Source organism: Cebidichthys violaceus, unplaced genomic scaffold, assembly GCF_023349555.1.
Source record: "Cebidichthys violaceus isolate CVI_PGR_0920_01 unplaced genomic scaffold, fCebVio1.0.p SCAF_7, whole genome shotgun sequence".
Classification (NCBI taxonomy): domain Eukaryota; kingdom Metazoa; phylum Chordata; class Actinopteri; order Perciformes; family Stichaeidae; genus Cebidichthys; species Cebidichthys violaceus.
In genome coordinates, this window is record NW_027176927.1 from 17,499,405 (window position 1) to 17,571,493 (window position 72,089).

The window sequence follows — 72,089 nt, forward strand, 5'->3', positions numbered from 1 at the left end:
AAATGAAACGTTATATTCAGGAAGCCTCTCTTTTTAGTCCTGGTGTCAACCGACCATGTCCAGAATCCAAAGACGCAGAGACGTGAAGAAAAGCCGCGGTGATTCACGGTACACATTCTGTCTCAAAGTGGAGCACCTGAAGATAAACTAAAACAGACTACAGTTTAAAAGCTGCAGCCTTTTTCTCTGCTACAAGTCAGTGAGCCGTCGGCACATGTTAGGTACCACTTCCAATCTTTCACATCGTCCGAGGTATGCGAAACATCTGCAAAGCATTTGCAGAATTAAAAATAAATTAATAAATAATAATGGGCCTCTGGTGCTCTGCCGCGATTTGGGTCCAGTTTACTGGCACATGGCTTCATGATTTGTATTAATTCACGTCGGGCTTTGGCGTTTGGAAGCGGGCTGAAATGAAAGAAACGAGCCCTGGGCAAAATCCATCATATTTACTAATAAAACCAGATATCGGAGGCTGAGATTTCTTTCCTCCCTCACTGTTTCCATCCTAGCTTACCGAGCGTGAAGCGCTAATGTGTCCGTGTCTGGTAAGAGGTTAAACCAAGTGTGAATATAATGTTCCAGCTATGCATTCCGGCAGAGCCCGATAAGACATTAATGTTCTTATGGAAACACAATTCAAGCATGAAAACTCCAACTTCCAACAGATTCACTGATACCAATACTTGGTACTTCTAAGGTTTTCATCATTTGTACTTCAGTCTACATTTCATATATCATATCAGAGTACTGTGTAGGGGACAGACTTCATGGTACTTTTATATGGATGCAGCTTGTTTAAGTGGGCAGAATGAAGGAACCTGCCCTTTACTGAAGGCCGCTCACACACCACAGATGGTATCACACACCGTGTTATTACTCCTGATAAAAGGTTTTTGGAAACGTTCAGAAATAGTTTCTCAGTTTGCTGGAGAACGGAGCAGCTTGGTAGCAGCTGCTCTCGCCGTTTTATCTGTAACGTAAATCAAATAGTGACTCAAAGCTTTACCGGTAAACTGTGATGCTGAAAATGAAAATGAAGACAAGATCAAACCTACTCAGACAGGCCCGTGTTCCTCAGAGACCGGTACCCTTAATTCATTCACATTGAACATGTTTGGACGTTTTGAGGGAGCTATTTTAACATCGTTTTGTAGATAACCACTCGACAGAAAAGCTTTTCTTTTGATAATTAGCGAGTCGTTTGCTGGCCTCAACACATTGTTCTACTTTGTGCTTTGCAGCGACGGTGGCTTAAGGCTCTGAGAGGCGATCAAAGGTTCTTCATGCACCATTAACCAGGAAGTGCTGCCATAGCCACTCTAGTCTGCTGCCAGTTTTGACACCCTTCCTGAATCTCTCTGAATTCTTTCACTCACCCAGAATAAATTCTCTTCTTCATAAATACATCGTATGATAACAGTGTGCCAGCAGTGGGAACCACAGAACAAACACTCTTTAGTTCATAAACAGTAATATAATAAATCCTTTTCATGGCCGCTTTTCTGTCATTGACATTGACAACATTTACTCATGTTGACTTTATTCTTTCATATATTTTACATCGTTGATTTTGTGAATCATAATAATAATTGTATAATATAAATAGATATCATTGTAATAATACAAATGCAGTAATTATTTATTCTTATGAAGAGAATAGTGCAGTCCGGTACAACAGAGAACCCTCTAAAATATGAAATATGAATACACACCTACAGGTGAGCGTGTCTCTGAATGTAAACCTGGTCTGAGTTGGTTTTATTTCTCTCTCTCTTGTGCAAACTCAGCTGTTAAACCCATGGTGAGAGGCCTACACCACACACACACACACACACACACACACACACACACACACACACACCAGACTGCATGGCCAGAGGGCTTCACAAACCGATTGGTGAAATGTGAGACCAATACTGTGTCTACTCCAATTATGACCTACAGAAGATGAAAACAAGTCAAGTTTAACTCACACACTTAAACTCATGATTACCAAAATACATACATGCATCCTAATTAAACACAAAGACGTGTTTTAAGTTGACTTTGTTTCATTTCTGAGCTCATCGTGAAGAATCGTTGAATTAGGGTCAGAAGCTCGGTGAACGAGATGTTGGTACTCACTCAGACTTATCTTGAGCCTTCCAGAAGGCATCTGTTGACTATCGGACTCCGCAACCTGCCTCTAAAGACCTCCACAGTTGATTGCTAAGAAACACAAAACAGGTGCATTCAAACACAAACACACACACACACACACACACACACACACACACACACACACAGAGAGAACGAGAGAGGAAATGGACCCCAGACTCGTCTCATTTTGAACACCGAGGCACATGTGTGGAGGTGTGTGGGCATCGTTTGAACCACTGTTAGCGTGCGGCAAAGTGGATCAATGCTAATGTGAGAAAGTCAAACTCATGAATCTGTGAATGAACAAACCTGTGGAAGTGCTCTTCACTTCATCCAGTCACTCTCTATGCAGACGACAACATAAAGGAAGATTTGTATGTGTTCATGGGTGCATCTCTAGACAACACATCACATGCTCTGATTAGATGTGTAGCCTTTTAACTTGCAGTCGGGTGGATTTCTAAACTGGCGTTTCATTAATCTTATCTCACAAAGCTCTCAGCGTCAGAGCGTCCGCTCTCAACCCCCTGCTGAGCGTGCATGCATGTATTTCTATAGCAGCCAGCCACAGGTTATTGCAGATAGCAGGAATGCAGGGAGAGCAATTTGTCATGGTTTTAGAAACAGCAGGGGTCCAACAGCAAGCGAGGGTTTTAATGAGTCCGCTTGTCTAGTGTGAGAGATGACTTCCTCAGCTTTCTTATCTATTCCACAATATATAACATATATATATATATATATTGAGAGGCGTGGGCGTGAATTACAGTAGACGACTGTGAGGCTCTACTGACTGTTTAACTCAGTGTTCACGTGTCTGTAATACAGCAGCATCACAACATTACAGTTTTAAGTCTCGATTTAATGGATTTACAATGAACGCATATAGTCAGATTTTTCCAGATTTACTCCGTTTACTTTAGTTGGTGACTCCACCGCTGTGGTCACCAGACAAGATGTGCTTTCTCTCCTCCGCCTCACAAACAAGGAGATTACTCACTAGTGAGTTATTTGTGTGCTGCTCTCACGCCGTCTAGAGATGACTATAATCTAACCCAGCGAACTTTCTCCACCACAGTCCTGGAAACGTCCCAGAAAATGATTTCAAAAAAATTCTACATGTTATCTTTGTTATTGTCATCTATAGTGTTTCTGCATTCAAATTGTTATTTATTTTAATCTTGGCATTAATTAGGTTTTCATACTTTATCATACATTATTTTAAGTTATTTCAGACGAGTGTTGAATTTCGAAGACGTTTTGATAACTTTGAAATGGAGAATTTAAGAAATGAGCTCCTGAGAAGAGGTTTGTTGAAAGAGAACGAGAGAAGTAACGAGGGAGTTTGTTTGCATTCCCTCATAGTGTTTATATCTGTGTGTGTGTGTGTGTGTGTGTGTGTGTGTGTGTGTGTGTGTGTGTGTGTGTGTGTGTGTGTGTGTAGGATTTGGTGAAGTCTTTGACGACAAAGTGAAACCGTTACTCTTGACGAGATGTGACCCAGGGACAGTTCATTCACAAGATTCAATACAGTTTGCTTTTCTGTACAATACTTTCATGATTGGAAACATATTTACTTTAAGCTAATAACATAATGTTCTTTATTCATTTTGTTGGACTTTAAGTGTACGTCTTGCAGTAATTAATCTCAGCTGTTTGCAGTAGACAGACTCCCCCATGTCCAGTCCGTGTGCGTAGTTTACCTGTCTCCTCACTCCAGCATGATATTCAACAGAATTTACTAGAGGAGCGTTGCACCGTCCAAACCAAACGAAATATAGCAAAAGGCAACGGCAACCGTTCTTTTTCCTCAGGTGAATCACGTCGCGCAAGAATAAATCTCCCTTAACTACCAGCCTACAACAACACAGCTGCAATAGCAAAATCCAGCCAGTCCATTCCTGTGGTGTCAGGGTCCGGGGGTGTCAAGAGAGCTGACCCCCAACACACAGCAAATAAAAGTGATTTACTGCCGCTGCGCTGGCTGCAACGCACTTTATAAAACTGTCCCGGCCAGAGTTATGACCCCATGTACCGCATACATAGACACACGCTCAGGCACATGCAAGCACACGCATGCACAGATGCATACGTTACAGTCCTTGAGCGCACACGGAAAGATGAATGGGACATTTTCTCTGAGGTAGACCTGTGATTGGTTTTCCAGAAATCCTCCGAATTTCAAAAAATAATGTATCTGTTTTAATGAGAGATTACAGAAATGGGTTGCATTTCAGAGGCAAAACAATACAATGAAATCAGATGTTGAGAAAGAGAAGGACAGAAAAAGCCCTGTGTGTGTGTGTGTGTGTGTGTGTGTGTGTGTGTGTGTGTGTGTGTGTGTGTGTGTGTGTGTGTGTGTGTGTGCTGACGTGTGAGCGTGTCTCATGCTGTTGTGCAAGGCAGAGGTCCTGCCTCTGGACGGGGATGATGTCCGAGAGAAAGAGCAACACGTGAGAAGATGTTTTGCAACGTGTTTCCCAATTTTTGTGTTTCAAAACTTTTTGGAAGAAGTCTCCCACCGTAGCCCAGCCGACCTCTTTATAATCTCATGTCACATTGCTGACGGAGTAACGACACACAGAAGACATGCAGTATGTTTAGATGAAGTTGAAAAGGTAGATAAACTAGAATGACTTAAATAACTGCATATGTCAGTGAAACGTGATTCAGTTTTCATTAGTATAAGGTTTGATCTTCCTTGTTCTCATTACATATGTAAGCTTGATAACATGATCATTTTGTCGAGTTATGTACTACAATATCATACTCAAGCAAAAGTGTAAAAATGTGCTTAGATGAAAGTAAAAGTCCAAAGACTAAATAACAGAAGTGAACATAGCCGTCTGTTCTGAAAAGGGGAGTGTCTTAAAGCTATTATTCTAATTCATTCATTATATCTAATGGCCAGCAGAGGGCAAGAACAAGTCCGATGGTATAGAAGTCAATGAGAAACTGGCTCTGCTCCTCACTTGATTTATTACTCCAGTAAACATTGTAAACACGTGTTTATGGTCTCAGCTAATTTAAAGTCTCCTCCGAATTGAGGTCCCATTTAGAATGCAATGTAAAGCAGAGTATGTCTTGGGGCGTCTCTCAGCCTCTGTGTCCCACTATAACCAGTCTTCTCAGCCTCTATGTCCCACTATAACCAGTCTTCTCAACCTCTATGTCCCACTATAACCAGTCTTCTCAGCCTCTGTGTCCCACTACAACCAGTCCTCTCAGCCTCTATGTCCCACTATAACCAGTCTTCTCAACCTCTCTGTCCCACTATAACCAGTCTTCTCAACCTCTGTGTCCCACTATAACCAGTCTTCTCAGCCTCTGTGTCCCACTATAACTAGTCTTCTCAGCCTCTGTGTCCCATTATAACCAGTCTTCTCAGCCTCTGTGTCCCACTATAACCAGTCTTCTCAGCCTCTGTGTCCCACTATAACTAGTCTTCTCAGCCTCTGTGTCCCACTATAACCAGTCTTCTCAGCCTCTATGTCCCACTATAACCAGTCTTCTCAGCCTCTGTGTCCCATTATAACCAGTCTTCTCAGCCTCTGTGTCCCACTATAACCAGTCTTCTCAGCCTCTCTGTCCCACTATAACCAGTCTTCTCAGCCTCTGTGTCCCACTATAACTAGTCTTCTCAGCCTCTGTGTCCCACTATAACCAGTCTTCTCAGCCTCTCTGTCCCACTATAACCAGTCTTCTCAGCCTCTGTGTCCCACTATAACTAGTCTTCTCAGCCTCTGTGTCCCATTATAACCAGTCTTCTCAGCCTCTGTGTCCCACTATAACCAGTCTTCTCAGCCTCTCTGTCCCACTATAACCAGTCTTCTCAGCCTCTGTGTTCCACTATAACTAGTCTTCTCAGCCTCTGTGTCCCATTATAACCAGTCTTCTCAGCCTCTATGTCCCACTATAACTAGTCTTCTCAGCCTCTGTGTCCCACTATAACCAGTCTTCTCAGCCTCTGTGTCCCACTATAACCAGTCTTCTCAGCCTCTCTGTCCCACTATAACCAGTCTTCTCAGCCTCTGTGTCCCACTATAACCAGTCTTCTCAGCCTCTGTGTCCCATTATAACCAGTCTTCTCAGCCTCTGTGTCCCACTATAACCAGTCTTCTCAGCCTCTATGTCCCACTATAACCAGTCTTCTCAACCTCTATGTCCCACTATAACCAGTCTTCTCAGCCTCTGTGTCCCACTACAACCAGTCCTCTCAGCCTCTATGTCCCACTATAACCAGTCTTCTCAACCTCTCTGTCCCACTATAACCAGTCTTCTCAACCTCTGTGTCCCACTATAACCAGTCTTCTCAGCCTCTGTGTCCCACTATAACCAGTCTTCTCAGCCTCTATGTCCCACTATAACTAGTCTTCTCAGCCTCTGTGTCCCACTATAACCAGTCTTCTCAGCCTCTGTGTCCCACTATAACCAGTCTTCTCAGCCTCTCTGTCCCACTATAACCAGTCTTCTCAGCCTCTGTGTCCCACTATAACTAGTCTTCTCAGCCTCTGTGTCCCATTATAACCAGTCTTCTCAGCCTCTGTGTCCCACTATAACCAGTCTTCTCAGCCTCTGTGTCCCACTATAACTAGTCTTCTCAGCCTCTGTGTCCCACTATAACCAGTCTTCTCAGCCTCTATGTCCCACTATAACCAGTCTTCTCAGCCTCTGTGTCCCATTATAACCAGTCTTCTCAGCCTCTGTGTCCCACTATAACCAGTCTTCTCAGCCTCTCTGTCCCACTATAACCAGTCTTCTCAGCCTCTGTGTCCCACTATAACTAGTCTTCTCAGCCTCTGTGTCCCACTATAACCAGTCTTCTCAGCCTCTCTGTCCCACTATAACCAGTCTTCTCAGCCTCTGTGTCCCACTATAACTAGTCTTCTCAGCCTCTGTGTCCCATTATAACCAGTCTTCTCAGCCTCTGTGTCCCACTATAACCAGTCTTCTCAGCCTCTCTGTCCCACTATAACCAGTCTTCTCAGCCTCTGTGTCCCACTATAACTAGTCTTCTCAGCCTCTGTGTCCCATTATAACCAGTCTTCTCAGCCTCTATGTCCCACTATAACTAGTCTTCTCAGCCTCTGTGTCCCACTATAACCAGTCTTCTCAGCCTCTGTGTCCCACTATAACCAGTCTTCTCAGCCTCTCTGTCCCACTATAACCAGTCTTCTCAGCCTCTGTGTCCCACTATAACTAGTCTTCTCAGCCTCTGTGTCCCATTATAACCAGTCTTCTCAGCCTCTGTGTCCCACTATAACCAGTCTTCTCAGCCTCTGTGTCCCACTATAACTAGTCTTCTCAGCCTCTGTGTCCCACTATAACCAGTCTTCTCAGCCTCTATGTCCCACTATAACCAGTCTTCTCAGCCTCTGTGTCCCATTATAACCAGTCTTCTCAGCCTCTGTGTCCCACTATAACCAGTCTTCTCAGCCTCTATGTCCCACTATAACTAGTCTTCTCAGCCTCTGTGTCCCACTATAACCAGTCTTCTCAGCCTCTGTGTCCCACTATAACCAGTCTTCTCAGCCTCTGTGTCCCACTATAACCAGTCTTCTCAGCCTCTGTGTCCCACTATAACTAGTCTTCTCAGCCTCTGTGTCCCATTATAACCAGTCTTCTCAGCCTCTATGTCCCACTATAACCAGTCTTCTCAGCCTCTGTGTCCCACTATAACCAGTCTTCTCAGCCTCTGTGTCCTTTTTCTCTGCTGAAGATGCTCATTTGACTCCTTTTTTTCACTCCTCTTTGCTCCAGATGCGATTTCAAGTGCAGCAAAGTCGAGTACTAAAGTAAAAGAAACATTTTCTCTTAAATGCTGTGATGCAATTACACTCCTAGCCCTTAGACGCAATGGTTTATTCCCACATAAACACAAACAAGCAATGATTCAGGTTTCTTGGAGCAGACTATGATAGCCACAGCTGCTCTACAGTCACACTCCAGTTTGTCTTCAGTAATTCAAATGTTCTGAGAGTAGCCGGTGCTGAGGGGTTAGCTCCTCTGGTTACTGCTGCTGGAGGGACATCTTGTCAGGATGGGATTAGAATTCATAGTTCAGATATTTACTTTATTTCTTTAGCTCACATACGTTTGTCTTGAATAGTATACTGATGGACCTCGCTCGCTCATGGGCGCCCTTGTGGTTTTGCGGAGGAGAGAGGTAACTTTCCCCGTCTAATTTACCCAAACAGTGAGTTAGTGGTTTGAAAGCAACAACCTTCAGGTCTAGAGAGACTTCCTGTAATGAGAGGCTGAGTCTGTGAACCATCCAGTGGTGAGGAGCTCTGACGACACGGTGATGAACATAAACCTGTTAGTCAGAGGACGCAACTCCTCCTGGAGACGACTGCACTGCGCTGCGTCCACCTCTGACCGGCTCATGCGGGACACTACGAATACATCTGGCTGTACTGTAATGTGTTTATGAGAGACTATGAGAACACACACACACACACACACACACGCACACACACACACACACACACACACACACACACACACACACACACACACACACACACACACACAGTCAAACCCCAGACAATACATTCAGTAATCACTTATTCATTTTCTGTCAAGTATTCCTTCACTACACAACCCTTGCATAACAGACAAAACATCTGATTTTTTTTCCAAAAGAGGAAAAGCAGAGCATCAGCTCCTGAGTCTAAATCACCCACCGCTGCCACACACTCCCCTGAACCGGTTCATCCCTGCAGCCCTCTGCGTGGCCGATCGCTGACGCTGAGCAGATGTGCCGTGTTTTTATCTTGCCATGACACACAGCTACTGAAAGAAACCCCGAGGACTTAGAGAGCTTCAGCCTGAATTTGATTTCCAATACCATTTGATACCTCATTAACTGCAGGATTGTGTGTACCGGTAATATCCTGCAATAATCTGATGACAAAATGACTGAGCTTTGATACTGAGCAGATCCCTCCTGGAGTCGGGCTTAAGGACTTTCCTCGGCGTCTGGCCTACAGGAAATCAGATTCAGGCCTTTGGTTAGAATCACTGATACACACTCATGCCTGTTCAGCCCATCGTACAGTACTCCACCGTGTCGACAGACTGTAATGATATACGTCGGATGACCTGAAAACAAAATGCAGTTCTTGGGTGAGGCTTGACTTTTGAATAATAGCGTTGGGGCTTAAGACCTTTTCAGCATCTTTAAATGAATGGTTGATCGTGATAAAGTGCGATTGCTGAAACTAAGCAGATGTGCTGTTGCGTTATCTTGTCATGCTACAGTGCTACCAAAGTCAACCCCTCGCTGCTCAGAGGGCCTTGCCTTGCCCTGCCCTGCCCTGCCTGCCTACCGCCCTCCTTCGTGGCCCGTGACGGCTCCAACAGCTTCCTGATTAACAGCAGCTGTCGCTGCAATAGGGGGGCTGACCGGCCCGGTATTATTAACTATTAACTCTTTCTTGTAGGGCCGTTAAGAGAGAACTGGGTTGCCTAATATTGGAAATCTAATCTAATCTTGCCTTGCTTTTGTCTGTGCTCTCATAGTATATGTGTATATATATATATATATATATATATATATATATATATATATATAGTATGTTTAAGTATGAGTGAATGCTCTGCATGTCATCAGTCAGGTAAAGCTTGTAGTCAGAGCTTGACCGATGTAAGCTGACGTCTGTGTGTGACGTGGTTCATCTCAGTGTGTTGTTGCAGGGTGATCTACAGTATTGATGTGTGGAACAGAGCTCCCCATTAGAGAGCAGAGGACACATACAGCAGGTCCACCTTGTCCCGGACAAACTACGCACACAGTGGTGTCAATAGATAGCAGCCGCCGCCTTCATTCTAACTAAATAGACAATATATGACACGTGTCGGTGTCCGTCTCTGTCCGTCTCTCTGTCCCCCCCCCCCCCCCCCCCCCCCCAAACCCACGCTGTCGCCGATGTGTGGCGTGGCCCAATCCACGAGAGTTGGACTGGATGTTCCTGGAGGTTGGAGAAGGGCTGATCCTGCTCTCTGTCACCCGGCGATGAGAGCTGATCCTGGGATTAGAGATCTGTTGGTTCAGGCTGGGCCACTGGAGACAGACGGGGGCTGGCATAGGGACAGTGGAGGGAGTTTGGCCTGCAGGAGGGTGTCTTGCTGTGGGTGGTACATTTGATTTGATTTTGCTGCCTCGATTTCATCCTCAATGTCTAATGTATGTGTGCATGTTTTGGCTGGTCAAATTCATTTAGTCATTTATCAGTGCAATAAGTGAGTCTCGACAGGCTGACAGGAACTGACAGGTTTCAGACTACTGACAGTAGTACTGTACTCAGTAGTAGTAGTCAGTAGTACTGTACTCAGTAGTAGTAGTCAGTAGTACTGTACTCGGTAGTACTGTAGCTTCACTGTGGAAGCTGCTGCAGAGACTTCCTGGTGTCTGTAGTTGTCAGTGTAGATCAAGGAATACATGAATACATAATACAGAATAAACGTACAAACCCAGGACAGCCAACTATCACCCTGAAGTGCAGAACCATAACATCAGCATGTAGGTTGGATTCCTCCTTTCCTCAACATCTGAAGAGCCTTTGACAATCACCTATTTTCCCACAGGGATGAGTAACCTTCCATTCAATTCAAAACTTTCAAACGGATACTCAAAAACCAAAGATCATCTGAAATGAATAGAAAGAAATGCTTCAATTGTGCAACAGGCCCGACATAGGGAGGTCTGTGGTCTGCCGTTTGTATGACATCGATGATGAGGGTAAAAGAAGAGAAGAGAATCAAACCAACCTGCACGGGACCTCCTCCTTCCACAGGTGCAGCACCTATTCTGTTTCAGACAGAGGTCATTGTCACCCCCGCTGAGGGGCGGAGGCAGGGATGAAGTGACCGGAGGACAGGACCCCTCAGCGCCTCTTTGGCTGGACAATGGGTTGCTTCTGCCTGGCTACATGTCGGGTGTGTGTGTGTGTGTGTGTGTGTGTGTGTGTGTGTGTGTGTGTGTGTGTGTGTGTGTGTGTGGAAGAGTTGTTACCTCATGGAAGCACTACCCTCCACACACACACACACACACACACACACAGAGACAGATCTCTTCTCTCGCTCGGTGCTCTGACCTTGTACTGACCTGAGCCGGTATCTGGTTCACCTGTCCACAGAGGATCTCCTCATCCCTGCTGTCAGCTCGTCACTCTCTGTCCGACCGTTATGAACACGGGACCATCAGCTAGCGTTAACCCCAGTTTGCGACAGCAGTAAAATACGACAGATTGACATAATAACTGTGTTGAGTAGAGCCAGGTAGATTAATAAGGACGCTGTAGTGATGTGAGGACATGGCTGGAGATAGAGCGCCCTGGCCACTGTCTGAAAAGAAATGTAACTTTGCAGGTGTGATTGTGTAGCTACACACCTACATGTAACATGGGGGGGGGGTTGTTGATTAGAAATGGCCCTTTTGCTCCCTCCTGTGGGCAAACCAGACGCATATGAAGTGTCAATTTTGTGTGATTTACTACAAATACAGATATTGTGAGAGTGAATGTGTGTTGAACGAGATACGGTGTGTTTCGGTTCTTTTTGTTCTTAATCTGCAGTACACAGCAGAGACTGGGGCACCTTTGTAAAGTTAGTGTGATCAATAGCTTTTTGAGAACGACAATATTCTGCTACAGTAAAAAGTCTTAAGTTGATAAACGCTCAAGCAAACCCTAAAATGAAGACAAAGTGTGCTTCAGCAGAAGTTACAGTCAGGTGTTTCTCAGTGGATCTATGGCAGGAGATGAACAAGTGTAACACATAAGTAAGTAATACTACTGGTTCATTTAGTATTGCACACGTCAACAGCAACGCTGTTCATAATAAGTGGAAGACAAAAACAAAGAACAATGGACCTCATGTCTCTTAGAGCAGTGTGTATGGAAGCCAATCACAAGCTGAATGCATGTAACGTCATTCAATGGTTTCATACTCTTAATTTAATTATCAGGCCATTAGAAATACTCCAAAGCTTGTGATGGTCTCATTTTAATGTGTGGACTGTGAAAACACCTGAAATCTGAAGTGAAGATATTGTAATAGAGATTTCAAAGTAAAATACACGTAGCACTGTTTTTAATCTAAATCAATAGAAACATGGAAATCTGTGTTTTCCCCTCAAAACGTGTTCAATGGAGACAACTTGCGTTTGAGCGTATACAGCAGCTCCAAGGACAAAAAACTTATATTTTCTAAAACTGTTGATTTGAAAATATTGACGTCAACACATTTACTGGCCACCCAAAATATGATGCCGTTTGAATGCGTTATCAGCCGTGGACAGACACGGACTCGCTGAGGTAACGGCATAGAGTGGAGAGAGTAGCAGTGCACTGTAGGGGGACGTATGGAGAAGCAGCAGCGGTCTGGAAGTAATACTGTTCTCCAGAGCTTTTAGTGGCTCCTACAGCCAGAGCTGAGTGATGGAGAGAGGAGAGCACAGACTTCACCTTTGTATGACACCCATCCATCCACCGTCGTAACAGGAGCGCATCAGAGCCACGGCCAACAAAGGCAGCTGGACTGGTTTGAGTTGTGCACTCACCACAATAAAAGGTCATGGAGAATCTCTCTCTCTCTCTCTGTGGGTGTGTGTGTGTGTGTGTGTGTGTGTGTGTGTGTGTGTGTGTGTTTCATGACAGAGACATCCATGGTTTGGTCTACTTAGCCTCTGTCCTATCATCAAAGGACACAGGTGAGAGCAGCATTGTGGGTTCTGAGTTCTCATGTTACCCTTTCAACTCAGGGAGGACACATCAAAGACGGGGGGCTTAGGGAGAACCGAATGCATGCGCACACATGCGCACACACACGAGATCATAAAAAATGCAAAGACATATGTGCACACATACAATACATTAAACACACACACACACCCACACACACACAGAGTGTCCATCACTGAGGGCTGCAAGATGAATCAAATATTAATCCTGATCATGATTCAGTGAAAATGATTGACTGCAATGTTGACGTTTTAAAATGCGTGCTCTACTCATAGATCCTCCGCTAACAGGCGAGATGTTTTGGCGTTTTGGGAGCCGTCATGCCACGGCGGCATCCCTTCAAACGCGCTCCCTCGTGTTGCGGATGCTTCTCGGAGATGCGCTGTGAAAAAAAAGTTGTATTTTACTGCAAAGATGTGGAGGAACAACGCACAACGTGGAATATATTGTCCCTAAAATCAGTAAATAATCGTGATCTCAATATTGATTGATTTGACATTTTGGCCATAATCATGCAGCCCTTATATCACTCATTTTGTGTGCCTTTATAAACTTCCATAACATGGAGGTGGGCTTATTAAAATGGATTTCCTTGCAATGCTAAAGTTCTCCTTCTGCTCGTAGCTCATCTGACTGATGTAAGGGTCCCATGGAGATACGAGTAATGACCTGCCAACTCATCATAATTTAAGAGCCATCTCAGAGTGTTTTCCTCTGCTGGACCTGCATGAAGCAGACCTGTCAGGCCCTGTTAGCATGACAGTGTGGGTATGCCAGGTGCTTCGTAGCAGCAGCCAATGCATGCTGTACGCACCACAAAGACATACCAAAGCTCAAATATCTGCATGCCTAACCCTCTAATGTGTGGAACCGAAAATGCATTTAGCTGTTTGTGTTCAAAAAGAAATATAGGTTGCAATGCAACCGATTGGTGCTGACTTCACTTTGAAAATGAATCAAGTAGATGACATTTTCTGAATTGGCCTATGGATAAAGAATCGTAACGGTGTTTACCGAGCTTGAACAGACACAAAGCCTCTGTGCTTTCTACAGATCAGTGTGTCAGACAGACTGAGTTATACGGGTCAGATGTGTTTATGTGATTATGAAAACAAACCAGTCCTCAGCCCGCTGTCCCAAAAGCAACTTTGTGCTAAAATGAAGCTTTGTTAAAGTTAAATAAAGTTGAACCCGACGAACCTTCTGTTGCTTGAGAACTGCTGTGAACATCCAAGCAAACACTGAATTCACCAGGATCTCTGCTCTTGGTGCTCCGTACAGATGGGTCAAGTATCCACAAAGTATCCATCGAGAACATACAGTATACTGCATGTTTAAATACCTTTAAGTAGTACATTACCACCCCCCAAAACATGTACAATCATCTCATGATCTACATAAATACAGACTCGATGTCAGTAGCTCCCTTTTTCTCTTTGATCCATGCATATCACCTCATGGCTACAGAGGCAACATTAAGACTAAATAAATAAAATAAGAATTAAGAAATAAATGGAAAGAATACAATGTTAGCCTCATTAGATCAGCACATCATGCTGTGAGCACTTTGTTGGATTTGGGGTTTGAATTGCAGATCTGTCTTTTTTAAATCTCTGCACAATTTGTCTCTTTAATGACAGTTTGCACTTGTAGACTCGGTCTATCTAAAGCCTGATCTGTAACAGAGGTAACGCCGTGTTACAGCTGTAATACGCTAATAGTTTTTATTTCTTATACTCCCTCTTCAGACATAAAACACACACAGTCTTCCTCTGTCTGAGTACCTGTGGATCTGGTTTGTCTTCTGTCATGAATGTTGCTGCTTGTTGTGAACCCCAGCAGCTGAGGTAATGTTTTCCACTTGATCGGAGAACAAATTCGGTCATGACAGAGTTTGGCCGCAACTTTGAAGTCAGATCCTCGTCTGATCCAACGCGTGCTTTAGTTTCCGAGACACTATCTGTGGCATCGTCGGCTCTCGAATATGCATCTAGAATGACATAAACCACGTCCATAATGTAGGTTCCTCCCTGTTCAAGGCCTTCTGTTGTCCAAGTTCTTTTGAGGACTTCCAAGAGTGTCCAACGACGATGCACAGTAACTGATGAGAGGCAGAGGCAGTTAATAATCCCAGCAGACGAGACTCTAACGTTGAATCAATTTCTAAGCATGTAAGAGATGACTTCATAGATCAGTTATAGCCAAAGACGGCTCTTCTTTTAAATCAGATGTCCACAGAGAGTCTGTCATACCAGATCATCACTGCAAACGTCCTGCAACTTTAGTTCAGGTGGCAAAATGTTTTTTTTTGGTTAGATTCATAATGTTAATCACATCTTTAAACACGTGACCGTAATCTGGGAGAAGATACGCTTCCCTTGAAACATAACTGAGAATGCAGTTTAGTTTTTGAGCATTGAAAACGAACTCTGCTGTCATAAATGTGATGTGATTCAACCCTAAAGTTATTCAAAGGAAACACATCTGAACATGCGAGATGTCGCCTCTCTCCTGTTCAAAACCACAGACTCGTTCTGTTTAAACTGAACCATAACGGTGCCGATCGCTATCATCCGGGTTCTTCCTCTGTCTGGTTCAGACGTAAAGCAGCTCAAGCTTCACACGCATCTGAGGTTTCTATACCCTCCGACCTCAACGCTACAATAATTTTTGCCCCATGATGCCGTTGTATCAACGCCACCAGAGCAGGAAAAAGAGAAGGAAATAAGCCAAAGCAAAGGAATCTGAAAAGTGTTTCTTCGTTGTTTCTTTGCCCAGACATCCACCACAAGTCCCTCTTCTGAGCCCAACAAGTGATTTCATCTCAGATTTGTTTTTCCTCTAATGAGGTCTGCCACACATGGAGGACGTGGTATGATGTGTTTGTTTGTGCGTTACCTCAGACACAAATGTGTTGCGTAGCTGATGCCAATGTCGGTGTCTCGGCACTTCTATCACTTTCATTTATTTTTTGTAATCCGAAAGCCCTGTTTGAGCTCCACTGTCAGTGCCCTCAACTGCAAACTGAAAGTTCCTCATGCTGGATAAATGATGTGAATGATCAATTACCGACCATCGCCTTCAGTTAGCTGGGTGTTAAATCACAGAGCTTTCATTGCCGGCACATGTGCTGGATCTGCTTCCCTGCTAAAGAGGGTGTCAAGAAGAAATACAGCACAGTAGTCCGCTTCATCGCGGCTTCAAAGCTTCTGCTGTATAATAATAGGCACGGCGTGGACTTTAGAGGGCATTTCATGCCCATTATGGAATGTGTTTCACAAAGCCAACTGTGTCTAGTTGCATTTCATTTAGCTATTTGAGTCAAATGGGTTTGATTGACCAGGGTTCATCATACTCTCTCATTTAAGACACGCTGTGGCTGCTGCTCAAACTTTGCAACACTTAAAGAGAACACACTGCTCACCTGTTGAGGATTATCCGAGGTAGAGCGTTTAAAGTCCATGCAGGACGAAGACACTTCCGCACATCTGTTTGCAATGACCCAACCGCGTGTTCGTCACGTTTACGATGACGACCTGCTCCTCCTCTCTACACGTCCCTGAGCAGCATCGCTTAGTTCAAAACTCAACATGTAACACAATGCAAGATGCAAGCATGAACAAGGATCATATGCATGATGGCAACATTACGGAGGGAGAATGTGTGCTTTTTGAGTATTTTGAATCCTTATTTTAACTTGTACTTCGCTACATGTCACATCGTTACGGAGTAAACAAAAGTCCTGATGAGCTGTAAGAACGGAACTAAAGAAAGGAAGACGGTGCTGGTGTGTCTTTGTTCTCGGTACTCGGCTGACACTGGAATAGATACTCGTCGTGTGTGTAGCTTCTGGTGGAGGACTACGGGTGCGGTCACAGCCGGTGCCGGCTCTAGCCGTTTGGTAACAGTAGAAAAATGCACAACAATGCCATGAGATTAAGGATGATGTCATTGTTTATGGTTAAGATTAGCATTACCTCGGTTATAAAAGAAGTTTTTCATTTACCTAAGTTAATCACTTATTTAATGCACCACCTGGCCCAATCATGCTCTGTGTAGCTCACGGGCTAAAATGATAAGACGCTTATGGTGGATCCTATATTTATGACTTCTACCTTTTAGTTATGCGTGTGTGTGAGCAACTCGTTCTCACTCCCAACTCCCCACAGTACTGCAGCTTAGTCAGTGCAGCTCGGCATCCGACGCTAACGCAAGGAAGCACCCTTAGCGTCTGTAGCAGCTCACGTAGTGCTGGACAGTCCGCATAGGGCGGGGGAGGGGAGGTCCAACAAACACAGGACTTTGACCTAGGAGGCCGCTGTCCATGCCCCATGTGACACTAAAGTCAACGTTGGCGTGTTTGTCGCATCGTTTGTGACTCGTGAGTCATTCGTGTGTCATGTGCGGTGCTAGTCACTCAGGAGTCACTTGAGTGAAATGAGTTGCTAGTCTCCTGAGTCGTCAGTCACCGGAATAACCCTTTCTGCCTCCTCTTAACCTTCTTTCCAGAGAAATGAGCACATATATTCTCAGCATTTGTTTGGTGACATCTGAACGGTGGAAAAATGTGCCTCAGTTCTGGGAACGTGGCAGCCGGTGGTGCTGCCGTTGTGCAAGAGCATTCAGTGTTCAGAGCCGAGCCAACGACGGTGCGTTTGGTTTCGCTTGCAGCCTCATAAAAGCGGAGAGCGTCTAAAGGTCCCTCTTTGCATCCAAGCCTTAATTAATTCCTTATAATGTAACGTTTCCCCCCCCCCCACCCACCCACCACCACCACCACCTTGGGGAGCGCTGGCAGCAAATGAGACGTCGCCTCCTCGCCTCCTACATGGCGTGTCTGTTTTTTATTACGGGTTAAAACATTTTTTTTCCCTCAATTTCCCCTTTGAGCTTTCATTACACAAATGGTTCTTTTTTGGAAATCAGTATATGATGATGAACGAGTGCTGGAGGCGAACACGGTGTTGCGCTGCGGGCACATGTAGCTTTGATGAAGAGTGGTGGGAGGGATGAGAGGCACGAGGCTGGAGAGGTGGAAGAAGGACACACTCTTATTCTTCTTCCTTCAAAATAAAGGTTCCCTCAAGGCCATTTCAATTAGTCATCGAAAAGGGAAACTGCTCCGTTTGTTTGACTGAATGAGAGCAGATCTCAAGAAAAATGACTTCAATGCTTATGAAGTCAGAGAGGAGCTTCTCACCAAGCTCCCTCCCATTACCTAGCACCTGTGTGCCTTCCACATTGGTCTGAACGTGTGGAGCAGTGCGGCGTGAACCTGGACTATTTAGCTTTGTCGCTAAAAGTTTTCCAACAAACTTCAAATATCCGTTAACTTGAAAGACAGAAGCAGAGCGTGGCTGCCATCATCATTAAATTCCGTCATGCCTCATGAAAGCAGCAACCTTTCACAAAGCCTTTGTGTTTTTGTTTTTTTTAAAACAGAAGCAGCCGGTTCCCAGTATAGCGTGGACCATACTGGGAACCGTTGCCAGTGGAAACACCCACCAACACCTGCCACTCATGCTCACCATAGCTGCAGTTGGCAAGCCTCCAATCATCCCTTTTTACAACAACTCTGTCTGGAAAGTTCTGATGAGGTGCTAAGTGTGTCATAAAGGGTGAGATAAAGCTCCTTAAATCAAGACTACTTCCATACTGCTTTAACAATGTCTTTATCATCAGCCAAGAAATGTGCCCAATTCTAACTGGCAACACAGATGGTCACTAGACCCACTGACATGTCAGTGAGTTTTAGCACCAAACCATCACCGCACTAGTCACTACTGTGGTTTTCTGAAACCTTATGCTCGTCAGAGTTCCCTCTCTGCAGGCTCACCAAGAGGCTGGTGAGTAAAAAGGCAAAGTACGTGATGATTATGGTAAACTGCATTCCCAGAGCGGTCCACAAAGTGAGGAAACGACTGAGGGGAGCGACTCACCTCTTTGTTTGCACTACTGGACACTGTGCTCGTGGTGCAGTATCATGCAATTAGAGAGCTCAATAGTGGTCTATTAGAGGGACTTCATTTGTTGTTTCAAGCTTTTTACTCACTGACTGAAGTTTACTGCAATATATATATATATATATATATATATGTGTATATATATATATATATGTATATACAGTATATATGTGTATACAGTATATATTATCACATGATTGCTCCAAGAAGCCCTTCACAATGGTGTGCTTTCATCTGTCACCTGTCTTTAGACCTTCATGATGTCTCTCTTAACATCCTGCTGTGTTGCTGGAATCCAGAACCATCTGGCTCGGTTCTCAGAGGAACCATCGACTTTGATGTGTGTAGATGGCTGGAGCCTATACACAACTGTAAGAAAACTCAGAATGAACGTCTACAAGTGTACAGGTCAAGCTAGTTGGTCAAACAGAGCCTGAACGTTCTTCGAGTATTTATGGCCGTGCGGTAACATCAGACAGTGGTGCATTGCCTGCCGTGTTAGCAAGAGAAAAACAGATTTTTGAGGAATATTCAAAGCAGGTATAGAAGCAAAAGGTCCATGCGTTTCTCTTTTGGGGAATGTGCTGGAATGATACGTAGCTATCGCAGAATAAAGGAAGGGCCGTTTGATGCTTTAAACTGTCGCACAATTCATGTAGTGGCAATACTTTGAAAGCAATCCTCCATGCATGGTTCATTGTCTAAACGATTTCTTAATTAATCTGCTCTACATGTGGAGAAAGCCTGGGGCCACAAAGTGACCATCGATTCCAATCAAACCCAAACACAACAGAGCGGTGGTGTTCACACTACCGGGGCGGGTCGCTGGTTTACGGCAGATGCTGAATTGCTGCATTAGTCTGTCAGGTGGGAGGTAAAAAGTAAGGGGGGAGAAATCCAGAGGTGGAGGTCGGGGGAGGTCGGGGGAGCTGGAGGGAACGTTTGCAAGCAGAGAGAGACAGGCGTTGTGGAAAGCCCCCGTGATATAAGCTGTACAGATAGTCAAAGTCCTCACACACAGGCAAACAAACACAAGGCCACACCCACACACACCAACATGCTCTTTGCTTGCACTCGCAGAAGCTTACACAAACACACATTTTATTTATTTACATTCATAAAACCTCAAAATGTTCAACAAAAGCTACGCAAGAATGAGATAAAAAACCACAGCAACAAACTCTTCATCATGCAATATCCAAACACACAGCGTAAACAGACGGAACTCACTTCCCACCGGCCTCATATTACACCCTATAGATTTGAACATGCCAAATGTATATATGCATTTTATATGTGCTGTATATCCCAGCAACCTGGCAGCCCAGCCAGCAAGCCCTGAGCCACCAGCAGGTCTTTTGTGGTCTGCAAAGTGTTTATGGTGTTACGGCAGGAAGAGGTAGCATAGCAACACTGTTTAAAAACAGTCAGGAAGAGGAGAAGAACAAAAATAAACTGCATTTCTTGTGGTTTGCTTGAGAATGTTGTATTTTTGTGTTAATCTGCCCGGAAGAGTTAATTGTATGTCGGCCATTTAAAGGCCTCGAGCCTCTTTTCTTGCCCTGTGCCTGTTGTTGCTCAACGGGGAAACTAAAGGACCTAAATACGTCTCACAAACTACTTGAGTTGGATATAAGTACATCTCCCTTTAAAACGTTGTAAATAGACATATGAAGCTTGAGATGCCCGTTAAAGAACTTCTAGACAACGTAGAGACATTCTACCAGCGACACAGCGTCCGTCTCCTTGCTGCCGTGCAATATAAAAGAAAGTTGTTACAGCTTTGGGCCGTTCTGAATGCTACATGGATGAAAGTCAGTGTTGGTCCTGGCCTGCGCCAAACCCAAAAGCTGTAACAACAAGAACGAGCACTAACTCAAATCTGCAGGGTTTATTTGGTTTGAGCTCCACACTGTCACATACTGGCGAGGACCGTTTTTGGCTACACAGCCCAGCAGAGAGTGAAATGAAGTTAGAAAAGCACTCTCACATGCACCAGTTCCTAGATCAGAAGTAAATATGAGTAAGTTGTATGAATACTAAAGACACGTTTAAGGTAGTGGTTATTGGGTTCTGCTTTCCCCGCAGCGAGCAGAGACTTCACTCAATGAACACGGAACCGTCGGCACATGTAGCGCCACAAATTCACCTTTTTACGTTTGTTTTTTTGTACCGATTCAACACTCAAAATGTAACGTGCCGATTAGTGAGCTTTATAGATGCTATATGTTTATAAGCTAACCACATCCTGGCCATAGCTCCATTTAACGGGCTTACATTTAATGTTAATAAGGCTCAAGACAAAAGCAAAGCGTCAAAGTGAGAGAGATCAACCCGGTGTAGATGGACGTGCGCTGACAGAGAAGCACAGCCAGGCATGCAGGTGAGCTGGGCTCAGTCGGTCCCCCTCCTCACCTCAGAAGGGGGAGGTGTGAGTGTGATGGTAGCCAGGAGGCCCCTCACAAAGCCACCCGCCACTGATAAGGGTGCGATAGTCTCCGCGGGTCCCAGAGCATCATGCGTGCATCCTGGCCCTGACGAACGCACACCACCCCCATGGACCACACATTCCACTCAGCTACACGGCCGTGAGAGCGGTCGGTGTGATCGGCACAAGTTCATACCGACGCACGGTACACACACACACACACACACACACACACACACCGGACCCCTACACCTCAATCAGACCCTCTCAAGAGGCACTGAGGTGCATCGCTGAAATTTAAGCCCAGCGCAGACCAGCACTCTGCGCTGTTGAGAGGCAGAGCGGCTCATGCCGAAAGATGTAATTTCTCATGAAGAGGAAAGATGTGGGGGATGCAGGGAGCGTGCAACATGGGCTGGAGGTGGAAGAGATAAAGACTTCAGGAATAAAAAGAAACTATGGGGATATAATGCAGAGGGGAGGTTCTATAAACTAGATGTATCGTGTTCAGCACAGAGGATGTTAATGTTTCCTTTCTGTGGTGTTCTTCCTGTGTTCAGATATTTCCTTTGGCAGCTAAAGTTTCCTCCCGCTTTGCAAATACATGAAAGTCCGGTGGGACTGGAGCCTCAAATTTCACTCATTAGTGTGAATGTCAGTGTGAGGGTGTGTGTCTGTATTTGCTCGAGGACAGACTAGTAACCTGTCCAGGTTGTTTCCATGCCTTCAGCCCAATGCATCCTGGGATAGGCTCCCAGCGTCCCTGAACAGGAAGCTACGGAAAAAGTACGAATAGATGAAGAAATGCTCTCATAATGGCTGCGGTACATCCCACCGGTGTCTTATATCAGGTCCAGTTAGAGACATAAGCGCTTTATGATCCTTGCAAGAGTCGAAGAGGAAATGTGTCACTACAGCCATGTTTGCCATGTTGTGTGTGTGTGTGTGTGTGTGTGTGTGTGCCCACTTGGCAGTTAAGAGTCATTAAAAAAGGGCGTAAGTGAGCCATCCAGTGATTTCTTTTCATTAATGAAGAACAGCACTGACAACCGCAGGAACCCACACACACATACCCTATAAACACAGAAGGAGGCACAGATGCACACATCGACTGTTTGTCCTCGCTGCTCTCTGTCCAACACTTTTTTGTTTTTTCTCCCCCTCTTCTTTCCGGTCGTACTAAGTGTGACGACCCCATAAACACGCATCATCACATGGGCACACTGAAAAGCATGTCATTTTACATGTGTGAGGAGCTCTGGAGAAAAATGACAGCTGCACAAACCACAAAGTGTGATGTCTGGGCATGTATTGAGAGTAAAGCAGGAGCAGCCGTAGCTTCGCTTCCTCAAGCTGCACTCTGCTTTGACCTCGCATCATGACAACACAGTTACATAAGGTCGCTGTGGACGGGGTGTGGATAGGTGGAGGAAGGATGAGGAAGTTGTGTGACAAGCCGTTCAGTCACCCCCTTTACTTCCCGGGCCAACAACCCTCACCACTTCCAGGCGAGTATCTATAAAGAGGATGTTGTGCGTTCGGAGGCTGCTCTGCACTTTCTCAACCACAGCTCCATCACTTCAAACGCTTAGCCCCTGAACTGTTTGTTTACACACTGAGCAGCATTGATTGTATGGCAAACAGTCTGTAGGCTGTAGTACAGTATACACACACAGGGACTCCAGGGGAAGCACTCTGACTGCATCCTCTGCTCAAGGCTGTCATCTAGTGGCACTGAAGTTAATGATGCTCGAAAAAGATGCAATCCTTGATTGTAAAATAATACGGCAACCCTATAATCTCAGGATACATTCCTCTCCTCTTCCTCGTCCTCTTCACTCTGAGCGCGGTTTGACTTTCACTCGGCTGTGTGAGGAGGGACTCCTGTGGTGATTTGTTGCACTATAATGTTCTCTCGCTCTGCTGTGCTTCTCCTCCCAGACATTGAGATAGCGGCTCTCACCTTACCGCGATCGACAACTGAGGGGCTACAGAGGGCTTCCCGGGGTGGATGAGGAAGCGGGGGGGGGGGGGGGGGGGGGGGGGACCTGAGGGCGGGGACCTGAGGGCGGGGGCGGCAAGGCGAGAAGGGGTGGAGGACTTGCAGGTGTCTAAACTCCCTTGGCTACGGACAGGTGCACTGCACCTGTGCCACATATGTTCAGTCACGCACGTGTGTGTGTGTGTGTGTGTGTGTGTGTGTGTGTGTGTGTGTGTGTGTGTGTGTGTGTGTGTGAGTGAGAGAGAAACTTGGACACTCCTGAATACCAGCTGTGCTCTATGAAGTCTCTCTCTTGTGCAGACATTTTGACTGGTCCTCTTCTTCAGTGGGTTGTTTTTAAGGCTGGTAGTTGATGTTTGTTGTTTTTTATCGTTATATTTTGGTTGTGTGTGTGTGTGTGTGTGTGTGTGTGTGTGTGTGTGTGTCTCATATTGTACCAGCTGATTCAGCAGTCTGAAGGTCACTTTGAGACAGAGGGGAGTTTAATCAGAAGCCATTGTTCCAAAACGGCGGCCCTCTCCTCCTACAGGGAGTTCCCCTTTGAGAAACAGAGAGGCCTGTAGATGACAGAGGAGAGAGGAGGTGAGGGCAGAGGTGAGGAGGTGAGGAGGTGAAGAGGAGGCTGGCTGAACTGGTGGAGGTGAGGCAGAGAGTGATTAAGGAGTAGGAATAGAGCCTCTGCTGGTATAAATACAACTTAATACATACATTTTACAATTCCACAGTATTAAATAAATAGAGATTATGGTAAAAAAGGCAATTAAGGATCCAGACCAAACCAACAGTCTACTGTATTTTACAGGTTAGGTCTCAAATCACTTTAGTGCCACTGAATTACACCAGAAACTGCCTTGCTGCAGTTAGCTTCCAACATAAAACAAAACCAGATCTTACAAGTACGTACACACACACACACACACACACACACACACACACAAACATAATTTCCACGAGGTCTGGACAGCATTACGCGTTGTAGAGAGGAAGCCCCCCCCCCCCCCCCCCCCCCCCAACCCCAACCCCCTCCCTAATTATAGCCTGCATCATTGGAGACCAAGGGCTCTTGAGAACACGGTTTATCACTGTATTGTGGCAAAGCAAACACACACGCAGCACTCGTCAAACCCAGTAATAGAGTGACTGCGTTTAAACTACCATCTTGGACACAGAGGGCTCTTCTGTTGTGGCAAACACGGTACTCATTTACATGTGACGTGGAATGAAATGTCCCGGCAGAGAGGGCAGAAGTGGCGAGTAAAGAAAGGCGAAGTCTCTAACTGTCTTGTGGAATCATTTGATTTTTGCTTGATGATGATATACAACAAAAGGGCACTGTGGGAACTGTAAACACAGAGCACCGCAAACGATGGTGAGCCGGGTATCATGTGCTGGTGCCTGGAACTCTCTCCCTGTGAAGCGGGGCGAACGGGGAAGTGGTGGTGGAAAGGCAGAGGCCCAACTGATAAACAGAGCGAAGGGGTAATGTACATAAAGGCCTGCTGCACCGCTCCCAGGAGATGAATAATGAGCGGGCTGCATGTAAACTGTGGTTGGAAAACAACAAAAGCTGCTGACTAACCGTAGTGGTGTGTGGCGAGATGGGGACGCCCTGTCGTTTGGAATCTCGCCTGCACCGGGAGGCCTCTCTCACCTAAACACGCCGCCTTAATGTCTGCATGAAGCAGGGCCGTGGCTCTAGATGCAGTTCTACGTTCTGTTCCTATACAGGCTCTGCTACCGAGCAGACGGCAACCTCCGGTTCTGAAAAGAGTAGCCGATGCGAAAATGCCTTAAACCTGCATTCTCTCTAGTGTCCACCAGGGGGCGACTCCTCTGGTTGTATAGAAGTCTAGTCTAAAATTACTCTACTTCTCTCTTGATTTATTCCCTCAGTAAACATTGTAAACAGGAGTTTATGGTCTCAATCTCTAGTTTACAGTCTTCTTCAATACAGCATGATGTTCATTTAGTACATTATGGTCCATTCAGAGTCAAACAGACCATAAAGCAGGGGATGATTTAGGGCGGGGCTACACACTGATTGACTGGTCACTTTGTACGGCGTGGTCCAGTTTGGTTGGTGTCCGTCTTTTTGTCTTTGAACTTTAACCTACAGTGTGTTTTCAGTTTAAGAGAGTAAACATGTCTTATTCAGTGTTTTGTTGTACTGAGCTGCAGCCTCTCCTGCGTAGACTGTAAAACACAGTTGTAGTCTCTGTGACGTCACCCATAGCGTTCTAAGATGGCGTTGTGAATCTTAAAGTGGGTAGCTCCGGCCGTCTGTGCAGTAACTGTCTGTGAAGTAACTGTCTGTGTAGTAACTGTCTGTGTAGTAGTAACTGTCTGTGTAGTAACTGTCCGTGTAGTAACTGTCTGTGCAGTAACTGTCTGTGCAGTAACTGTCTTGTAGTAACTGCCTTGTAGTAACTGTCTATGTAGTAGTAACTGTCTTGTAGTAACTGTCTGTAACTGTCTGTGTAGTAACTGTCTGTCTTGTAGTAACTGTCTGTGTAGTAACTGTCTTGTAGTAACTGTCTTGTAGTAACTGTCTGTTCAGTAACTGTCTGTCTTGTAGTAACTGTCTGTAACTGTCTGTGTAGTAGTAACTGTCTTGTAGTAACTGTCTGTAACTGTCTGTGTAGTAACTGTCTTGTAGTAACTGTCTTGTGGTAACTGTCTGTGCAGTAACTGTCTTGTAGTAACTGTCTGTGTAGTAACTGTCTGTGTAGTAACTGTCTGTGCAGTAACTGTCTGTGCAGTAACTGTCTTGTAGTAACTGTCTGTGTAGTAACTGTCTGTTCAGTAACTGTCTGTGTAGTAACTGTCTGTTCAGTAACTGTCTGTAACTGTCTGTGTAGTAGTAACTGTCTTGTAGTAACTGTCTGTAACTGTGTAGTAACTGTCTTGTAGTAACTGTCTTGTGGTAACTGTCTGTGCAGTAACTGTCTTGTAGTAACTGTCTGTGCAGTAACTGTCTGTGCAGTAACTGTCTTGTAGTAACTGTCTGTAGTAGTAACTGTCTTGTAGTAACTGTCTGTAACTGTCTGTGTAGTAACTGTCTGTGTAGTAACTGTCTGTTCAGTAACTGTCTGTGTAGTAACTGTCTGTGTAGTAACTGTTCAGTAACTGTCTGTTCAGTAACTGTCTGTCTTGCAGTAACTGTCTGTTCAGTAACTGTCTGTGTAGTAACTGTCTGTGTAGTAACTGTCTGTTCAGTAACTGTCTGTTCAGTAACTGTCTGTGTAGTAACTGTTCAGTAACTGTCTGTTCAGTAACTGTCTGTGTAGTAACTGTCTGTTCAGTAACTGTCTTGTAGTAACTGTCTGTTCAGTAACTGTCTGTCTTGCAGTAACTGTCTGTTCAGTAACTGTCTGTGTAGTAACTGTCTGTTCAGTAACTGTCTGTGTAGTAACTGTCTGTCTTGCAGTAACTGTCTGTTCAGTAACTGTCTGTGTAGTAACTGTCTGTGTAGTAACTGTTCAGTAACTGTCTGTTCAGTAACTGTCTGTTCAGTAACTGTCTGTCTTGCAGTAACTGTCTGTGTAGTAACTGTTCAGTAACTGTCTGTCTTGCAGTAACTGTCTGTCTTGCAGTAACTGTCTGTTCAGTAACTGTCTGTCTTGCAGTAACTGTCTGTGTAGTTTAAATAGTCAGCACTCAGTAAAGGACCCTTGTTTTATCAATTTATTTGCAAAGCAATAAGTTCAGGCATATAAAGAATCATAATTAAAATAATGTGAAAAGTTTAGAAAAATTAAAAGTATAACAAATAAGTGATCAGTTCGTTCCCGTCGTTCTGCAGCGTGTTTCTCTCCTACAAAGACTCTCGTCACTCTCCATTGACGGCAGCTTTGTTGTCCTCCTTGGCACCCCTCTTGTTCAGTCCACTGAAGTACTTTTCTCTGAAGGCGTTGTGTCCCTGGTAAGGACTGAAACGTGTGTCTGCAGGTTGAGCCAAGCTGTCAAATTCCTGCAAGGAGACGAATGTAGAGGTTACTGTATTGAACTGACGAAAAGTGCTGAGAGAACTTCTTACAGCATTTAGCCACGTTCTAGACGGTGGAATACAGGTATTTGACTTCTGCCATTCAAATATACAGCTAGAGAAAAATAAATCTGGAGCTACCCGTTAATGCTTTGCCCCTCTCAAATGCAGCGTGTGCTGAGACTAAACACTTGATAACACCATATTAATTAATACATATTAATACAAATCTGGATGCAAAAGTTGAAGCAGCTCTTCCATATTTCCGGTCAATGAAACAACTCCCACTACATGTCAGTGTATTAGCGTCACAGGACTTTTTCCATGTTTGCATTAGAACAGGACTGAGCCTGTATATATTAACAATGTATATGAACTGTTATGAATCTCTTCAGTTAAACAGTTCGTCTGGGCTGTAAGGTAGCTGCTGGTCAACGGAGGGATGAAGGGATGAAGAGCGATGCTGGGTGGAGGAATAATGAGGTGAGTTGAGTTGGGAGTGATGACTCCAATGCTGGGCCTGTAATTTGTCAGCAGCACCTCTCCTCTGCTATCCCATGCTGCCATGTGACCTGAAAACAGTCTGCATGACTGAAGGAAGACTCTGGGCAACAAGACTGACAACGTAGTGGTGACCCCACATTAATAAGGGCAGAGGGAGTTAACTACAAACAACTGGAAACAGTAGAAATAAAGTCCGTCAATCTCATTTGGATAACAAGTCATTTATGGCCACCAAACGCATTTTGTCACACCCAATAAATGAGAACAGATTATTCTCCAGAGATGTTTAACAGGAAACATTCTACAGCAATTAGGCCCATTATTGTCAAAACGCAGAAACAGTGTGGACACGTGTGCATGTATCAAAGACACACACACACACACACACACACACACACACACACACACACACACACACACACACCAAGCTGTGAACCCTGATGAGTGCCAATAGGTGCAGATTGAGACAGACAGCAGTCAGATAAGATCAAACAGCTGTGTGTGTGTGTGTGTGTGTGTGTGTGTGTGTGTGTGTGTGTGTGTGTGTGTGTGTGTGTCATACGGGGCCTTTATGGGAGCAATTTGGGTTTTTTGAAGTGGAATAGACTTCAGATCCAAAGATGGATTATGTCTCATAACACGTGTGATTGAGCCATTTAGAGTTCCAGTATAAAATAAATGAGCCAATCACAGCCAGATGTTGAGGATTTAACACAGACAGACAGACAGACAGACAGACACCATCTCTTCCATTGGGATGACATGTAGAAAACATACACATATGCACATACTATATACACTTGCATGACACATACTTATACCATTACATATCAATCATTTTGTCTATTTGGAGGATAATAGTAGTTCTTAAATTCCCCAGAGCCCAAGGTCACTGATTTACGGCTCGTTTAATCCAACAGGCGGACTGCTCTACGGTATTCAGTGAACTAAAGTGTTTCATATAAAATGAACTGTTGTGGAGGAGAAACACACCTCGGGCTTCTTGATCTTCTCCATGGTGATCAGGCGTCGTGAGGTGTGGCTGGAGAGCGTCTGCTCACAGTTGCTGAGGAGACGGAGACACGGGTGAAGCGGCACCACCTCCTCACAGTACCTGACAAGAGGACACACTCGTAGTTACACGTCGGGGACGGAAAGACAGAAAAGACAGAGGTAGAGCAGCTCCGTTTGGACCTGGAGAGCTAGATGAGAGGCATGTTTAAGGCCCTGGTGAAGACCATGCACCTCCTCTTGTCTATACTGATATCTGGAGGCCATAAAGAAGCCTGCTGGGAGACAGACGGAGGCTGATCCTGTCAGAACGATAGTGTCTTTCCGTTCTCCCTCACCCATCAAATCGTTAAATATTCTCCCAGCGCAGTGTAACCCCGGCTGGTGGAGCTAACGCGGCTCATTCTGTGCAGAGACGAAGGTGGAAAAAGTGACTCTGAGCTGACGGGTCGACCGCTGGCTCTGTCATCAGCAGCCAGGCCAGGTCAGGGCCTATTAACGGAGGATGATGTATGTGTTTGCATATTTGTGTCAGTAGCACTTTCCCCTAACCGCCATCAAAGTAGCAACGGTCCGACTCAAAGCCAGGTTTACGCGTCGCTGTTTGTCTGATGTTTGGTCGTCATGGTGACTAGCGGTGACGTAGCCAGGTGATGGTTCTCTGCTGCCAGTCAGGGGTCCTAGAGGAGAGGAGAGCCGGCTCTGTTCAGCTACTTTAATGTCTTTGACGCCTCGGAGCTTCTCTTTCTGTGAGGTGATGACTTTGTAAAGGATGCTGCAGCTCACTGGCTTCACTTGTCTCACACTAATGAGTCCGGTCTAGAGTTGTGAAACTATACTATACTAACGATGGGCCGATGGGCAGCGAGTCTCACGAGAGTCTTTTGACCATCCAGACCACACCAGCTGAAACAATGCTTTACTTTTTGCCGTGACGATGCATGTTGATAAAAGGCTAAACGCACGATGAGTTTGATTTGTCGGTTTGCAAACACGGCCTTTGAAGTTGGCCCCTCCTCTTGCGTGCGTGCTTACAGTCACCTGGTTGCGACGTTCTTATAGATCACGAACATCACAAACACAGAACAGTAAAAAGTAGAGGACAGGGTCTCTGTAGATGCAGACACCCCCACACCCCTCCAGTGGGTCATAGGTGAGGATTGAGAGGGATGTCAAGAAATCTGGAGTAAAGAATGACGACCAAATGAAAACATGTCATTCATACGTCTCCCCCGACGATACAGCCACTGTGTTTCTTCTCCTCACTTGTTTACGTTGTAATTAGGACACTTAATGGCTGTGATGACTGATGTTCCATCATCCGTCTTCATACGTTTTTCCTCCATATAGTTTTTTACAGGGAGAAACTTAAAAGGGTCTAACGTGGTCTAGACGCCGTCTTATGCTGAGGGGACTGTGTGTCACCTGTCACCATCACACACACACACACACACACACACACACACAGTCTCCCTATTCTCATGGAACAGGCAGACACACACAATCCCAACTGTTTCTATCAAAGCCATGAACGCAGATACACACATACTGTATGTGGGGGTGACAGAAACACGATATCGTCCCTGTAGAGCCCCAGATTAAGCCCAGGAGACAGGCTACGTCTGGCCTTAAACACACACACACACACACACACACACACACACACACACACACACACAGGTCAGACAGACTGCAGAGACAGATAGTTCAAATATCTGACTTGCCTGACCTCAGACGTTTATTTTGGCACGGCGCTCTGGCAGCACAGAGTCGAGCGCCGGTAGATGAGTAGCAAAGACAAATGTGTGAACATGATGACACACATGTATGCATGGGCTCATACACAAGACCACACACATTCACGCATATGTACACACACACACACACACACACACACACACACACACACACACACACACACACACACACACACACACACGGGGACACGAGCACAGGTTTGTGTTTGCTCTTTCCCTCACACACATTCACAGACGTATGAAAGCCAGAGGATGATTCTCTCATCTCTTCCCGGTCTTATGATCAGTGAGCAGGCGGAGCTGCAGGCCTGCAGGCTTTTCCTTTCCCAAACTAGCGTTGCTGCCGCCGTCTGTTGTGGCGCATACCTTCACAGTCAAACACCTGCACTTCACTTTCTGCTAGTGCACAGAACATTAGACAATGCCCAGCTGTGTTTCAGAAGAGCCGTCCTGTAGAGTGCGAGCCCTTTGTGGTTTGCTGTGAGCCAGCTGTACGAGTGGGGAAACCTCAACACACCTGTATACCGTTCTGTATAAACACCGTCATCCACACAGGTGGCTACACCCGCAGCATGACGCTTCATAGGAGCGGGAATGGAACCGTGCTACCGGGAAACTCTGCACAACCGTAGGATTTAAGAACATCTAACAGCTCATAAACTAACTGATTAATACTCAACTGATTAACAAACAGACATCTACACTTCCTCACCACTCATCTACTCATTTAATTATATGCCATTAGAACATTTTATAAAATGTTTACATTATCAATGATGCTTTGCTTCAAGTTGTTTGGCAACTAGGCAACTAATTAGGCCAACAACAGATTGAAGTGCTGTAGGTGTATTTATTGGGTGCAGTTCTGGTTCATGGTTTGAGTCTGCCCCCTATTGATACAAAGTATTAATTGAAGATTCCCAATACAAGCCCATGAGGACAAAGTTCACTTCACATCTAGTGCTGAAACATTGCTCTTGATGCACGAAGCCTTTTCTTCAACAGCAGCAGACTCTGCGTATTAAAAGACCTTTATATCATCAGCTGATGACACAGTACAACGCGTATGCATACTCACTCCGGTCTGTAGACGGGCAGCCAATAGACGAGCCTCCCACCCAAGACCAGGTGGTGGGCGGAGAAGTTCAACAGATCCGTGAAGATGTCACTCAGGTGGTACGCCTGAGAGACGGGGACGTGAGACTCGGTGTAGCTGGACGAATCGGATAAACACAAACGGGTTTAGACCAGAGCAGCAGACAACGATACCCGCAGAGAGCAGAATAACATGTGACTACTGTACAGATGAAGGTACATTCTGTCATGATGTCATAGAGTGTCAGGCGTGCTCACATGCCGTCGGGGGGTTTCGTAACATCTTTGTGGGAACCCGTTCTCCTTGTGGACTCTCTGATACCGTAGGGAGCTGACGTCAGAAGGACCACACAAGAACAAGAAGGACAGAGATGATCCTCTCATGAGATGAATAGACCGCACACATGTAGCTGGAGCACACGTTTGCTGCTTCACTGAAGTTTTGTTTTAAAGTGACCTGCAGGAATCACAGAAGCTACAGACACATGGATGACAAGAAGGAACTTAGGACCTACGATCAGTGATGATGGCGTCAAACAGAGCTGCCTCCCTCCACACAGGCTTGGAAGCGTCAGACACCATCACGTCTAAATACATCTCCTCTGTTCCGTACTGCCGCAGGTTGGCTCTGATGTTCTCATCCGGTCCGCGCCACGTCTGGTTTTTACGGCTCGAGCGACCTGAGAGACAACGGCACGTTTAGGACATTTGGATAGTGTCTGAAATTCAAAGCAGGCTCTGAACACAGACTAATATTCGTACGCTTGGATTAAAACAGAACTTAAGGAGAAGCTAAAGCCACGATCCTAACTTAAGCAGACTGAACTCACCTCTGCCGTGAATAGTGTTGTAGTCGATATCCGTTCCGCAGACGTAGGCTCTAAAGTGAGAACACGCTACCAGCAGGCTCCCTAGAACAGACCAAGAGACAAAGACCCATTCCAGTGTGTGACCGTCAACACTCTGTGTGTGTGTGTGTGTGTGTGTGTGTGTGTGTGTGTGTGTGTGTGTGTGTGTGTGTGTGTGTGTGTGTGTGTGTGTGAGTGAGAGTCAGCGACTGGATTGTCTCACCTGTGCCAACAAACGGGTCAAAGACGAGGTCGTTCTCATTGACCTTGGCGTGGTTGGCCATGATGAACGAGAGCCCGGCATCCATGCTGGTGTTCCCTATGAAGTGTCTGTTCTTCACACTGTGAGAGCGGATCAGCTCACGTTGTCCGTCCGCTATCTGGTGCAGCCGCGTGTAAAGATGAGAAAGTTGCAGATCGCCTCTTTTATCTTTCAAACGTGAACAAACAGTCAAAGGTATCTCACCCATCGGCCGAAGTAGACGTGGTTCGGGTGCTCGGGGATGTCGTTGGGGTCCGTGCCGTAGTCTTCCAGCAAACAGAAGATGTGCTGAGGGCTCTTCAGGCTCACTGCTCCTTCGAACGGAAGATACTCCATCGCCTGGTGGGAGGAGACGGACCGTTCAAAGAGGACACACACACACACACACACACACATTTCCATGTCTTTACATGAGCTCATTCATTCGTTCATCTGCATTCTGCTCACATCAATCCTTTTGATTCTGTCTGCAAACTCCAGAGTCTTGTTGAAAGTGTAGACGTTGATTCTGTAAGTTGAGTCTTTGTGCATGAACGGTGACTGGAGGGAATGAGGAGGAAGAGCACAGACAGACAAGCTTAGACTCTGCATGTTTCACATGAAAGTACTTTCTAGAACTGCAGAGACTGGTCCTGTCCATCGCAATAGGACTACAGACAGCAGCATCACACACCATGTTCTCTAATGGGTAGCTCAAGAGGGATGTTCTGAGTTCACTGTGCGTTTCTCCGTGGCCCCAAAGTTCAAAAGCAGACCTGCAAGGGTAATGCAACATGAACCACAGCGTCACTTCAGCCACTGTAGCCGAGAAACATCACCAGAGCAGCAAGGCACGGATTCAAATGGACGGGAATATATGCGGCATGTCAACCATCGCCCACCTTCCCCCAAAAGCTACAACACTCACTTTGCACAAACAGATCTGGCCATGACGCCGCGGACGTCCCCCTCGGACAAACCGTCCAGACACCAGAACGGAGTCTGCAGACAAAGAGGCGAGAACATGAGAGACTTTGTGGAACAGAAACCTTCTGGTGAGGTTGCCATCACATCAGCGATGATGACAGCCAATCATTTTATTACACAGCAGTTGGGTAAATAGTTTGACTTGCAAACCTTTTCTTGGAAGTTTCCACTCGGATGGAATGGTTTTCCTCTGAGCGCGAGCAAGGCCTTGATCTCCTGCGTGAATGAGCACATGAATCACGAATATGCATAATTATAGTCTTGTTCTCACAGAATGAGCTCATGAACAATGAGTTCATCTTCATGTGTAGAGTCAGTGCGGATCCCTGTAGGATGACTACGATGCCACAGGATCACGTTTAAAAACGAGTGAACGTGATTCTGCTTATTAACAGTTTAAATCTAAAAATAGCCCAATTCACAGTTGTAAACGTAAACATGCCACGTGTCCCAGTTTATTTCCTGTTGCAGAGTATATGAATACCATCAGCTGACAGGAAGTCAACATGGACCCAAGCTGTTGCCTAGCAATGCAATTCCGTTGAATCTGTCTATAACGTATTTATAAAGTGTGTCCACAGGTCCATGTGTGCTAACCAGCGTACTGGTCCTGTTCACGTGGTTATATGTATGATGGAGAAGCTAGAGATCAGGCGTGTCACCATGTCGACGGAGGTGCAGGTGGATACGTGAAGTGTTATTGTGTTGTTATTATCATGTGATAACACATTGGTAAATTGTCACATGAAACCAAAGCCTGAATCGATCCACTCTAACTAACGCTAACGCTAGCTAACGCAGCGCGAGGAGGGCGTCCTGTCCGCCACATTCCACCAATTCATTTCAAACATCCACGACCAGCGCGCGACAGAACGTGATAGTAGTTTATAAAGGTTACCGGCAATCTGAAATCCAGATTATCTTGGGCAAGATGCAAGAGGTACTGGAGGCATGATCGACTGTTGGAGGCCGCCATGTTTGTTGCGGATTCAAAATACGTCCGGCTTGAAACCGGGCTGTGAAGTAGTACCGCGTGGGGAGCAAATTACCATAAATGGAGAAGAATGATATTATCTTTCATTTCTGTTCAACTAATTATTGTTCGTTTGTATTCACTAAAACAATAACATGTCACTAATAAGCAGCGTTATCTCATCTCGTCTGCTCTTACGTGCGAGGATGAACTCCTCGAGGCTGTAATCTGCTTTGCTTCACCGGCACCTCCCTCTCTGATCACTGATTGGCTGCTCAGATCTCTTCTAGCAGGCCATTGGTCGAGACAGATGTCCATCACAGCGGGCTTTGCCTTTGGATGGAAAAGTATCCGCGCTCTTGCTGCTGTCAGCAGTGCTGCAGGACTGCATTGTGAAGTAGTTCTGCACAGTAACAGAGTATCCAAACCATTTGTTTTCCGCTTTGGCAACAATGAAGCATGAAAGCAGATGAAGTGAGGATCGAGTCAGTATGCGGAGTGTAAGTTCCACCATGTTTAATACTTCTTTACTACTGTGTAGGTAGGCTACTGTCCAAAGCAGTGTGTTCACTTCTTCTAGTTTTGATTTACTGATATTGATTTTGTTAAAGTATATTTTTAATGAATTGTCAACTTAATGAGTTATTCAGAGTGTGGCCTCAGTCATCAGTCATACAGATCTCTACAGTCCACATGCAGGACAACTGTAATGAGATGAAATAAAGCTTAAAGTTAAAGCTATGTGATCTCCTCAACATGGACGGTGATGGGGACGAGCAGCAACATCATGGAGGCTGAAGATCACGTCCCTGATCCGGCTCGGTTTAGCGATGACGCTGCAGCGTGCATCGTTTCTGTGAAAGGCCTAAAGGAAAACTGGCAGAAGTGGTCCGATGAGCACCGGGAGTACCAGAAGCACAACCCCTTCAGTCAGGACACCAGACCCGGTGCGGCGGTCCCTCAGAGGGGACGGGACGGTTACGGGAGACCCCCGCAGGGGTCCGTGACGGAGCAGCGAGGGAAGGACGCTCACACACACGTCAGCAGAGAGGTCGAGGAGCTGTGTCAGGTGATACGAAACATCGGACAACCTGGAGACAAAGACGGGGACGGACGAGGCGGAGACGGGACAGTCGTCATCGTGGAGTTCGGGAAACTGTTTGAGCGTTATGTGACGATCTCCAATAAACTGGTGGGGATTCTTCTACGAGCGAGGAAGCAGGGGCTGGTTGACTTTGAGGGAGAAATGCTGTGGCAGAGGAAGGACGACCATGCACTGATCACTCTGTTGCAGTGATCACACACTTGGTTTAGTGTTTATGCCTCGAGTCATGTTACATGCAGTACATGCAGCACATGCAGTAGTACATGCAGCACATGCAGTAGTACATGCAGCACATGCAGCAAATGAAGTAGTACATGCTTTAGTACATGCAGCAGCACATGCAGTAGTACATGCAGCAGCACATGCAGTAGTACATGCAGTACATGCAGTAGTACATGCAGTAGTACATGCAGTACATGCAGCGGCAATATAGAGCGACTTCATGGCAGCACTCACTGTGGTGTTCAGAACGCGCTCATTGTTCTTTAGTCATGTGATGCACTCTTTTAATTCACAATTAAATCATGGCAGGATATGCAAATCTGAATCTGAATAAAGAGAAACATTGGTCTGAGGTTGAAACTTAATACGACAGAGATACTATTGGTTGGGAAAGCTAAAGGGTGACTCGGTTGTTTACATTATTTTATTGGTCTTAGCTGGACAAATCCCCCTCCCTAGATCTACTTCACTGGGTGTCAGAGTGAGCAGCTGAGGTGAAGTCAGAGTGCTTGATGAGTCTGAACCCGAGGCTGACAGACAATATGGGGCTATAGGATGAACTAGGATGAACTCGATCCCAGTCGGCTCGGCCGCTTCAGAGCGTTACGAATGTGCTTCGTTCTTTGTTTACCTGCATCACACTGAGACACATCTACGAACAACAGAAATGCTGCAACTACACAGTAAACTGTATACATATATATATATATATATACGTATATATATATATACGTATATATATATATATATATATATATATATATATATATACGTATACATATATATATATATATATATACGTATATATATATATATACGTATATATATATATATATATATACGTATATATATATATATATATACGTATATATATATATATATATATACGTATATATATATACATATATACGTATATATATATATATATATATATACGTATATATATACGTATATATACGTATATATATATACATATATATATATATATATATACACGTATATATATATATATATATATATATATATATACGTATATATTACAGACATAACATCTGCTGCCATGCAAACTAATGAACGTTTTTTTAGCTTAAAAAAGTTGATTATTCAATTAGCAAGTAGTGCTTGTGGTATTAAAATAAAGAAAGAGAAGTAACGTCTCAGCTCTGAACTGTAAGCACTGACTGCAGTAGTTCAACTAATGAGAGTAAACTGATCTCTAGGACTCACTACTTTAGGAACACACAGAAGCAGCGATGCATTATTTATTCTCAGTTCAATTAACTCTTACAGTACATACACTTCCATACAGTACAGCTTCATTCCTTAGTATACAGCTGTATCGTACGGCATAAATATTCACTTCATGCACCACAACGTTCATGTCATACATCTTAAAGACACTGCAAACACCTCACTGTGTTTCTGTTCCCACTGAGCTGATTAAGCACACTTCACCTCATGTGAAGGAGCTTTGTAAATACTTCATGAAAGTGTTTCTCTGAGCTTTGACCCACATCAGGAAAGAGACAACACAGCTGAGGAGCGCGATGAACTCGGCTAGTTAACAGATGTCATCATATCAGTTACACAAATCTGATTTTCTTCCAGAGTTTTCCCAGATAATGTCAGTTACACGTGCATAAATCAGACTGGCAAATCACTGAGGCAGTACTCCATGTCAGTACGTATGCTATTGGTCCATACAGTAAATGCACTTTTTATACGGCGGATTATAGGAAAATGTATTATTTTCATCAGTAAAGAAACATTGGTGTGACAATGTCTCCAGCAGCACAAAAACAAGAGAAATTTGGCTTCATTCAAGTCTGTAAAGTGGATTCTTGTTACAAGTATGTGACCAGTTTAGAACGTTGGGTCATTAGAGAGTGTGGACGCTGCACGTTTCAGTCCCATCAGAGTCAAGGACTGAGAGGACTGGATCCAGACAAGTGATCAGGTGGTCTCTGCTTTAGAGTGGAGGAGCTCAATCAGCTGGTCTGCCTGCAAAACATGAACATGTGGACAGAGCGGACATTAGACCGAGCTTTAGTTTAAACTCCGGTCAGTTCAGGTAAGATGACGGTCGGCCTGCTTTGCTTGAATGTGGCCTGATGATGCACAGATTGAGGAGGGATTATGTTCTTTTTACTCATCCTCAAATTGTATACAATAACAGGTATCCTAAAGAAGGGGCTCACCGTGATGAACCAATAGGAGTTGAGTCTGTAGAAGAGGCGGGACATGAGGCTCATTTGACTGGCAGGTGCCAGGACGTGAAGGTGAAGGTGAGTGACAGAAGAGAACGGGGGCCAGTGGAAACCCAACCTGCAGACAAGGGAAAGGGCTTCAGTGCACACAGGCTCACAAGTGAATACAGCTCACAGTGTAGTTTACAGAGGTACTGTGACGTGTACTGATGAGTATACCGCTCATAAGGAACCTGGCATAACTGAAGATGGTTTGCTTGCTCGTCTGTCTAGACAGGCGTCGTGTTGATTCATGTTAAAGGGACAATTCACCTCGAAATAATGCTTCACTACTGACCTGGGCCTTGACCTCAGCTGACAAAAGCTGCTTTGCTGAAAGCGTTTGAAGTCGTTCCCTTTGTAGTGTTCAAAGTGCAGCGCTTCCATTCCTGAGCCACGCCTCTCTAGTGTGATGAGCTGTGAGCTACAGAAGGCTGAACGGATGGAGCTCACCTGACGTCACTGAGGTCCGTCACGTTGTTTTTCTGGAGGATCTCCTTCCCCAACTCCACCATCCGCTTCACTGGGAACGACAACAGAAACACCAGCTGCTTTTTTATAATGCAATTGGCAACAGGTAACAGAAAATACAAGTTCTAGTCCGCGGGATTACTTCAATGCAATCATTTCCTCAAGCATCAGTCATGAGTGGTTTAAACATTACCCAAAGGCACATGCTCCTTGCTGAGTGATTTACAGTTCCCTACATGTTTGGTTGGGACGACGAGGTAATGATGGGGAGCTCCAGGTTTGATGTCTCTGAAACAGGAGATGTCCTCGTCCTGCAGCGGAGACACATCAACAAGTCAGCAAATCAATGCATCACTTTTGGGACAGGAAGGGTAGAAGAGCAAATATGAGCTACATAAAACAGGAGCTAGCTAGCACACGGACCCGAGGTGAGATATGAGGCACAGCCTGCAATACAACGCAACAGACCAGCATACAGCTACAAACTACAGTACCAGAGAACACGATGTGGGAGTTCAAGTACTGAACCGTTAACTTGCACAACGTTTGTGTCAAAGAAAACCAGACATTAACTCGAGCTGCTTCTTCACAACGTCACTTGTTACAGAGCCAGTTAAAGTTAGACTTTGCTTCTGAACATAGCTGTTTACAAAGGCAGCAGGCTAAAGCTAGCTAGCCTCGCACTCAGTGTTATTTAACCGTTGCGATGTTCTCACACAGTGGAGGACCTCCGTGCACATTTCGTTGTTTACAATCTTGCAGAAAATACATTTCTTCTCATATCCTTCGCTGCTGGTCTTGGAACCATCAGCCGGAGCAGGTTGTGTAGCCTCGACTGCTGCCATTGTTGTTCGTTTTACAGTCTACTGTCACAGGTAAGACCTGCACAGTCGATCCCAGAGGCTGTCGAGCGCACAAGTGGAAACCAAAAGAGTGTCGATCTATACTGAAAGAAGGGATCAAATCTTCTTCTATACAGTCTATGGATACAACTGCCACCAGGGGGCGATGTGCTTCAACATATAACCAATTTTACCTGATTTTCGAACTTTTTAATTCCCCTTTTCAGGCGTGCTTCATGAAAACATCAGCTGCCCTTTATATGTTGTACATTAAGTGCATAGTATTTGTCTTCTCCATAATTTGAATCTAAATTTGGTCACGTGAGTTGATGACTCACAGTCGTTCCTGTGACTTCCTGGTTCAGTACATAGGTCCAGTTAAAGACTGCGGTAAGTCAGCAGACACTTCACTTTCAGTGCGCCTATATGCTGAAATTCACGGTAAACGCATTCAAACGGCACAGATCGGGAGCGAGCGAAGGACTTTGCAAAGTTAGCGGAAAGATTGTCGTGAGACAACTTCCGGTTTTCTACAGACGAACATCCGGTTTTCAAAATAAGACGCCAACAAAGTATACATATTGCATAATGGAAATAAGATTGAATGAATTATATTCACATTAACTACAAAAAATGTTACCTGCATCTGGTGAGTTAAAGGGACCATTTTCTTTATTCTTTTATTTGCAGGTTGCTGGAAAGATATTAAAATGAATAATACCTGACTGACAGTCAATTAAGATATTTTACTACGCAAAAACTCTGAACTGAATTTGTATCTCCAAATGGCAAATTTCTGACATTTTTAAGATGCTATAATGTTTTTCTCAATAATTCCCCACAATGACTAATGCATATATGTTCAGGACAAAAAAGGCTAATATCACAATATTTGAGGTGCTGCACAAATATTTTTCTCAATAATTCCATATAATGTAGAGTATGTACAGTACAAATGTCAGAGATGTCCTCAACACATGCATATCAGTCACACATTGAACACATATAAATCAGTCATTATTGAATTATTGAGAAACATTCATAGCACATATTCATAGCACCTCAAATATTCAGTTATTAGACATTTTCTCAGTTTGAATGTATGACTTTTACTATAAAATGTCTCTTAATTGGTACAGTAAAATAGTTACATTTTCTGCATGGGTGGAGTCTTCAACTAACAGAGTCATCAGACGATAGAAATGTATGTTATATAGATTTATTGTCTATAATTTTGTCACAAAAGAAAATGACATGATCAGACTTTCATTGTTTCACAAACAATAATTGTTCTGAGCTGCACAGTGGAATGATTCACGTCGGCGATGTAATGTGCTGCACTTGTCTCTGTAAAGGTTTACTGGGGTTAAGAAGAGAATGATAAACAATGAACTTAAACACAGAAACATAGTTTTTCATTGTTGGACGTCAGAGAGTTGTAATTTAGATTTTCTGATGCGTCGCCTTCTCTCTGTTTTTCATTTTAATTTCTCTCTCTGCAGGATTTCTACATTTCTGTGTCTCTCTTGTTGCTCTCAGGTCGGTCTCATCATGTCAGAGGTGACGCGGGGCTCCGGCGATACGGTGAGTCACATGTGTGTTTCTTTGTGGTAATGTTTCCATCTGCCTGTTCCACAGCATCACAAACTGCATCCTCCAAAAGAACCATGAAGATGAAACCCCTCTCTAACACATCCTAGCCTTTATTGTAGAGCTCTTGTGTTAGATTGCATTTGTTTCAGCTAAATGCACACAGCACACTGGAAGACTAGAAGCACAGTTTGGTTTTTCACAGTTGCCTCACACATGCAGTTGCCACTAGGTGGCACAAAAGTCCAGTCTAAAGTTAAAGACCCGGCCTCCTGGGTCACTGCTTCACAACTTCACATTTACTCTGGAAGAAAATATGAAGTCACGCTTCATTTCTGTTCTCGTGTGCACTCTGGAGTCCTGCTGGACGCCTTCGATACACACTAAAGACATCAACAGAGAGGGTCCAAAGGTTGGGAGACTTAGTATACAGTAGTATAGATTAATATACAGTAGTAGAGAGTAGTATACAGTAGTATAGACTAGTATAGATTAAAATACAGTAGTAGAGAGTAGTATAGATTAATATACAGTAGTATAGAGTAGGATACAGTAGTATAAACTAGTATAGGTTAATATACAGTAATATACATTACATTACAGTCATTTAGCAGACGCTTTTATCCAAAGCGACTTACAATAAGTGCATCAACATTGGTAATCAAAAGAACTACTAGTCACCAGAAGTCATAAGTACATTTCCTTTTCCAAACAAGCATCTAAGAGCCTGAAGCAGAGCATAACTCAGAGCCAAAGTACAGAAACAACAAAAACAGTTAGTGCTATAAGTAATACGAATACAATAACTGCAACAAGCTAGTATGAAAACAATAAGTGCTAAGTGGAAGGCTCAGGGTAGCACTTCCTGAAGAGGTGGGTTTTCAGCCTGATGAAAGATGGGCAGCGACTCTGCTGTCCTGACGTCAGTGGGAAGTTCATTCCACCACTGTGGGGCCAGGACAGAAAACAGACGTGACCGGGTCCATCGGCCGCCAGGACCTCTGAGCGACGGGGCGACCGATCGCCCCGAGGCAGCAGAGCGAAGTGGTCGGGCGGGGGTGTAAGGCTTGACCGTGGTCTGGAGATAGGAAGAAGCTGTTCCTTTCACTGCCCTGTATTCTAGCACCAGAGTCTTAAACTGAATGAGCTCTTACAGGTAGCCAGTGTAGAGAACGGAGAAAGGAAGTTGTGTGGGAGAACTTGAGGCGATTGAACACCAGGCGAGCTGCGGACTTCTGGACAAGCTCCAGAGGTCTGATGGCCGACGCTGGGGCTCCGGCGAGTAGAGAGTGTCAGTAGTCCAGACGGGAGATGACAAGAGCCTGGATGAGAACCTGCGCCGTCTCATCAGTCAGGAAGGGACGAATCCTCCTGATGTTGTAGAGCAGGAATCTGCAGGAGCGTGTAACGGATGAAATGTTTGCTGAGAATGACAGTTGGTCATCCAGGGTCACACCCAGGTTCCTCGCAGTCCAAGTTGGCGTCACCACGGTATCATCAATGGTGATGGACAGGTCCCGGTGCAGGCAACCCTTCACCAGGAGGAACAGTAGCTCGGTTTTGTCTAGGTTGAGCTTGAGGTGGTGTGTCGTCATCCACTTCGAGATGTCAGCCAAACACGCAGCGATGCGCGTCTCCACTTGGGTGTCACCAATGGGAAATGACAAGACCAGCTGGGTGTCATCGGCATAACAATGGTAGGAGAAGTCATGCGAGCAAATAACAGAACCCAGAGATGTTGTGTAGAGCGAGAAGAGAAGGGGGCCCAGGACTGAACCTTGCGGAACCTCTGTAGTCAGCATGCGTGGTTCCGACACGGCCCCCCTCCAGGTCACCTGGTAGGATCGACCCGTCAGGTAGGATGCAAACAGGGAGAGTGCAGAGCCTGAGACGCCCATCCCCTTGAGGGATGAGAGGAGGATCTGATGGTTCACAGTGTCAAACGCCGCAGACAAGTCCAGGAGAATCAGGACAGAGGAGAGAGAGTTAGCTCTCGCGGCGTGAAACGACTCTGTCACCGCAAGGAGGGCCGTCTCTGTCGAGTGACCCACTTTGAACCTGGACTGGTGAGGGTCCAAAAAGCTGTTTTGGTGGAGATAGGAAGACAGTTGGTTAAAGACAGCACGTTCAAGTGTTTTGGATAGAAAGGGTAGAAGAGAAACCGGTCTGAAGTTCTTGACATCAGAAGGGTCAAGTGATGGTTTCTTCAGAAGGGGGGTGACTCTGGCGGTCTTGAAGGCCGTGGGAAAGCATCCTGAAACAAGAGATGTGTTGATGAGGTGGGTGAGGAAAGGAAGGAGTTCAGTCGCAATAGACTGAAGAAGAGGGGAAGGGATCGGGTCAAGGGAGCACGTGGTGGGGCGGTTAGGGGAGACAGGAGCCAGATATGGTAAGATGGGGCATGGAGATGGGAGGGAGAGCTGTGGGGGCAGGGCTGGACAGGGTGGACAGGGGGAGAGGGGCTGAGAGAAGGAGGATCTGATATCGTTTACCTTCTTGTCAAAGAAGTTGGTGAAATCATCAGGGAGAAGGGAGGAAGTAGGAGGAGGGGGTGGGGGTTGGAGGAGTGAAGTGAAAGTTTCAAAGAGTTTTTTAGGATTGGAAGCAGAGGTTAGGATTTTAGAGCGGAAGAACGCAGCTTTAGCAGTAGATAGAGAGGAGGAAAAGTGGAAAGAAGAGCTTGGAAGTTAAGAAGGTCCTCCAGGAGTTTGCCTTTTCTCCATTTACGCTCAGCCTCTCTTAGGCTAGAGTATAGAGTAGAATGTCATGATAAATGTATAGTACATCATGAAAAGTCATAAAAAGTTATAGTATAGGGTTTCATATGAAAGTCATAGTATAGTGTTTTCGACATGCTATACTATGACTGTTTTTTCACTTTTATCGACATGCTATAATATGACTGTTTTTTCACTTTTCGACATGTTATACTATGTTTTACAGCCTTGGTGCATAGAAATACAAACATTTCTCTCTCTCTCTCTCTCTCTCTCTCTCTCTCTCTCTCAGTCTTTGCAGGGTGGAGTTGTGTGGAAGCAGAGCGCCGTCAGCCCTGGAAGGCGTGGAGCTCCTCCTCACTGAAGCCCTGCTGCTTCAGCAACCTGACGGAGGAACAAAAGGGAGAGGAGGACAAGACACTGAGAACGAGACAGAGAACCGAGTATCGCTGCATCTGAGGCTGCTGACAAACGTAGAACATAGACGGTAGATATGTGATCTGGGTCGATAGCGCCCCCTAGCAGGTTTAAAAAAAAAAAGTCCCCTTCTTTATTTTTCACATAAATGCATTCAACTTGGTAGGCATATGTATCATGAAAAAACAGTCATAGTATAGCATGTCGAAAAAAAGTCATAGTATTAATGTTAACTGTCTTGCTGAAGGACACATTGACATGAGACTAGCAGAGCAGAAGGCGGGGATTGAACCCACGACCCTCTGATTGAAAGGTAGCCTTGCTCTCTACTTAGCCAGGGACACCAGTTGAGAACCACTGGCATAGTATGTCTATAAAAAGTCATAGTATAGCATGTAGAAAACAGTCATAGTATAGCCTGTCTAAAAAAGTGAAAAACGGTCATGCTAAACTATGACTGTTTTCGACATAATATACTATGACTGTTTTTTTACTTTTTTTGACATGCAATACTATGACCGTTTTTCACTTTTTTCGACAGGCTATACTATGACTGTTTTCGACAGGCTATACTATGACTGTTTTTTGACATTTATCGACATAATATACTATGACCGTTTTTCAATTTTTTTGACATGTTATACTATGACCGTTTTTCTCTTTTTTCAACAGGCTATACTATGACTGTTTTCTACATGCTATACTATGACTTTTTATAGAAATATTATGCCAGTGATTCTCATCTGGTGTCTGTGGATAAGTGGATAGCAAGGCTGCCTTTCAATCAGAGGGTCGTCGATTCAATCCCTGGCTCCTCATCTGCTAGTCTCATGTCAAAGTGTCCTTCAGCAAGACGCTTAACCCCGACATGCTATTACTATGACTTCTTTCAGACATACTTTTCTATGACTGTTTTTTTCTTCTCAGATTCTCATCTGGTGTCTGTGGATAAGTGGATAGCAAGCCTGCCTTTCAATCAGAGAGTCGTCGGTTCAATCCCTGGCTCCTCATCTGCTAGTCTCATGTCAAAGTGTCCTTCAGCAAGACGCTTAACCTCAACATGCTATTACTATGACTTTTTTCAGACATACTTTTCTATGACTGTTTTTTTCACTTTTTGACAAGCTATACTATGACTGTTTTCGACAGGCTATACTATGACTTTTTTCGACATAATATACTATGACTGTTTTTTGACTTTTATCGACATGCTATATTATGACCTTTTTTCAATTTTTTCGACAAGCTATACTATGACCGTTTTTCACTTTTTTTGACAGGCTATACTATGACCGTTTTTCACTTTTTTTGACAGGCTATACTATGACTGTTTTCAACATAATATACTATGACTGTTTTTTGACATTTATCGACATGTTATACTATGATGGTTTTTCTCTTTTTTTCGACAGGCTATACTATGACTGTTTTCTACATGCTATACTATGACTTTTTATAGAAATATTATGCCAGTGATTCTCATCTTGTTTTTTTGGATAAGTGGATAGCAAGGCTGCCTTTCAATCAGAGGGTCGTCGGTTCAATCCCTGGCTGCTAGTCTCATGTCAAAGTGTCCTTCAGTAAGATGCTTAACCCAAACACGCTATTACTATGACTTTTTTCAGACATACTTTTCTATGACTGTTTTTTTCACTTTTTGACATGCTATACTATGACCGTTTTTAAATTTTTACGACAGGCAATACTATGACTGTTTTTGACAGGCTATACTATGACTGTTTTTGACATGCTATACTATGACCGTTTTTCACTTTTTTCAACAGGCAATACTATGACTGTTTTGTACATGTTATACTATGACTTTTTATAGAAATATTATGTCGGTAATTCTCATCTGGTGTCTGTGGATAAGTGGATAGCAAGACTGCCTTTCAATCAGAGGGTTGTAGGTTCAATCCCTGGCTCCTCATCTGCTAGTCTCTTGTCAAAGTGTCCTTCAGCAAGACGCTTAACCCCAACATGCTATTACTATGACTTTTTTCAGACATACTTTTCTATGACTGTTTTTTTCACTTTTTGACATGCTATACTATGACCGTTTTTGACTTTTTCGACAGGCTATACTATGACTGTTATCGACAGGCTATTCTATGATTGTTTTCAACATAATATACAATGATTGTTTTTTGACTTTTTTCGACATACTATACTATGTCCGTTTTTCACTTTTTTCAACAGGCTATACTATGACTGTTATCAACAGGCTATTCTATGACTGTTTTCGACATAATATACTGTGACCTTTTTTGACTTTTTTCGACATGCTATACTATGACCGTTTTTCTGATTTTTCGACAGGCTATACTATGACCGTTTTTCACTTTTTTCGACAGGCTATACTATGACTGTTATCGACAGGCTATTCTATGACTGTTTTCGACATGATATACTATGACCGTTTTTCTGATTTTTCGACAGGCTATACTTTGACCGTTTTTCACTTTTTTCGACAGGCTATACTATGACCGTTTTTAAATTTTTTCGACATGCTATACTATGACCGTTTTTAAATTTTTTCGACATGCTATACTATGACTGTTTTTCACTTTTTTCGACAGGCTGTACTATGACTGTTATCGACAGGCTATTCTATGACTGTTTTCAACATAATATACTATGACCTTTTTTGACTTTTTTCGACATACTATACTATGACTGTTTTTCACTTTTTTTGACAGGCTATACTATGACCGTTTTTCAATTTTTTCGACAGGCTATACTATGACTGTTATCGACAGGCTATTCTATGACTGTTTTCGACAAGATATACTATGACCATTTTTTGACTTTTTTGACATGCTATACTATGACCGTTTTTCTGATTTTTCGACAGGCTATACTTTGACCGTTTTTCACTTTTTTCGACAGGCTATACTATGACTGTTATCGACAGGCTATTCTATGACTGTTTTCGGCATAATATACTATGATTGTTTTTTGACTTTTTTCGACATGCTATACTATGACCGTTTTTAAATTTTTTCGACATGCTATACTATGACCGTTTTAAAATTTTTTCGACATGCTATACTATGACTGTTTTTCACTTTTTTCGACAGGCTGTACTATGACTGTTATCGACAGGCTATTCTATGACTGTTTTCAACATAATATACAATGATTGTTTTTTGACTTTTTTCGACATACCATACTATGACCGTTTTTCAATTTTTTCGACAGGCGATACTATGACTGTTATCGACAGGCTATTCTATGACTGTTTTCGACATTATATACTATGACCTTTTTTGACTTTTTTCGACATGCTATACTATGACCGTTTTTCTGATTTTTCGACAGGCTATACTTTGACCGTTTTAAACTGTTTTCGACAGGCTATACTATGACTGTTATCGACAGGCTATTCTATGACTGTTTTTTGACGCGCAATTGCAGAGTCAAGTACGACAAACAACAATTGAAGTACGGTGTGTGGGATAGCTCAGGCAGATGTCAGAATGGCTGCAACCTGAGAGACTAGGGTTCGATCCTTATAAGCTGCGAAGGGTTTTGAGGGTGGACTCACAATCGCAGAGTTAAATACGACAAACAACAACAGATGTGTGTTGTGTTGAACAGCTCAGGCGGATGGAGGCGTTACCGCAACCCGAGCGATAGCGATTTCAATCCCTATATGGGGCGACAGAATATACTATGACCTTTTTTCGACAGGCTGTACTATGACTGTTATTGACAGGCTATTCTATGACTGTTTTCGACATAATATACTATGATTGTTTTTTGAGTTTTTTCGACATGCTATACTATGACCGTTTTTGACTTTTTCGACAGGCTATACTATGACTGTTATCGACAGGCTATTCTATGATTGTTTTCAACATAATATACAATGATTGTTTTTTGACTTTTTTCGACATACTATACTATGTCCGTTTTTCACTTTTTTCAACAGGCTATACTATGACTGTTATCAACAGGCTATTCTATGACTGTTTTCGACATAATATACTGTGACCTTTTTTGACTTTTTTCGACAGGCTATACTATGACTGTTTTTGACATAATATACTATGACTGTTTTTTTACTTTTTTCGACAGGCTATACTATGACTGTTATTGACAGGCTATTCTATGACTGTTTTCGACATAATATACAATGATTGTTTTTTGACTTTTTTCGACATACTATACTATGACTGTTTTTCACTTTTTTTGACAGGCTATACTATGACAGTTTTTCAATTTTTTCGACAGGCTATACTATGACTGTTATCGACAGGCTATTCTATGACTGTTTTCGACATGATATACTATGACCATTTTTTGACTTTTTTGACATGCTATACTATGACCGTTTTTCTGATTTTTCGACAGGCTATACTTTGACCGTTTTTCACTTTTTTCGACAGGCTATACTATGACCGTTTTTAAATTTTTTCGACATGCTATACTATGACCGTTTTTAAATTTTTTCGACATGCTATACTATGACTGTTTTTCACTTTTTTCGACAGGCTGTACTATGACTGTTATCGACAGGCTATTCTATGACTGTTTTCAACATAATATACAATGATTGTTTTTTGACTTTTTTCGACATACTATACTATGACTGTTTTTCACTTTTTTTGACAGGCTATACTATGACAGTTTTTCAATTTTTTCGACAGGCTATACTATGACTGTTATCGACAGGCTATTCTATGACTGTTTTCGACATGATATACTATGACCGTTTTTCTGATTTTTCGACAGGCTATACTATGACCGTTTTTCACTTTTTTCGACAGGCTATACTATGACCGTTTTTAAATTTTTTCGACATGCTATACTATGACCGTTTTTAAATTTTTTCGACATGCTATACTATGACTGTTTTTCACTTTTTTCGACAGGCTGTACTATGACTGTTATCGACAGGCTATTCTATGACTGTTTTCAACATAATATACTATGACCGTTTTTCAATTTTTTTGACAGGCGATACTATGACTGTTATCGACAGGCTATTCTATGACTGTTTTCGACATAATATACTATGACCTTTTTTGACTTTTTTCGACATACTATACTATGACTGTTTTTCACTTTTTTTGACAGGCTATACTATGACCGTTTTTCAATTTTTTCGACAGGCTATACTATGACTGTTATCGACAGGCTATTCTATGACTGTTTTCGACAAGATATACTATGACCATTTTTTGACTTTTTTGACATGCTATACTATGACCGTTTTTCTGATTTTTCGACAGGCTATACTTTGACCGTTTTTCACTTTTTTCGACAGGCTATACTATGACTGTTATCGACAGGCTATTCTATGATTGTTTTCAACATAATATACAATGATTGTTTTTTGACTTTTTTCGACATACTATACTATGTCCGTTTTTCACTTTTTTCAACAGGCTATACTATGACTGTTATCAACAGGCTATTCTATGACTGTTTTCGACATAATATACTGTGACCTTTTTTGACTTTTTTCGACATGCTATACTATGACCGTTTTTCTGATTTTTCGACAGGCTATACTATGACCGTTTTTCACTTTTTTCGACAGGCTATACTATGACTGTTATCGACAGGCTATTCTATGACTGTTTTCGACATGATATACTATGACCGTTTTTCTGATTTTTCGACAGGCTATACTTTGACCGTTTTTCACTTTTTTCGACAGGCTATACTATGACCGTTTTTAAATTTTTTCGACATGCTATACTATGACCGTTTTTAAATTTTTTCGACATGCTATACTATGACTGTTTTTCACTTTTTTCGACAGGCTGTACTATGACTGTTATCGACAGGCTATTCTATGACTGTTTTCAACATAATATACTATGACCGTTTTTCAATTTTTTTGACAGGCGATACTATGACTGTTATCGACAGGCTATTCTATGACTGTTTTCGACATAATATACTATGACCTTTTTTGACTTTTTTCGACATACTATACTATGACTGTTTTTCACTTTTTTTGACAGGCTATACTATGACCGTTTTTCAATTTTTTCGACAGGCTATACTATGACTGTTATCGACAGGCTATTCTATGACTGTTTTCGACAAGATATACTATGACCATTTTTTGACTTTTTTGACATGCTATACTATGACCGTTTTTCTGATTTTTCGACAGGCTATACTTTGACCGTTTTTCACTTTTTTCGACAGGCTATACTATGACTGTTATCGACAGGCTATTCTATGACTGTTTTCGGCATAATATACTATGATTGTTTTTTGACTTTTTTCGACATGCTATACTATGACCGTTTTTAAATTTTTTCGACATGCTATACTATGACCGTTTTAAAATTTTTTCGACATGCTATACTATGACTGTTTTTCACTTTTTTCGACAGGCTGTACTATGACTGTTATCGACAGGCTATTCTATGACTGTTTTCAACATAATATACAATGATTGTTTTTTGACTTTTTTCGACATACCATACTATGACCGTTTTTCAATTTTTTCGACAGGCGATACTATGACTGTTATCGACAGGCTATTCTATGACTGTTTTCGACATTATATACTATGACCTTTTTTGACTTTTTTCGACATGCTATACTATGACCGTTTTTCTGATTTTTCGACAGGCTATACTTTGACCGTTTTAAACTGTTTTCGACAGGCTATACTATGACTGTTATCGACAGGCTATTCTATGACTGTTTTTTGACGCGCAATTGCAGAGTCAAGTACGACAAACAACAATTGAAGTACGGTGTGTGGGATAGCTCAGGCAGATGTCAGAATGGCTGCAACCTGAGAGACTAGGGTTCGATCCTTATAAGCTGCGAAGGGTTTTGAGGGTGGACTCACAATCGCAGAGTTAAATACGACAAACAACAACAGATGTGTGTTGTGTTGAACAGCTCAGGCGGATGGAGGCGTTACCGCAACCCGAGCGATAGCGATTTCAATCCCTATATGGGGCGACAGAATATACTATGACCTTTTTTCGACAGGCTGTACTATGACTGTTATTGACAGGCTATTCTATGACTGTTTTCGACATAATATACTATGATTGTTTTTTGAGTTTTTTCGACATGCTATACTATGACCGTTTTTGACTTTTTCGACAGGCTATACTATGACTGTTATCGACAGGCTATTCTATGATTGTTTTCAACATAATATACAATGATTGTTTTTTGACTTTTTTCGACATACTATACTATGTCCGTTTTTCACTTTTTTCAACAGGCTATACTATGACTGTTATCAACAGGCTATTCTATGACTGTTTTCGACATAATATACTGTGACCTTTTTTGACTTTTTTCGACAGGCTATACTATGACTGTTTTTGACATAATATACTATGACTGTTTTTTTACTTTTTTCGACAGGCTATACTATGACTGTTATTGACAGGCTATTCTATGACTGTTTTCGACATAATATACAATGATTGTTTTTTGACTTTTTTCGACATACTATACTATGACAGTTTTTCAATTTTTTCGACAGGCTATACTATGACTGTTATCGACAGGCTATTCTATGACTGTTTTCGACATGATATACTATGACCATTTTTTGACTTTTTTGACATGCTATACTATGACCGTTTTTCTGATTTTTCGACAGGCTATACTTTGACCGTTTTTCACTTTTTTCGACAGGCTATACTATGACCGTTTTTAAATTTTTTCGACATGCTATACTATGACCGTTTTTAAATTTTTTCGACATGCTATACTATGACTGTTTTTCACTTTTTTCGACAGGCTGTACTATGACTGTTATCGACAGGCTATTCTATGACTGTTTTCAACATAATATACAATGATTGTTTTTTGACTTTTTTCGACATACTATACTATGACTGTTTTTCACTTTTTTTGACAGGCTATACTATGACAGTTTTTCAATTTTTTCGACAGGCTATACTATGACTGTTATCGACAGGCTATTCTATGACTGTTTTCGACATGATATACTATGACCGTTTTTCTGATTTTTCGACAGGCTATACTATGACCGTTTTTCACTTTTTTCGACAGGCTATACTATGACCGTTTTTAAATTTTTTCGACATGCTATACTATGACCGTTTTTAAATTTTTTCGACATGCTATACTATGACTGTTTTTCACTTTTTTCGACAGGCTGTACTATGACTGTTATCGACAGGCTATTCTATGACTGTTTTCAACATAATATACTATGACCGTTTTTCAATTTTTTTGACAGGCGATACTATGACTGTTATCGACAGGCTATTCTATGACTGTTTTCGACATAATATACTATGACCTTTTTTGACTTTTTTCGACATACTATACTATGACTGTTTTTCACTTTTTTTGACAGGCTATACTATGACCGTTTTTCAATTTTTTCGACAGGCTATACTATGACTGTTATCGACAGGCTATTCTATGACTGTTTTCGACAAGATATACTATGACCATTTTTTGACTTTTTTGACATGCTATACTATGACCGTTTTTCTGATTTTTCGACAGGCTATACTTTGACCGTTTTTCACTTTTTTCGACAGGCTATACTATGACTGTTATCGACAGGCTATTCTATGACTGTTTTCGGCATAATATACTATGATTGTTTTTTGACTTTTTTCGACATGCTATACTATGACCGTTTTTAAATTTTTTCGACATGCTATACTATGACCGTTTTAAAATTTTTTCGACATGCTATACTATGACTGTTTTTCACTTTTTTCGACAGGCTGTACTATGACTGTTATCGACAGGCTATTCTATGACTGTTTTCAACATAATATACAATGATTGTTTTTTGACTTTTTTCGACATACTATACTATGACCGTTTTTCAATTTTTTCGACAGGCGATACTATGACTGTTATCGACAGGCTATTCTATGACTGTTTTCGACATTATATACTATGACCTTTTTTGACTTTTTTCGACATGCTATACTATGACCGTTTTTCTGATTTTTCGACAGGCTATACTTTGACCGTTTTAAACTGTTTTCGACAGGCTATACTATGACTGTTATCGACAGGCTATTCTATGACTGTTTTTTGACGCGCAATTGCAGAGTCAAGTACGACAAACAACAATTGAAGTACGGTGTGTGGGATAGCTCAGGCAGATGTCAGAATGGCTGCAACCTGAGAGACTAGGGTTCGATCCTTATAAGCTGCGAAGGGTTTTGAGGGTGGACTCACAATCGCAGAGTTAAATACGACAAACAACAACAGATGTGTGTTGTGTTGAACAGCTCAGGCGGATGGAGGCGTTACCGCAACCCGAGCGATAGCGATTTCAATCCCTATATGGGGCGACAGAATATACTATGACCTTTTTTCGACAGGCTGTACTATGACTGTTATTGACAGGCTATTCTATGACTGTTTTCGACATAATATACTATGATTGTTTTTTGAGTTTTTTCGACATGCTATACTATGACCATTTTTGACTTTTTCGACAGGCTATACTATGACTGTTATCGACAGGCTATTCTATGATTGTTTTCAACATAATATACAATGATTGTTTTTTGACTTTTTTCGACATACTATACTATGACTGTTTTTCACTTTTTTTGACAGGCTATACTATGACAGTTTTTCAATTTTTTCGACAGGCTATACTATGACTGTTATCGACAGGCTATTCTATGACTGTTTTCGACATGATATACTATGACCATTTTTTGACTTTTTTGACATGCTATACTATGACCGTTTTTCTGATTTTTCGACAGGCTATACTTTGACCGTTTTTCACTTTTTTCGACAGGCTATACTATGACCGTTTTTAAATTTTTTCGACATGCTATACTATGACCGTTTTTAAATTTTTTCGACATGCTATACTATGACCGTTTTTGACTTTTTCGACAGGCTATACTATGACTGTTATCAACAGGCTATTCTATGACTGTTTTCGACATAATATACTGTGACCTTTTTTGACTTTTTTCGACATGCTATACTATGACCGTTTTTCTGATTTTTCGACAGGCTATACTATGACCGTTTTTCACTTTTTTCGACAGGCTATACTATGACTGTTATCGACAGGCTATTCTATGACTGTTTTCGACATGATATACTATGACCGTTTTTCTGATTTTTCGACAGGCTATACTTTGACCGTTTTTCACTTTTTTCGACAGGCTATACTATGACCGTTTTTAAATTTTTTCGACATGCTATACTATGACCGTTTTTAAATTTTTTCGACATGCTATACTATGACTGTTTTTCACTTTTTTCGACAGGCTGTACTATGACTGTTATCGACAGGCTATTCTATGACTGTTTTCAACATAATATACTATGACCGTTTTTCAATTTTTTTGACAGGCGATACTATGACTGTTATCGACAGGCTATTCTATGACTGTTTTCGACATAATATACTATGACCTTTTTTGACTTTTTTCGACATACTATACTATGACTGTTTTTCACTTTTTTTGACAGGCTATACTATGACCGTTTTTCAATTTTTTCGACAGGCTATACTATGACTGTTATCGACAGGCTATTCTATGACTGTTTTCGACAAGATATACTATGACCATTTTTTGACTTTTTTGACATGCTATACTATGACCGTTTTTCTGATTTTTCGACAGGCTATACTTTGACCGTTTTTCACTTTTTTCGACAGGCTATACTATGACTGTTATCGACAGGCTATTCTATGACTGTTTTCGGCATAATATACTATGATTGTTTTTTGACTTTTTTCGACATGCTATACTATGACCGTTTTTAAATTTTTTCGACATGCTATACTATGACCGTTTTAAAATTTTTTCGACATGCTATACTATGACTGTTTTTCACTTTTTTCGACAGGCTGTACTATGACTGTTATCGACAGGCTATTCTATGACTGTTTTCAACATAATATACAATGATTGTTTTTTGACTTTTTTCGACATACTATACTATGACCGTTTTTCAATTTTTTCGACAGGCGATACTATGACTGTTATCGACAGGCTATTCTATGACTGTTTTCGACATTATATACTATGACCTTTTTTGACTTTTTTCGACATGCTATACTATGACCGTTTTTCTGATTTTTCGACAGGCTATACTTTGACCGTTTTAAACTGTTTTCGACAGGCTATACTATGACTGTTATCGACAGGCTATTCTATGACTGTTTTTTGACGCGCAATTGCAGAGTCAAGTACGACAAACAACAATTGAAGTACGGTGTGTGGGATAGCTCAGGCAGATGTCAGAATGGCTGCAACCTGAGAGACTAGGGTTCGATCCTTATAAGCTGCGAAGGGTTTTGAGGGTGGACTCACAATCGCAGAGTTAAATACGACAAACAACAACAGATGTGTGTTGTGTTGAACAGCTCAGGCGGATGGAGGCGTTACCGCAACCCGAGCGATAGCGATTTCAATCCCTATATGGGGCGACAGAATATACTATGACCTTTTTTCGACAGGCTGTACTATGACTGTTATTGACAGGCTATTCTATGACTGTTTTCGACATAATATACTATGATTGTTTTTTGAGTTTTTTCGACATGCTATACTATGACCGTTTTTGACTTTTTCGACAGGCTATACTATGACTGTTATCGACAGGCTATTCTATGATTGTTTTCAACATAATATACAATGATTGTTTTTTGACTTTTTTCGACATACTATACTATGTCCGTTTTTCACTTTTTTCAACAGGCTATACTATGACTGTTATCAACAGGCTATTCTATGACTGTTTTCGACATAATATACTGTGACCTTTTTTGACTTTTTTCGACAGGCTATACTATGACTGTTTTTGACATAATATACTATGACTGTTTTTTTACTTTTTTCGACAGGCTATACTATGACTGTTATTGACAGGCTATTCTATGACTGTTTTCGACATAATATACAATGATTGTTTTTTGACTTTTTTCGACATACTATACTATGACTGTTTTTCACTTTTTTTGACAGGCTATACTATGACAGTTTTTCAATTTTTTCGACAGGCTATACTATGACTGTTATCGACAGGCTATTCTATGACTGTTTTCGACATGATATACTATGACCATTTTTTGACTTTTTTGACATGCTATACTATGACCGTTTTTCTGATTTTTCGACAGGCTATACTTTGACCGTTTTTCACTTTTTTCGACAGGCTATACTATGACCGTTTTTAAATTTTTTCGACATGCTATACTATGACCGTTTTTAAATTTTTTCGACATGCTATACTATGACTGTTTTTCACTTTTTTCGACAGGCTGTACTATGACTGTTATCGACAGGCTATTCTATGACTGTTTTCAACATAATATACAATGATTGTTTTTTGACTTTTTTCGACATACTATACTATGACTGTTTTTCACTTTTTTTGACAGGCTATACTATGACAGTTTTTCAATTTTTTCGACAGGCTATACTATGACTGTTATCGACAGGCTATTCTATGACTGTTTTCGACATGATATACTATGACCGTTTTTCTGATTTTTCGACAGGCTATACTATGACCGTTTTTCACTTTTTTCGACAGGCTATACTATGACCGTTTTTAAATTTTTTCGACAGGCTATACTATGACCGTTTTTAAATTTTTTCGACATGCTATACTATGACCGTTTTTAAATTTTTTCGACATGCTATACTATGACTGTTTTTCACTTTTTTCGACAGGCTGTACTATGACTGTTATCGACAGGCTATTCTATGACTGTTTTCAACATAATATACAATGATTGTTTTTTGACTTTTTTCGACATACTATACTATGACTGTTTTTCACTTTTTTTGACAGGCTATACTATGACAGTTTTTCAATTTTTTCGACAGGCTATACTATGACTGTTATCGACAGGCTATTCTATGACTGTTTTCGACATGATATACTATGACCGTTTTTCTGATTTTTCGACAGGCTATACTATGACCGTTTTTCACTTTTTTCGACAGGCTATACTATGACCGTTTTTAAATTTTTTCGACATGCTATACTATGACCGTTTTTAAATTTTTTCGACATGCTATACTATGACTGTTTTTCACTTTTTTCGACAGGCTGTACTATGACTGTTATCGACAGGCTATTCTATGACTGTTTTCAACATAATATACTATGACCGTTTTTCAATTTTTTTGACAGGCGATACTATGACTGTTATCGACAGGCTATTCTATGACTGTTTTCGACATAATATACTATGACCTTTTTTGACTTTTTTCGACATACTATACTATGACTGTTTTTCACTTTTTTTGACAGGCTATACTATGACCGTTTTTCAATTTTTTCGACAGGCTATACTATGACTGTTATCGACAGGCTATTCTATGACTGTTTTCGACAAGATATACTATGACCATTTTTTGACTTTTTTGACATGCTATACTATGACCGTTTTTCTGATTTTTCGACAGGCTATACTTTGACCGTTTTTCACTTTTTTCGACAGGCTATACTATGACTGTTATCGACAGGCTATTCTATGACTGTTTTCGGCATAATATACTATGACCGTTTTTAAATTTTTTCGACATGCTATACTATGACCGTTTTAAAAATTTTTCGACATGCTATACTATGACTGTTTTTCACTTTTTTCGACAGGCTGTACTATGACTGTTATCGACAGGCTATTCTATGACTGTTTTCAACATAATATACAATGATTGTTTTTTGACTTTTTTCGACATACTATACTATGACCGTTTTTCAATTTTTTCGACAGGCGATACTATGACTGTTATCGACAGGCTATTCTATGACTGTTTTCGACATTATATACTATGACCTTTTTTGACTTTTTTCGACATGCTATACTATGACCGTTTTTCTGATTTTTCGACAGGCTATACTTTGACCGTTTTAAACTGTTTTCGACAGGCTATACTATGACTGTTATCGACAGGCTATTCTATGACTGTTTTTTGACGCGCAATTGCAGAGTCAAGTACGACAAACAACAATTGAAGTACGGTGTGTGGGATAGCTCAGGCAGATGTCAGAATGGCTGCAACCTGAGAGACTAGGGTTCGATCCTTATAAGCTGCGAAGGGTTTTGAGGGTGGACTCACAATCGCAGAGTTAAATACGACAAACAACAACAGATGTGTGTTGTGTTGAACAGCTCAGGCGGATGGAGGCGTTACCGCAACCCGAGCGATAGCGATTTCAATCCCTATATGGGGCGACAGAATATACTATGACCTTTTTTCGACAGGCTGTACTATGACTGTTATTGACAGGCTATTCTATGACTGTTTTCGACATAATATACTATGATTGTTTTTTGAGTTTTTTCGACATGCTATACTATGACCATTTTTGACTTTTTCGACAGGCTATACTATGACTGTTATCGACAGGCTATTCTATGATTGTTTTCAACATAATATACAATGATTGTTTTTTGACTTTTTTCGACATACTATACTATGACTGTTTTTCACTTTTTTTGACAGGCTATACTATGACAGTTTTTCAATTTTTTCGACAGGCTATACTATGACTGTTATCGACAGGCTATTCTATGACTATTTTCGACATAATATACTATGACCTTTTTTGACTTTTTTCGACAGGCTGTACTATGACTGTTATCGACAGGCTATTCTATGACTGTTTTCAACATAATATACTATGACCGTTTTTCAATTTTTTTGACAGGCGATACTATGACTGTTATCGACAGGCTATTCTATGACTGTTTTCGACATAATATACTATGACCTTTTTTGACTTTTTTCGACATACTATACTATGACTGTTTTTCACTTTTTTTGACAGGCTATACTATGACCGTTTTTCAATTTTTTCGACAGGCTATACTATGACTGTTATCGACAGGCTATTCTATGACTGTTTTCGACAAGATATACTATGACCATTTTTTGACTTTTTTGACATGCTATACTATGACCGTTTTTCTGATTTTTCGACAGGCTATACTTTGACCGTTTTTCACTTTTTTCGACAGGCTATACTATGACTGTTATTGACAGGCTATTCTATGACTGTTTTCGGCATAATATACTATGATTGTTTTTTGACTTTTTTCGACATGCTATATTATGACCGTTTTTCAATTTTTTCGACAGGCTATACTATGACTTTTATCGACAGACTATTCTATGACTGTTTTCGACATAATATACTATGATTGTTTTTTGACTTTTTTCAACATGCTATACTATGACCGTTTTTCACTTTTTTCGACAGGCTATACTATGACCGTTTTTCATTTTTTTTGACAGGCTATACTATGACTGTTATCGACAGGCTATTCTATAACTGTTTTCGACATAATATACTATGACCATTTTTTGACTTTTTTGACATGCTATACTATGACCGTTTTTCAGATTTTTCGACAGGCTATACTTTGACCGTTTTTCACTTTTTTCGACAGGCTATACTATGACTGTTATCGACAGGCTATTCTACGACAGTTTTCGGCATAATATACTATGATTGTTTTTTTACTTTTTTCAACATGCTATACTATGACCGTTTTTAAATTTTTTCGACATGCTATACTATGACCGTTTTTCGACAGGCTGTACTATGACTGTTATTGACAGGCTATTCTATGACTGTTTTCGACATAATATACTATGATTGTTTTTTGACTTTTTTCGACATGCTATACTATGACCGTTTTTGACTTTTTCGACAGGCTATACTATGACTGTTATCGACAGGCTATTCTATGATTGTTTTCGACATAATATACTGTGACCTTTTTTGACTTTTTTCAACATGCTATACTATGACCGTTTTTCTGATTTTTCGACAGGCTATACTATGACCGTTTTTCACTTTTTTCGACAGGCTATACTATGACTGTTATCAACAGGCTATTCTATGACTGTTTTTTGACGCGCAATCGCAGAGTCAAGTACGACAAACAACAACTGAAGTACGGTGTGTGGGATAGCTCAGACAGATGGCAGAATGGCTGCAACCTGAGAGACTAGGGTTCGATCCTTATAAGGTGCGAAGGGTTTTGAGGGTGGACTCACAATCGCAGAGTTAAATACGACAAACAACAACAGATGTGTTTTGTGTTGAACAGCTAAGGCGGATGGAGGTGTTACCGCAACCCGAGCGATAGCGATTTCAATCCCTATATGGGGCGACAGAATATACTATGACTGTTATCGACAGGCTATTCTATGACTGTTTTCGACATAATATACTATGATTGTTTTTTGACTTTTTTCGACATGCTATACTATGACCGTTTTTGACTTTTTCGACAGGCTATACTATGACTGTTATCGACAGGCTATTCTATGATTGTTTTCAACATAATATACAATGATTGTTTTTTGACTTTTTTCGACATACTATACTATGTCCGTTTTTCACTTTATTCGACAGGCTATACTATGACTGTTATCAACAGGCTATTCTATGACTGTTTTCGACATAATATACTGTGACCTTTTTTGACTTTTTTCGACAGGCTATACTATGACTGTTATTGACAGGCTATTCTATGACTGTTTTCGACATAATATACAATGATTGTTTTTTGACTTTTTTCGACATACTATACTATGACTGTTTTTCACTTTTTTTGACAGGCTATACTATGACAGTTTTTCAATTTTTTCGACAGGCTATACTATGACTGTTATCGACAGGCTATTCTATGACTGTTTTCGACATGATATACTATGACCGTTTTTCTGATTTTTCGACAGGCTATACTTTGACCGTTTTTCACTTTTTTCGACATGCTATACTATGACCGTTTTTAAATTTTTTCGACATGCTATACTATGACTGTTTTTCACTTTTTTCGACAGGCTGTACTATGACTGTTATCGACAGGCTATTCTATGACTGTTTTCAACATAATATACAATGATTGTTTTTTGACTTTTTTTGACATACTATACTATGACCGTTTTTCAATTTTTTTGACAGGCGATACTATGACTGTTATCGACAGGCTATTCTATGACTGTTTTCAACATAATATACTATGACCTTTTTTGACTTTTTTCGACATACTATACTATGACTGTTTTTCACTTTTTTTGACAGGCTATACTATGACTGTTATCGACAGGCTATTCTATGACTGTTTTCGACATGCTATACTATGACCATTTTTCACTTTTTTCGACAGGCTATACTATGACCGTTTTTCAATTTTTTCGACAGGCTATACTATGACTGTTATCGACAGGCTATTCTATGACTGTTTTCGACATAATATACTATGACCATTTTTTGACTTTTTTGACATGCTATACTATGACCGTTTTTCTGATTTTTCGACAGGCTATACTTTGACCGTTATTGACAGGCTATTCTATGACAGTTTTCGGCATAATATACTATGACCGTTTTTCACTTTTTTCGAAAGGCTATACTATGACTGTTATCGACAGGCTATTCTATGACTGTTTTTGACATAATATACTATGATTGTTTTTTGACTTTTTTCGACATGCTATACTATGACCGTTTTTCACTTTTTTCGACAGGCTATACTATGACTGTTATCGACAGGCTATTCTATGACTGTTTTCGACATAATATACTATGACCATTTTTTGACTTTTTTGACATGCTATACTATGACCGTTTTTCTGATTTTTCGACAGGCTATACTTTGACCGTTTTTCACTTTTTTCGACAGGCTATACTATGACTGTTTTCGTGTTGAACAGCTCAGGCGGATGGAGGCGTTACCGCAACCCGAGCGATAGCGATTTCAATCCCTATATGGGGCGACAGAATATACTATGACCTTTTTTCGACAGGCTATACTATGACTATTATCGACAGGCTATTCTATGACTGTTTTCGACATAATATACTATGATTGTTTTTTGACTTTTTTCGACATGCTATACTATGACCGTTTTTCACTTTTTTCGACAGGCTATACTATGACTGTTATCGACAGGCTATTCTATGACTGTTTTTGACATAATATACTATGACCTTTTTTGACTTTTTTCGACATGCTATACTATGACCTTTTTTGACTTTTTTCGACATGCTATACTATGACCGTTTTTCTGATTTTTCGACAGGCTATAGTTTGACCGTTTTTCACTTTTTTCGACAGGCTATACTATGACTGTTATCGACAGGCTATTCTATGACTGTTTTTGACATAATATACTATGACCTTTTTTGACTTTTTTCGACATGCTATACTATGACCTTTTTTGACTTTTTTCGACAGGCTATACTATGACTGTTTCTTTCACTTTTCGACAGGCTTCACTATAACCAATTTTCACTTTTTTTGACATGCTATACTATGACCGTTTTTCACTTTTTTCGACAGGCTATACTGTGACTGTTTTTGACATAATATACTATGACTGTTTTTTGACTTTTATCGACATGCTATACTATGACCGTATTTCAATTTTTTCGACATGCTATACTATGACTGTTTTCGACAGGCTATACTATGACTGTTTTTGACAAGCTATATTATGACCGTTTTTCAATTTTTTCGACAAGCTATACTATGACCGTTTTTCACTTTTTTTGACAGGTTATACTATGACTGTTTTCGACAGGCTATACTATGACTGTTTTTGACAAGCTATATTATGACCGTTTTTCAATTTTTTCGACAAGCTATACTCTGACCATTTTTCACTTTTTTTGACAGGCTATACTATGAATGTTTTCGACAGGCTATACTATGACTGTTTTTTGACTTCTTTCGACATAATATACTATGACTGTTTTTCACTTTTCGACAGGCAATACTATGACTGTTTTTCACTTTTCGACATGCTATACTATGACTTTTTTCGACATAATATACTATGACCGTTTTTCAATTTTTTCGACATGCTATACTATGACCGTTTTTCACTTTTTTTGACAGGATAAACTATGACTGTTTTTGACAGGCTATACTATAACTGTTTTCGACATAATATCTATGACTGTTTTTTGACTTTTTACGACATGCTATACTATGACCGTTTTTCACTTTTTTCGACAGGCTATACTATGACTGTTTCTTTCACTTTTCGACAGGCTTTACTATAAATAATTTTCACTTTTTTCGACATGCTATACTATGACTGTTTTCAACATAATATACTATGACTGTTTTTTGACTTTTTTCAACATGCTATACTATGACCGTTTTTCAATTATTTCAACATGCTATACTATGACCGTTTTTCAATTATTTCGACATGCTATACTATGACCGTTTTTCTACGTGCAATCGCAGAGTCAAGTACGACAAACAACAACAGAAGTGTCTGGTGTGGAATAGCTCAGGTGGACGGCAGAAGGGCTGCAACCTTAGAGACTGGGGTTTCAAGTCTTATAAGGGGCTACAGGTTTTGAGGATTGACGCGCAATCGCAGAGTCAAATACGACAAACAAGAAGAGAAGTGTGTAGAGTTCAATAGCTCAGGCGAATGGCGAAGTTACCGCAACCCGAGAGATAGTGATTTTGATCCCTATAAGAAGCGACAGACTACACTATGACCGTTTTTCACTTTTTTCGACAGGCTATACTATGACTGTTTTCGACAGGCTATACTATGACTGTTTTCGACATAATATACTATGACTGTGTTTTCACTTTTTTTGACAGGCTATACTATGACATTTTTCGACATACTATGACCGTCAAAAACAGTCATAGTATAGCCTGTTGAAAACAGTGAAAAACAGTCATAGTATAGCATGTCAAAAAAATAAAAAAAACTGTTTTTGCCATTTTTCGCTATACTATGACCGTTTTTCACTTTTTTCGACATGCTATTCTATGACTGTTTTTTTTTTTGACAGGCTCTACTTCTAGTCGTATAAGTTAACAGCTGATTTCAAGAGCCAGTTTTGATTTAAGGAATTAAGCACGGGTGTAAGAGCCTTTTTGTTTTTGTACAACCTTCCACCACTTGGGGGCGTAGTGCCGGTGTGAATCAGGCTACAGGTAATATAATCAGTGGGGTCATTTGATACAGGTGTTGCTGAACAGAAGTGAGCAAACAGTTCTTGGTCGATGTAAAGAAAATTAACTACAACAGAGAAAGTGTTTGGCTTCTGTTTATGTAGAAATAAAATGCATATAGTGGAAACTGGACTTTGCGTCTAAACAAACATTTCAGCAACCGTGGTGACATTTTTGGGAAGCAACTGGGTCACTACAACGGGCTTTCAAAAGTTCCTGCTCCCTGATTCCTGGTTCTAAGCGGGAACCGATAAGACCATAGTAAGTAGCCGGAGTATCAATGCAGTCCAGAGTTAACGGTTCTGCTATCGGTCCTTTCTGAGTTCCTGAGTGAGACGTCCTCGTCTCAGACGTCCTCTCTCTGTGTCTCTGTCTTCATCCCTCTGGGACCAGATGGAGCCTCTCCAGCAGCAGCTCAACCACACACAGAGCATTAGGATGCAGAAAGAGCTTTATATGTTCTCTGGTAATTCAGTAAATTAATATTCTATATGAAACAACCACATTGTAAAGCCTATTTTTATATGAAGATTACTTTTAATAAATAACTTTAGTGCAAAATGAACATACAAGTTTCAGGTGAAGTTATGGAGAGAGAGAGAGACAATATATATATTTTGATAGATAGATAGATAGATAGATAGATAGATAGATAGATAGAGCTTTATGTTATCTCTATCGATCGATTGATAGAGAGAACATAAAGCTCATCTTAACTCTATTTGTATTTTGCATACACGTATACTGCATCTCAGTATATTTTACTGATATTTTACAAACCTTTACAAAGTTTTTTATGAACTTTATTTCAGACACTGGCCACAGTCATAAGAATCAAACTGCACTTTACAGCCTTGGTGCATAGAAATACAAACATTCTCTCTCTCTCTCTCTCTCTCTCTCTCTCTCTCTCTCTCTCTCTCTCTCTCTCTCTCTCTCTCTCTCTCTCTCTCTCTCTCAGTCTTTGCAGGGTGGAGTTGTGTGGAAGCAGAGCGCCGTCAGCCCTGGAAGGCGTGGAGCTCCTCCTCACTGAAGCCCTGCTGCTTCAGCAACCTGACGGAGGAACAAAAGGGAGAGGAGGACAAGACACTGAGAACGAGACAGAGAACCGAGTATCGCTGCATCTGAGGCTGCTGACAAACGTAGAACATAGACGGTAGATATGTGATCTGGGTCGATAGCGCCCCCTAGCAGGTTTAAAAGTCCAAGTCCCCTTCTTTACATTTCACATAAATGCATTCAACTTGGTAGGCATATATATCATGAAAAAAACAGTCATAGTATAGCATGTCGAAAAGTGGAAAAAACAGTCATAGTATGCAAATTATTTGCAGCAACTAAATAATATTATTTTGACCGATTAAGTGAAATTGGACATTTTCCCACACCTGACGATCTCTCGCGGCACACCGGTTGAAAATCACTGACCTATAGATCCACTTTGTCATAATCGTTCAAACCAGCAGTTATTTGTGTTTGTGCTGTAGATCTTCCTAAGGCACCTCTCGGCTGTAGAAGCTGTAGACCTCGAAGAGCAGGAGGACAGTGAGCTACAGTTGAATAATAACGGTGATAATACACACCCTGTGGTTAGCTCCGTAAAGGCAGTGGGGCCGCACACACACACGTAGCATTTGGACCCATCGGGCCTGCTGAGGACATCCTGGAGCATGGACTCGTCCAGCCTTCCCTTCCTGCCGGTCCAGCTTTCACAGGGATCGGAGAGAACGTACTCCACCTGAAACCTGACACACACACACACACACACACACACACACACACACACACACACACACACACACACACACACACACACACACACACACACACACACACACACACACACACACACACACACACACACACACACACACACACACACACACACACGATGTATGTCCTCTTCAGTCATATAGTGAATGTATCTAAATGCAACTGAAAGAAGACAGGCAGAGATCAAAGCTTCTCTCTTCAACACAAACAGATATAAATGGACATTAGGAAACTACACAAGGTGATAATCGACATGCTTAAAGGATGGACTGCTGACCCCTCACCCTTTGTCTCAACCTCTCTGCATGCGTGTTTCCTTTTCTTTTCTACAGCCCTCTCTCCTCACAGCACTCCCTTCCATACTCCACCACTGTGTACTACATAAAGGCTTTAAACACACAGCTGATACCTCTCACGACTAGCAGCCAGCTCGTCCAGCTCACAGCGCCACAGAATGTCCTCCTCTCGTCGGTTCAGGAAGAGCAGCTTGGTTCTCCTGAGGACACGAACGCGTTGGAGATGTAATCAGTGACGCGGAACACACTGTGCCCACAATGACAAGGAATACCTTCTTAATATCAAACGTTTAGATCGTGAGAACGTTCTACATGCAGGAGGTCAATAGACAAACGTTAAGAGGTTCACAGCCGGGACAGTTAATATTCATGACAGTCAAAGAGTCTCTATGTAATATATAATAAATAAAATCACTTCTCACAGTGAATCCACACGTTACATTTCCATCAGATGAACATGAACAGAAATAAAGACAGTTCCCACCTGACGGCGTCACCGTCCTGCAGAGCCAGCTGGATGAGGCGAGCCATGGGCGTGAACCCCGTGCCTGCTGCCAACAGGTACAGGTGGGTGACATCACGAAGGGGGCGGAGACTGAAGGTCCCCTCTGGACCACTAACTGATATACAGTCACCTACGGAGTAACGACACACAGATGAACAAAATCACAGAATGAGTCCGTTAGTTCACTGCATGGATGAAGAGAAAGAGATGGCTTGAAATGAGAAGAGTTGTAATGTTGGGATCATTAAACCTGAACTTGACATACAGCAGACAGTCATCACAGCACACACTAGTTATCCCTCAGCGGCTCATCATACTGGACATTCAATGTGTCTTTAGAGGTGAAGCTATCCTGCTCTCTGACGAGAAGCAGCTTTACTCCCAGAATGCAGTTGGGGGGGCGTCTCATCGAGCTAATGACACACAGACTCCCTCACACGACACACTGTGGTGCGACACTTACCGACATGCAGGCTGTTGAGATGAGGGGTGAGCAGTCCGTCGGGGTAGATCTTGATCATGAGGTAGAGGTCGGGTTCCTGGGAGGCAGCTTCCAGGTTCTGGTCTACTGGAGTGTATGGCCTCACCACCTCCGTGTCTGGAGAGGGACAAACATCATCATGAAACTTCTTACAGTCATGTGAAGCCGACTCAGAGTCCACTCAGAGCAGCTCCATCCCTCCTTTGTCAACGAGTCTCAGTAAAGAGAGACTTCATGTATTTGTACTGATTTATTTAACATCTATAGAGCAGACCTGGGTGTCGTACGCCCCCCTTCAGAGCACTCGTTCAAGACCAACACACACTAGAGTTCTCCACTGAACAGAAACACAGAAGAGGAGGTCATTGGACTACAAACAATAGTGATAAAAGAACTCCTTCAGTGGAAGTCAGCACAGTGTTACATGAGAGGAGAGAGTTTGAAAGACGGTGCAGCTGGCCTCTTTTCTCTGGGCCCTCTACAGTCCACTCAGGGGTTCAATTGAAGGAGCTGTGATCAGAAGAACTGAACGCTGCTTCTCCAGGTTTACTTCTGACTCTGGGAACAGGAAGTAGACCAGGTCAATGACCACCTGAGGGGTCGGGATGGTTCATGAGGTAGCAGCAGATCCCTAAACCATTCAGTGCTTTATGAACCAACAGCAGGACTTTAAAGTCAAGTCTTTGTTGGACAGGAAGCCAGTGAAGACCTCAGAACTGGACTGATGTGATCCACTTTCCTGGTCTTAGTGAGGACTCTGAATCAGCTGCAGCGTTCTGACTGACTTTTTACAGAGACCTGTGAACACACCGTTACAGTAGTGGAGCAACACGCTGCCTGTTAATTCCAGCCTGTTCTCGGCTGCGTTATTGTGAAACTCTTGACACTGAAACAGGAAGCTGTTCAGCTTCTTTGACCAATCACTGCTGACTTCTTCTCTTCCTGTTCAACTGTTGCTCAGTCTGGTTGAACCATCGTACAGGGCTTTGTTCTACTAAACTAAATAACATCTACTGATCAAATAAAAGCATTAGAGACATGCAGACGTACAGAGCGGCCCTCCCACACATCTCACTGGACTCTAGTAAACTGTTGTGGAAGGAGATTGTGAACTTCTGGCCGGTATTGTACATCATATCCTGCATCATAAACGCACCATGTTGTGTTTATCATGGCATGAATAAACAGAATGTTTACATGAACTGATCTGGGAATCCTTCAAATTGAAGGAGATTTACTGGAGGGTTGGGACCATGGTGTCATAACGTGTTCTTATTTATATGTAGAAGAATATTTCAATGGGTTCAGTTATCGTCTGAAGACAACGGTTCTGTGCTGTTTAAGCACAGAGGACAACATCCTCGGTTCCTTACCTTGAACGAGGGCTTTGAGGTAGACGTGTTTTCCAACGGGAACGTGCATCACAGTCCCACGAGGAAGTTGCAATCTGAACATATGGGTGTTATGGTTGACCTCAGTCTTAGACACCAGCACACAGTCCCGGTAGTGGAGCGCTGGAAGAGGGAGATCACAGACTCCAGTTGACAATCGTTCGGACATGAAGATGTGCTTGTATGTGTATGTTTAACGCGTTCATGTGTTTGTTACCACAGTGTGGCTGAATGAACTGTATGACGTTAATGACCTTGCATAGCTCTGCCGGTGAATGAACACCACACATCACAACAAAAGACTCTCACTGAGTGCCCAAGAATCACGTAAAGAATCAGTCTCATTCTGCTGCTGTTTATAGACTGCAAATAAGGTGAATTCAGAGCAGTCTATGTTAGTCTTTTTAGAAGGCTTTTAAGAGGTACTCAGTGGAACGCTCACCTCTGTCTTTTTTGCGTAGAAATGTGTTGTGAGATTCCAGCGGCTGACCGAGACTGCTCCATTTCCCTTCAGCCTGTTTGCGGATGCTGACCTGGATCTTTCCCACTAGGAAGGCAGTGTGGACTGTTGAAGATGTGACCGTTTGAGAATAACAACATAATAATCATACAGAGTTTTGCAGATATTACCTTTGTCCTTCTTTTCATCAAATCAAGATGTTGTCTTACCAGCAACGTTCCCCTCAACATCATCAGCTAGACCTGAAAAAGGTGTGAAGATGACAGTGATTTCATAACGCAAATCATGAGTAAATCTACAGTCTAGTCACATGCACGCACACAAATACTGGTTCATGGTCATTTCTTTTGGTCTGCGTTCATTCACGGTGAAACAGAAACCCTTTCAAGGATCTCTTATTGTCATCATGTAACACAGAGATGCACAACAGAATTCAGTTGAAGCTCATTCACAACAACAAACGCACGACGAGCTGAAGAAGAGTGAAACAGTAGCCCAGTCCTGTAGGGCATCTTAAGTATCAATGTGACTGATTCAGACTAGTTAAACCGACTATGGCTTCAACACAACACCACACACTGTGACAACAACAACTAAACACTGGTACAGTGGTAGAGAGCGCCGTCTAACGGTCTGATCACTCACTGGAGGATCGTGTTCATGATCGTTCACCTCGTCCAAATCTATTTTTACAGACACGGACAACTTTCCCTCACGATGAAACATGTGAAGACGTGGAGACTGAGTGAGCGTTGTAGCACATGTTCACATGTTCACATGTTCACATGTGGAACCAGGACTGAGGGTGAAGAGAGTTTATGAGAAGGAGACACATATCTGTGACATGATCTCGATAAGGGTTGTGTGGTTTTATTCTAATTGATAAAGAACCGATAAAGGCGGAGCTTATCAACACTCCGATCTTTAATAAATTAGCTCGGGGCCATATCATACCAGGTTTCATAACACATCCCTTTCACTACGTTACATAAACAGAAGCTCCAGAGGGCTTTGCAGGAGAAAGAAAAGAGAGAACGGAGGAGTAAACTTCATGTGTTCAAATGTAGAAAGCTCGTATTTCTACTCACGTAAATGTATCATGTAGGACATCTTCCCCAGCAGCACCTCCAGTCGTAGAAGACCCGCCTCCAGGTCGACAACGGTACAGCCGGAGCTCGGGATCTGAGAGAGGAAACAAGTTAACCAGCTTTCATTATATATAAATGTATATATATATATATATTTCATGTTTATTGTAAACCTGTGTATGTACATTGAGAGACATTCATATGCGTACATAAGCTGATTCTGATATGGTTGATGAGTGATTACCTTTCTTTTAGCATAAACGACCAGATGAACAGTCGCATCAGTTTGGAACCAGTCGTACCTAAACAGACAGACAGACAATAATAATAATAATGATGATGATGATGATGACGTCGTCATCGAGTACGTCTCCACTATATTAGTCTCTAGGTGTTCCATGTTGCGTCATACCGCGGCCGAGAGTCTTTGTCTGTGGGAGCAGCCATGGAGGTGGGGGGGGCGAGGCTGGTCTGTGGTGAAGAAGGGATGATAGCTGAGAAGAGAAGCAGGAGAGAATGAACTGAGACACGCCCTCATTCCTCATACTACACAACACATGTGCTGGAGACACACAACTCTACACCACACTTAGTGAGCGCGTCTTTTCTGAAGCGTTTCAGGGAAGCATCGGGGCTCATGTTCATCAGGCTGAAACCATCTGTGAGACAACGATGCGCTTATTAAAGGAGGACTTTCATGAAATGATATTGTTTTATGTGACCGACCTTGTGTAGGACCAAACAGCGTCCTCAACAGCGGTACACTTTTTGACAACAGATGATTTAGATCTAACACAATCCACCTATAAAATGTTTATGAATTATGCATATCTTATGCATCGAATGTGTTGACATCTACAGCTCAGTCCTGATAGAGGATCCTCCTCTGGTGCTCTCTAAGGTTTCTTCCTCTTTTCTCTGTTAAAGGGTTTTTTGGGGGAGTTCTTCATGTTCCGATGTGAGGGTCAAAGGTCAGAGGATGTCACATGTGTACAGATTGTAAAGCCCTCTGAGGAGAATTTGTGATTTTGGGCAATACAAAATAAATTAAATTTAATTGAATATGAATTTATTTTGTAAGTCAAACGAGTGTCTTACCAGTGTTTACTTACAGCCCGTGATACAGATGGTACATCAGTAAAATATGTGTGTTTTGAGACCCAGTTCGTCTATATAGTGATTCTGATTACGTGCATTTGTTACGTTAGACAAAGAGAACCCATAGTGACGGCGCTGGACACGCAGTGGCTGCTATTAAAACTCAGGTGATGTACGACGGTGTGTGAACACACTGATGCAGAGAGACTGTGTGTGTGTGTGTGTGTGTGTGTGTGTGTGTGTGTGTGTGTGTGTGTGTGTGTGTTTACCTTTAAGGACTGTAGTGGCCATCCTACCCACCAGGCACTCCTTTAACATGGACTCATAGTTCACCCAGCGATGGACCTATGCAACACATGAACAGCCATCAGGTCACTGCCTAGGCATCGTTCAGTTTGGCCCCAATGAGCTACAAAGAGCAAATATATATATACACACACACACACACACACACACACACACACACACACACACATATATATACATATATACACATATATGTTGTTAACAGCTTCCATACCTGGTCAAACAGGTCAGTGCCATCTATCCCAGCTGCCTTCATCAGCTCCTCTTCCCCACCAGGGTGGTAGTCCATGTAGGGGGTCACATTGTAGACCATCCCTGAGAACACAGGGAGAGAAATGAGCTTCATGTGAAAATCATGACGGGTCCACATGTAATCTGTAAAATGTAGTTTTTGGTGACAAACTTGAATACTCAGTGGTGTGAAGGAGACGTTTTCACGGGAACATATACATATATATACAGTT

General features: G+C 42.2%; 4 protein-coding genes across 4 annotated transcripts in view; 1 reads left to right on the plus strand and 3 right to left on the minus strand.

Moving 5' to 3' along the window:
• Nucleotides 1–26,947: 26,947 nt before the first annotated feature.
• Nucleotides 26,948–34,823, minus strand: trmt11 (tRNA methyltransferase 11 homolog). The gene is made up of 13 exons (XM_068736383.1): nucleotides 34,604–34,823; nucleotides 33,856–33,921; nucleotides 33,647–33,720; nucleotides 33,413–33,494; nucleotides 33,187–33,279; nucleotides 32,944–33,078; nucleotides 32,701–32,857; nucleotides 32,460–32,540; nucleotides 32,145–32,309; nucleotides 31,888–31,960; nucleotides 31,613–31,747; nucleotides 28,760–28,880; nucleotides 26,948–27,247 (listed from the first exon to the last, which is right to left on the minus strand). Exons 1-13 carry the CDS (start codon nucleotides 34,679–34,681, stop codon nucleotides 27,107–27,109), a joined length of 1,401 nt encoding a protein of 466 aa, XP_068592484.1. The 5' UTR covers nucleotides 34,682–34,823; the 3' UTR covers nucleotides 26,948–27,106.
• A 239-nt stretch (nucleotides 34,824–35,062) lies between these two features.
• Nucleotides 35,063–36,398, plus strand: si:dkey-29b11.3 (actin-binding Rho-activating protein-like). The gene is made up of 2 exons (XM_068735940.1): nucleotides 35,063–35,178; nucleotides 35,459–36,398. Exons 1-2 carry the CDS (start codon nucleotides 35,138–35,140, stop codon nucleotides 35,973–35,975), a joined length of 558 nt encoding a protein of 185 aa, XP_068592041.1. The 5' UTR covers nucleotides 35,063–35,137; the 3' UTR covers nucleotides 35,976–36,398.
• Nucleotides 36,399–37,253: 855 nt separating this feature from the next.
• Nucleotides 37,254–39,646, minus strand: hint3 (histidine triad nucleotide binding protein 3). The gene is made up of 5 exons (XM_068736372.1): nucleotides 39,439–39,646; nucleotides 38,916–39,033; nucleotides 38,705–38,774; nucleotides 38,204–38,330; nucleotides 37,254–38,006 (listed from the first exon to the last, which is right to left on the minus strand). The coding sequence occupies exons 1-5, from the start codon at nucleotides 39,565–39,567 to the stop codon at nucleotides 37,959–37,961; spliced, it is 492 nt and encodes a 163-aa protein (XP_068592473.1). The 5' UTR covers nucleotides 39,568–39,646; the 3' UTR covers nucleotides 37,254–37,958.
• Nucleotides 39,647–65,008: 25,362 nt separating this feature from the next.
• cyb5r4 (cytochrome b5 reductase 4) overlaps nucleotides 65,009–72,089 on the minus strand; it is a 10,646-nt gene continuing 3,565 nt past the window's right edge. Inside the window, exons 3-15 of the mRNA XM_068736173.1 lie at nucleotides 71,840–71,940; nucleotides 71,589–71,664; nucleotides 70,634–70,715; nucleotides 70,466–70,523; nucleotides 70,222–70,315; nucleotides 69,343–69,375; nucleotides 69,116–69,238; nucleotides 68,656–68,796; nucleotides 67,265–67,399; nucleotides 66,781–66,931; nucleotides 66,410–66,496; nucleotides 65,811–65,972; nucleotides 65,009–65,280 (exon numbers count right to left, since the gene is read on the minus strand). Coding sequence (XP_068592274.1) covers nucleotides 65,226–65,280; nucleotides 65,811–65,972; nucleotides 66,410–66,496; nucleotides 66,781–66,931; nucleotides 67,265–67,399; nucleotides 68,656–68,796; nucleotides 69,116–69,238; nucleotides 69,343–69,375; nucleotides 70,222–70,315; nucleotides 70,466–70,523; nucleotides 70,634–70,715; nucleotides 71,589–71,664; nucleotides 71,840–71,940 — 1,298 coding nt within the window. The 3' untranslated portion in view covers nucleotides 65,009–65,225. The remainder of the gene's footprint in view (nucleotides 65,281–65,810; nucleotides 65,973–66,409; nucleotides 66,497–66,780; nucleotides 66,932–67,264; nucleotides 67,400–68,655; nucleotides 68,797–69,115; nucleotides 69,239–69,342; nucleotides 69,376–70,221; nucleotides 70,316–70,465; nucleotides 70,524–70,633; nucleotides 70,716–71,588; nucleotides 71,665–71,839; nucleotides 71,941–72,089) is intronic.

Bases quoted from the DNA above. Each gene is read 5' to 3' on its own strand.
- trmt11 (XM_068736383.1), bottom strand. From the start codon at position 34,681: ATGGCGGCCTCCAACAGTCGATCATGCCTCCAGTACCTCTTGCATCTT. The intron at 33,079-33,186 runs GTGAGCAGAATG...TCCTCCCACCAG, and splicing joins ACAGAATCAAAAGGATTGAT to GCGATGGAGTATCTTCCGTT. The intron at 28,881-31,612 runs GTGAGTATGCAT...TCCTCTTGTCAG, and splicing joins CTGCCCGTCTACAGACCGGA to GTACTGTGAGGAGGTGGTGC.
- si:dkey-29b11.3 (XM_068735940.1), top strand. From the start codon at position 35,138: ATGAAAGCAGATGAAGTGAGGATCGAGTCAGTATGCGGAGT. The intron at 35,179-35,458 runs GTAAGTTCCACC...GGGGACGAGCAG, and splicing joins ATCGAGTCAGTATGCGGAGT to CAACATCATGGAGGCTGAAG.
- hint3 (XM_068736372.1), bottom strand. From the start codon at position 39,567: ATGGCAGCAGTCGAGGCTACACAACCTGCTCCGGCTGATGGTTCCAAG. The intron at 39,034-39,438 runs GTGAGAACATCG...TCTCCGCTGCAG, and splicing joins GCACGGAGGTCCTCCACTGT to GACGAGGACATCTCCTGTTT. The intron at 38,007-38,203 runs GTGAGCCCCTTC...CATGTTTTGCAG, and splicing joins ACTCCTATTGGTTCATCACG to GCAGACCAGCTGATTGAGCT.